Source organism: Chamaea fasciata, unplaced genomic scaffold (genome assembly GCF_029207755.1).
Source record: "Chamaea fasciata isolate MVZ Bird 193981 ecotype frontalis unplaced genomic scaffold, bChaFas1.0.hap1 SCAF_31, whole genome shotgun sequence".
Classification (NCBI taxonomy): domain Eukaryota; kingdom Metazoa; phylum Chordata; class Aves; order Passeriformes; family Sylviidae; genus Chamaea; species Chamaea fasciata.
Window position 1 is genome coordinate 1,343,563 of NW_027094116.1, and position 60,948 is coordinate 1,404,510.

A 60,948-nucleotide genomic window follows, 5' to 3' on the forward strand; every position below is an offset into this window, starting at 1 on the left:
GTCTGATTTGGAGGCTAATGAAACGCCATTAAAAAAAGAAAGAAAGAGGAAAAAAACCCTGCCGCTTTCATCCTGGCTTTGGTCAGGGATGGGGAGGGGGGTTTAAATATGATGACGGAAGATCATCTGCACTCTTGGACTTGGGGTGAAGGTATTCTGGCAGCGGGGAAGGAAATTCCCAGGATGCACTGCCCCTGCAAGCGTGAGCGATGCCGACAGGAGATGGTGCTGTGGGCAGAGCACTGGGCTGGGAGAGGCTACCAAGGCAAAGCCAGCTTTGCTCCTCTCCAGGAGACACAGGAGCACCCAGGCATGAAAACGCCCCAACTGCAGCCACGAACCTGCCCATCCCATGGCACGTCCATCCATGGGAGTCCATCCATCCCCTCATAAACATGCCATGTCCAGGAGAGACACAGGAGCAGGCTCATGGGCTGGGATCAGGCTCTCCCGGGTCACAGGCTTTCACGGTGGAATCAATTAAAAACTGTGAATAAAAGGCTGGGGTGGGGAGAAGGTCAGGGAGCTGCTCAGTGTTTCCATGCTCCTTCACCATACAAACTGTGACTCTGTTGGAGGAGAGGGAAGAGACAACACAAAATAGAAACACACATGGGTGCCCCATCTGCCCCATCCCAACAGCCTCCTTGGGCTGTTCCTGATGCTCCAGTGCATCCCAGCACCTTTCCCAGGCCTCTGAGGAGTGGGGTGGATGGAGCAGGAGCATGGCCACTGGCTCTTGGCCCTCAGTAGCTCTCCTGCCCTTGGCCTTGCCATGGCCACCCAGTCCCTTTCCCGCTGCCCCGCTGCCAGAGGCACATTGTCTCCAGTGTGTGCCTTCGAGAACAGCATGATTGGCCTTGAAAGGGCTGCTTTGCTTTCCCTGGTCCATTGAAATGCCGGAGACCAAAGCCTGTTCCCTCCAGGCGCTCGGAAACCTGGCACCCTTTCCACTTCGCTTCCCTGTGCCCCTCAGCCCAGGGGCTCCTGCTGAGATTTTGCTGTCAACAGAGTTTTGTTCCCTTTCTAGGGCGGCGCAGAAGGGACACAAGGACCTTGAAAATGGCAGCTTTTTTGACACGGCTATTCTCCTTCGACCCCCCTGGCTGAATAAACAACTCACAAAAATGGAGTTTACTGTATTTCCTCCTCAGGGGGAAAACACTGCATCTTGGTCCTAATTAATTTACCTAATTAACATTGGGCCTGTATGCAAAGACCTCTTTCTGTACTGGCCGGGACAGAGGAAATAACAGGAATAAAAATATATTCAGGCAACTCTCAGCCTCGACTGTAAAAGGGACATCGCAGGATGAACTGTGCCACACCAATCATTTAAGCCTCAGAGAAAGCGTCTGCAGGAGAATGACCTCCACCTCTACCTCCCCTCTGTTTGGGGCCAAATCACACCAGCATCTTGACACTGGGCAGGACGTGCAATGCACGCCCTTGGGGAATTCAGTGCTGGGACAGGCTCAGGGGGACGGAGCAGGAGGGACATCAAGGAACAGATCCTGTGAAGGAGGGGAGCAAAGAGCAGAGTACAATTCGAGCTGCTGGGCTGACCCCTCTGCCGCCTTTACCAGCAAGCTCTGTACCCATTTACACCTGCCTGGGGCCAGCTCCATGTTTAGACCCTGAATTTTCCCAGGGCTTGCCCAGCACCCAAGCAAGCACAGCTCGCCTTCCCTGCTCCTGCCTAGGAAAGCCCTGCTCTGCTATTTTGTTCTTTTCCCTGCCAGATGCCAGCTCTCTTCAGCCTCTTTCTTCTCCCCACGCTTTGCTTTGCCGCATAGTTCCGGAAATCAGAAACAAAAGAAGTGGAAAGAAAATAGGCTGGATCTAGGGGGGAGGAGGGGGAGTTTCCCTTCCGTTAAGCTTTTCCAGCTCTCCCTGCCTCCCAATATGAGACACGATATGGCACCTCACATGACGAGCACTCGCGCCCACGTGCGTGGCCACGTGATGAGATGCCCAGTTATGCCAGGCTGCTGAATGGAGGCAAAAGCGAAGAGGCTGGGTTTGAGCCCAACCTCTTTGGCAGGAGAAACAGGAGGATGTAGGAGAAGCTCCTCTCTGCTCTCGCTCTGCAGCCCAAAGCCGCACGGCTGAAACGTGCAGGCTAGAGGGAAAGTGTTCACACTTACAGGCTGAAGGGAAAGTGTTCACACTTACAGGCTGAAGGGAAAGTGTTCACACTTACAGGCTGAAGGGAAAGTCTTCACATTTTTAGGCTTTGTGACTGAGTTTAAGCAGTAAGAGCTGTGCTTTCAGGGCAGAATGTGGGCTCAGTCCCACTGTGGTTTTTGGGGCCCTGCAGATGAGATTCTGGCAGCCAAAACTTCCTAAGCACTGTGAACTGCAGAACCTGAGTCACTCATCTGCCTCCGCATCTTCATGTAATCCTCCCTTCCAATTGGGCTGACAGCATGGGTTTAGGTGTCCACATCATCTTAATAGTTTGATTTACAGATATTTTTGGTTTATAAAGGGAAATCCCCCATCTCAGTCTTCATATTCATTCACTGAAATGGCCAGCAGTTATCCTAGAATTTGCTTTCCACAACAAATAAAACCCCAGCTCAGTGTGTGTTTCCATTTGGAGGTGTCAGCTCCCACTCCAAGCACGCTGCCTTTCCCAACTCCCCTCATTTACGACAGCACTGAATTTCAATGCCACCGTAAGCAGCTCCCACCCTCAGGAGCCCTGTCAGGATTCTCCACAACGGAGGTGGAATGGGCAGGACCCTTTGTGCATCCCGATGGACAAGGAGGAGAGAGGAAAGGTCTTTGCAGCACAGGCTCTTGCTTTGCTTTCGGGGAAGACTGGAGTGTGCCCCAGCACCGGGAATGGTGCCGGAGCTGCTCAAAGCTGCGTGGAGTGGGGGCTGGTTTGCTCTAGCCACCAGTAAGAGCTGCAAAAGGAGATGAGAAAATGGATCATGGAGCCACGCCAGGAAGGGACACGCTGAGGCCGACACAAGGGCCCCAGCAGTACCTTGGCACTGGGACACCTCCCAGGCTGGGATGCACTCCCAGGCTGGAGGGAGAACAGGGCCAGCACCGTGTCCTCATCCGGCTCCCAAAGCAAAGCCCAGCGTGGCCTCAGTGGAGCACAGAGCTGGCAAAATCAGCGCAGAGCACCAGCCCTGCCAAAACAACCATTGCCACCGCCCAACACTCCAGTTGTATCCTGGAACAGAGATCTCAAACAATTTCACTTGCCACTGGAGCAGGAGCAGGGAGATGGTCCCACCATCAGAAACCTGCTATTAGCGGCAGGTGCTCTGTCCACCCCGTTTCCAGCTGCCGCCAGACTTCCAGTAATTCTCAGTGACCTCATTTTCACTTCATTTTGTAAATAATTTTTGGGTTGTTGTTTTTCATTTTACTCAGTTTTTAATTTGTTGTTGTTTCCCTCTGAGCTGGAGTTTGTCATTTAATCAACTTAGACCCAGATATCCTGGAGGGTGTTTGGGGAAGGGGGGTGGGGGGGAAGAATGAAAACGCTAATGTCACATCACCTCCCTAAAATGAGTTTTAATTGTAATCCTTTAATCCCTCTCAGATGGCCCTCTCTTCACTGATGTTTTTCATAATTATTCCTTGCCATTTTCCCATCGGTCTAAGGAGTGTCTTCAAGAGGGAGGGGGTGGAGAAAAGGCCCTTTTATAAAATAATAATAATGGGCCAAATTAAGACACAAAGAGGGAAATAACAAGGGGGCAAGGGCTGCAGAGACAGAATGGGGATTATTAATGCCTCCCCCCTCAGAAATTTCAGTGATGGTGCTCTCAGCCACCCCAATCAGTGGGCAATTGAGGCTTGTTTGCTCGAGTGGCTGCATCCTCCTACAATGACCCACATTTAGCCAAGTGGCTGCATTGACAGAGTACCAGGTGTGCAGGATTGGGAAACTGCCTCAAGGCAGCGTCTCGCCAGCCCGCCCAGCACTGAGGGTCTGCACAGGGCTGCCCACCTCTGGGACAATGCCCACCTGCCCGAGGACATGGTCAGCGGGAATTTCCCCTCCAGAACTGATGATCTCCCAGAGCCCTCTGCCACTCTGGAGGGCATCGAAGGGGATGTTCCCACTGCTGCTTCCAGTTATCAGCCCCATTACCCTCTGAAACCAGTTGTAACTCATCCCTTGGTCTCATCTAGATGGAGCCTGAAGGATGCTGAAGAGGAAAGGCACTGACTTCCCCAGCAGCAGCACAAAAGTTATGCGTGGGTTGGGAAGGAGGTCAGAAAGGGTTTTCAGAACGGTCACAGTCCTGTGAAGAGGCCACTGAGCCCTCAATGCCATCTCAGTCCTCGGTGCTCTTGCCTGCACCTGCCAGCAGCCACTCCTGTCCCCCTGCGGAGCTGAGCCAGCAGGAGGCCAAAGTGACCTGTGTCCCTGGCCAGTGGCTCTAAGCAGCACCCACTTCCACACAGGATTTCAGGGTCTCGGCTGCCCTGGAATGCCAGATCCATCACAGCCATGTCTGGTGCAGTGTCTCCTTCCATAGTGCCAGTGCTGTACAGATGGGAACATCACCCAAAACCTCTTGAAGGGACCATAAGCCAGATGAAAGTCCACTGATTTCTCCTGAGCATTTTGGAAAGCTAATTGGAACCAAGTATCCAGGTTAATCTGGCACTCAAGTCTCTAAGAACACAGGGATGTTGATTCAGGGGAGTTAAAGGATGCGGGCCTCAAGAGCACAAGCAGGAATTGGGATGCCGTGGAAGTCGGGTCCCTCACACAAACTGCAGAGCTTTAACTCCAGAGCTGCTCTGGGGAAGCAGCCAGTGAAAGGGGAGCGTTTACAGACCACTGAACTTGTGTTTAATCTGGGAAACCTCTTGTACAGGTCTGACAGGGGTTAATCCACCCCTAACATCTCTTTCACCCTCTCTCCTCCTCCCCAGCCATAAAGCTCAGCAATCCTTGCTAATCATCCCATTACTTCAATGAGCTTGACCCAAAAGGCTCCAGCAATGCCTCAGCTCCCTGTTCCAGCTTTCTCCCTGCAGCCACCTGCCCCGTCCCACCCTGGTCACGGCGCAGGGATCAGACTGACAGTGCATGTCGGCAGGGTGACCCTGGGGGACAGGAGGTCTTGGCCGCAGTGACCTTGGAGGGCAAGTGATTCTTGCAGGAACAAAGAGCCCCTGTGTGCCAACAGGCTGGAGTTTGTGTGCAATTAACTCTGGACAAACCAAACAGAGCGAGTTCATGAGCGCGGAGGCTGGGAGCGGCTCAGGGTTTATGGACTCCCAGCTCTGAGGGAAGGGGGACAAGCAGCCCCTGAGCAGCGGGAGCTGCACAACCAGAGATGAAGAGAGCCCTGGACACAAAGCAGGGCACGGAGGGGAGCAAAAATAGGATTACATCAGGGGTATGGCTGACAAATAGTGTCAGGCACCAGGAGCATTTGGGGGGAAGTGCTGCAAAGAAAAGGATCCCTTTAATTATCAACAGTTGAGCATCAGAGGAGGAAGCATCTCATGGCTGGAGGGGACGAGATGGTCAGTGGGAACTTCCCCTCCACTCTGGAGAAGGCTGGAGGGTCACTGTGGGTCGTCTGGACACAGGTGTCTCTCCAGCAGCCTGACTCAGGGTCAGGAATGGGGAGGATGGAAAAACTCTGGATCTGCCACAATCTGGGGCCGGTCAGGGTCAGGGGAGCACAGAGGGGCTGTTTCACCTCTCGGTCTGCCTGGCACTGGGGGGATGCAAACCCCATCCAGGCAGGGAAAAAAGAGGAGTTCAACGTCACAAAAGGTCCCCCTCTTCCCCAACAAATCTCCCTCAAATGGTATCTTTTCCTCCTGAAAACAGGGAAGAAAAGAAAATTAAAATTGCTGAGTGGAATTCCTCAAGAGTTCCCATGCAGGAGCAACAAAGTGTTTGGGTTTGAACTGCACTGTGCAGAATTTTCAATTTTTTTGTGCAGTACAGTGCCACTGGAGATGCAACAGACAGCAGAAGTTTACTGAAAGTAAAGTACTAAGGTACTTTAGGGTATGTTATCTTACCAGTCCTCAGTAAATGCATTGTAATATCATATTAGTGGGGTTTTTCTGCTACTGACAGGGAAATATTCCTGGAAACTACATAAATTTTAACAAAACTGCGTTTTCCTGTTGACATATCACCAATGATTTGAACACATCCTCTCCCGTCAGCCCTAAGCTGCTCCTAGGCTCTGGCACAAATGAGCTCCATGAGGCTGCACGGAGAGGCCTCAGACTACAAAAATGACCACAAACCCACTTTCCCCCCTTCTCTCACATTAACTTCATGCTCCGGCTGCAGCACTGTCCATCCCCTGCAGCACCCTTGCTTCAGGTGACACTTTTGGACAAAGCCACAACACCGGCGATTCCAATCCCCAGCCTCAAATATTTTTGTTGAGCTGCCTTCCCCCAGGAGAAACGCTTTTTTTGACTCGTGAAAACAAGATATATCCATGGAAGAAAAACAGAGGAAGAGGGAAGGCTGAAGAAAACAACCCCAGACCTTTGCTTCTTTTTGAAGTGATTTTTAATTTTTTTATATTTTTACACACCCGTTCCCCGGCTATTTGGGAAATTTAGAACCATGGGTTCGGCTGCAACCGCCTCCAAAGCGATGCCACGTCCCCGAGCGCTGCTCCCCCACTTCGCAGCCCCTCTGCAGCCCCCCGAAGTCCCGACCCCTTCTCCCAGCCCCGCTCATTGTCCTTGGCGTGGAGGTTGGCATCGAGGCGTGGGAAGCAAACCAGCAGCTGTGGGTGTCGGGGCGGGAGCGGCCGCCCTGCCAGGCCCCTGCACCCCGAACCCGGTGCCATCCCCACCACACGGCAGGGGCAGCTGGGGATCCTCAGGGAAGAACTGGAGCGAGGGTGGATCAAAAGAGGAGCGGGGGAAAGGGAAAGAAAGGGAAAACAGCCCCCTTTAAAATAAAGAGGAGGAGGAGAGAGCAAGGGGGGGGGGGTGGTGTGTAAAAATCGTTAGCACTAATTATCAGGCACAGGGACAAACGATTAATTTGCAAGTCAATTAGTCTCAGATAGGTTCACGTTTCCTGTTCTCAGCCACTGAGGGGGAAAGAAAGAGGGAGACACAACTGCGGCCTTAATCCTCCTCAGAGGCGGCCATGGTGGGGCCGCCTGCCTGTGCCAAGGCGGAGGGAGGGGGGCTACAGCTGGCACGGCCATGGCGAGGGTCGGCCGTGGCCAGGACCGTTATGTGCCAGTCATTGTGCCCTCGGAGCGGCCCTGGCACCGCGCCGGCCTCTTCCCCGCCAGCCCCGGCGCCGCCATTTGGGAGCCCCTGACGCCATTTTGTCGATGCCCAGGGACGGTGGCCGCTGCGGTGGATTTTCCACACTTGGGGGCCACGGACGGGGATGCTCCTGCCTCCCTCCATCCCTCGCTGCCCCGGCCCGCGCGGCTGCGGGCGCCATCGAGGGCAGAGTGGTTGAGGATGTGGAACGACCTGGCAGGGCCTGCCCCAGCCCGAGGTTATGGCAGCGCTGTGGGGACAGGCAGAGGTCTTGTCTCCACCTTGAAGCCAACAGGGACAGGTGGAAACCGACCCCATGCCGGCAGTGGAGCAGCTGTCACCCCGCTGTGTGGGTCCCCAGCCCTGTGCTGCCAGTGCCCAAAGCGGGGGGGGGATTAGCACAAAGTTGCCCTCTGAGCTGCAGCAAAACCCCTGGCTTGGGGCTCAGGCAGCTGAGGATGAGCAGGAGCCCAGGAGTTGGGGGGAAGAGACGTGGGTGGTCAGCATGCCCCCCAGCCCGAAACCAGAGTTGTGGTTATGTGGCACCGTCACCACTATTTGCACCAGATCTCACAAAAACAGCACATAAAACAGTAAAATAGACATTTTCTAGGGACAGCTTGAGGACCCAGTCAAATATCACTTGTTTTTGAGAAACATGGGTGTAAAACTGAAAAAAGCAGCTCAAAGGATGGATAAAAGCAACAGGGGAGGGAAGCTCATAGTGAGGGAGAGAAGTGCCAGCAGCCTCCAGCTCCACTCTGCAGGACAGACAGCGCCCGAAGACACATGGACGTGCTGGGGAATGGGTACCTGCACCTTTCCCACTCCAGCCACCCTGAACCTCAATTCCAACCCCTCCAGGAGGGCAGCAGCTGTTTATGGTGCAAGTGCCCCCTGTGCGTATGCCCGGGCGCGGGAGGGTGCGGCGCATGATCTGAATGTGCTCAGCGTTCCCCACGCTCTGCGCGGGGATATTTGTGTGCGTGTGGACACAACATGTCTGGGACCTGACAAAAGGCATCTGATTGACACAGAAAAGGGGGCTGACAAAAGGCTGAGCGGGGCTGGAGAGCCCTGCACAATACTGGGCGCCGGTACCACGCGCAAGGGTGGGGGACCCAGGCAGGCAGGGGGGAGCAGGGTGGCTTTTGAGGACACCTCTGCCTTCCACATTGAAAAAATAAACAAATACATTAAGAATCTTTCAGCTTCGCTGATGTGCAGAGCGGGGAAGCTTACACTTAGCCAGGGAGATCTGTAACACCATCCTCAGCGGTGCCAGGGACAGAGGGAGCCCACTGTGCCAGGTGAAACACATACCCAGAGACAATTGCAGGGCACCATCCTTTGCCCAAAGCTCTTTGACAGGGTAAAATCCAACGAATTGTGAAGCATCAGGAGTGGCCTGAAATGTGGTTAAAATGCCTCTGGATCCAAAGGCAGGCAAGCTCCTCTCTGGAGGGGACTGTAGCCTCCAGCCCACTGCCATGCCCTGCCATAGGCACCTGTCCCCTCCAAAGTCATCTTTCCTTTCCAAAGGCCTCCAGGGCACTAGGTGGGTGAAAAACATTGATTTTTCTTGTCCTGGGCGGCTTGCACCTGGAGCAAGGACCCAGCTGAATACCTGGGAATACTTGCATTTTTCTAAGAATATTTTTCAAAACTTTTTAAAGTTTCTTTTTTAAAAAATTTATTTTCCCCCTTGTCCCAATGAGAAACGAAAGTATCTGAGACTTACGGCTCCACTGATAAAGTGGCTTTGCTGCATGAGCTGCTGGATGCTGCTGAGCATGTGAAAGAAATACATCCAGTGAAAGATACTATTTATCTTTAAAAAGTAAAAACTCCCCACACTTTTTATTCTTTTGTTTTAATTACAGTATGAAAATTTCAACCAGCTTCAGAATGGATTAATGGTTTGCAACAGACACTCTCAAGGACTGTTTTGCAATTAAAATTGAATTTGAGCAGGACTGACACGCGTTTACAAACTTTTGTTCAACCACACACCTGAGATCTCCTGTTTCTGTGTATGCATGGAATAAGTTCCAAAACACCAACTCCTTTTTTGATACTTTCTCATCTAGGGGAAACTTTCTCCATTTTTTTTTTTTTACTTTTTTTACCTTTTTTTTTTTTTTCCCAAGAGAAAAAAAGGGAACACTAAGAAAATGTTTAGTTCACAATAAAGAATCAATCCAAATTCCTAAGAATAATAGGAAATACCCTGGGATGATGCTACACAAAGGAGCTAAATTGGTTCCCACCAGCTCAGGACCCTGTAAAAAGCCTTGTTAAGAAATTTTTTTAATGTGGATATTTACAATTGTAATTTCAAATACGGTATTCTATCAAAATAATTTCTAATTAAATGGAAAAAAAATTAGTGCATTCAAACATTTCTTGGATACTGTTCATTCTAGAAATGAACAAACATTAGTGGCAAGAATAATCAAGTGGCTAAAATCCCTAATTTTTTTTTTTTTAACTTCTGAGGGCAAATGATCACTGCCATTTATGCCCCCAGTGAAAAGTTGTGGTTTTTTCGTTTGCTAAATTAAGAGGCAAAGTGGGAGAATTACATTTAGTAACTGGCTTAAAACGGGATCCTGCTTGACCCGACAAATCCTGGGTAACAAGACGGCTTTGTCTGAGCGTGTGGCAGGAGAGATTTCACACTTCCTCCGGCACAAAGCTGGGAGCAGACCCAGAAACACACGATATTCCCCCAAACTTCCCCTCTTGGGTTTTAGGGGAGATAATTCCACTTCAACGATTTTTAGAGGAAAAAAAAATGAAAATATGGATTGGATCCATTTAAAGAGTTTTTTTGCCTATTTGACGGGATGGAAAAAATGAGAGGAGGAAAGGCAGAAAACGAAGCTGAAGTTAGGCTGGGAAGGATTGGGGAGGATCGGGGGGTTTCGGGAACTTTCCCACGCCCCCACCCGCGAGGGGTAGCACTCAATCCTTCCCAGCGCCGGGGGCAGCGAATCCCACCCGGGACGGCGCGGGGAGTTTCCTCCGTGGGAAATAAATTTTTTAAAAAATTAAAAAAGAGAAAAGAAATGCCAATGACTATTTTAAAAGGAGGGACTGCGGGTCGGGCCGGGGCGATCGGGCTCCGCGCTTTGAGCCCGAGGTCCCGCGCTGCCCCTGCCCTCAAATGTCCCTTTTCTGCAGATTTTGGGTTTAACCCGGGATAAAACATCTCAGCTCCTGCGAGTTCAACGCGGATCTTTTCGCTGCCGGCAGAGTCCTGTTTGCAAATGAATTATTTGCCCTGTTGCGAGCCGGCTGCACCCCCGCACCCCCATTCCCGGCTCATTCCCCCCATTCCCGGCTCATCCCCCCCATTCCCGGCTCATCCCCCCCATTCCCGGTTCTGCTCCCCTTCGGGACCACCCCCAACAGCCCCGGAGGTTGCACCGAAAGAGGGAAGAGCAGACAACTTTTGTATCCTTTGTTATTTCTATTTGTTGTGTTTGCCTCGCTCATAGTCTGGGGTTACTCCGATCAACTGCGTATCAACTAATTTAATTAAAAAAAGCTTATTTTATAATCTGATTTGGGAGGGAGAAATCTCCATTTATGATTTTTTCCCCCTGCCTGCTGGACGCGATCATTATTCTTGCATTTTCTAATGAAATGCAAGATTACAAATTAATTGAATTGCTTCCCCCCCCACCCCCACCCGCCCCTCACCCGCCACCCCCTTCAGTCTGTCGTCTCTGGTAAATTTGGGGCTAATTGTAAATAAATTGCAAATATCCACAGCGAGAATGGAGGGTGCTTTTTTTTGTTTGGTTTGCACTGAGCAAACCCGGGGACGTGGCTGGTTTGCAGCAACTCTTCGAGAAATCCCTGCGTGGAGAGTCCCGTCGGGGCCCCCCCCCAACCCATAGGTCTCCCCACGCTGCCTCTCCACAGCTTCTGGGGAGAGAAGTGCTGGGAGAACGGCAAGAAAAAACACCACGGAACAAAAAAGAGGTTTGAAGGGCTGGGAGATGGAAAACGGGTCTCGCTCTCTCTCTCTCTCTCATTTATTTTTTTTTTAATAAACCCCAGAAACACGGGGATTTTAGCCGATTACCCAAAACAAGCCAGAGCAGGGACAACAGTGCGGGAGCAGCAGCAGCTTCGAAAGTGTCCCAAAACCTGCAACACCCCCCCCCGAGCTGACTCCGCTGTCGCCGGAGCCGGCGCGGTGGCCGCGGTCCCGGCAGGTCCCTCCTGCCCCGGCTCCATCCATCACACACGAGGCTGTGCTCCAACTGCAGCCCCCCCCAAAAAAAACTTGCAGTCTAAAAATAAAATAGTAAAAGAAACTGCATTCGTTCTTGTGAACCATCAGTTTGCCAAGATACAAGTGGAAATCCTGGGAAATAGTGCATGATTTGTGGAGTTTAAGTTTTCCACTTGATCCTCTAATATAAATTTAATTGGTTTTAATTTTGGTCTTTTTTTTTTAACATAGCTAAACACAGGTCCTATATTTATAATCGTAGGCATTAAACCTGAGGTGTACTACCATTGTATTATTTATTTATTTATTAATTGTTATTATTACTACAACTACTATTTTTTTTTTAACAGCACAATTCTGCTAGAAAACACTGCACCTAGATTGTTTTAATTTTCACAAAGAACTTCCAATCTGTCCATTTTGCTTGCTGGTGTATTCAGTCACTATTTGATTAGACTTACTGGAAACGTGGTCGTTTTATGTCATATAAATAATTTCTTTTCATCAAATTAAATTTGATGAAAAGTTGTTTCTCTACAAAATAACTCATCACGGAAGCAAATGTGAGGGTTGTGCCTCCCGGACTGGACACTGGTACTCCCTACTCTCGTGGCAGAGGATTTCAGATTTCTCCCTGACTTGTTCCATTGGCCTCGAGTGAACCATTTTTCACCTTTAACCAAAAATCAGCCTGTTCCAGGGTAGAAAATGCCTTCATAAATATATAAAATGCTGAGGTTTTTTACTGTTGCTTCCCCAGGAAGAGCCAGGACCATCCTGTTTTTACTCTTCTCTTGCAAACATCAGAAATAGAAGTTTTGCAGCAGAATCCTTCCCCCAGCAGAGATAGGAGGAGCCCCCACACTGCCCACGATCCCTTCAGCATCCCCCTCCCCAGCCCGGTGACTTTTTCCAGTCCCGTGGCTCTCCAGGAACCCTTGCAAGTCCTGCAAAGGGTCTTTGCCCTCTCTTCCCTCTCCCGGCTTCAGTATAAACCCACCTTCTACTGTCACCAATGCACAGATTTTAGAGAGGGGAAAAAAAAAAATTAAAACTTAGATCTTCTGGGCCCTGCAATGCCAGGGGTTTCCCAGCTCTGGGATGGGGAGAGCACCCTCCCAGCAGGGCTGTTTCACTCCAGAGAAGTCTTCGACCCCATATAAATTACACCGGATATTTGCTTTCGAAGTAAGAAAAACTGACAAATCAGCAAATGTTATTTAGGGAAACACTGGAAAGGCAACATCTCCAAAATTTCTAGGAATTTAAATGTGGATTTTAACGTTTCTTTCAGAAAGTTAAAACTTTTTTTAAGCAGAAAAAACCCCCCAGAAGTGACTTTCAAAGCCAAGCATTGCTCTTAGCAGAACTCAGCTGAGGGGTGACTAGTGCCTCCCAAAGCCAGCCCCACATGTTCCCCTAAAAATAATTTTTAGAAAAGCCCAGACTCAAGCACACATGCTCCCTGCCTCAGCCTGAACCCTCTTTTCCCTCTCTGTAAGTGCTGCATCCCAAGGAAAATGTTTCACCTGGTGCCAAACAGCGATTTGGGAGGAGGCTGCCAGGCTCTGTGCAGCCCCCCAGGACAGCGTATGTCAGCGTCCACTCCTGTGAGAAAAATCTCAGGATAAGTTCTATTCCCTCTGAAACCACAGTAACACCCACCCCCACGTAATTGTTCTCCTTGGACTGTTCCTCATTTTCTGTGCACTAGACCCCTTCTTTCCTAATTCCCCCTTAGAAAGGAAATAAAAAATCCATTCTCATTTGGAAGAGGAAGAAGTCACACACACATGTCCTTTAATAATATAAAAACAATGTGAGATAACAGGGATTTCAATTTCTTTCTAACCCTGTTAATTTTGACTCAACCTTTCCCTATGGTATCACCTTCAGCTGTAGGAGCAGCCCAGGCCTGATCCTTCCCTCTTTGCCCGTGACACAAACAAAACCAGCACTTTTTAGAGCCAGAGACATTAAGCAATGAGGCACTTGTGACAAATGCGCCTGCCCTGGCTCTGACATGGCATCGCAGGGAGGTGTCCATGAAGAGATTCTGATTTCTCTGGCCGCAGCAGCTCTGCAGGACTGATGGGAGGCAGCACCAAAACCTCGTCTGGGGAAAGGATAAAGCCAAAACGATAATTGACACCAAACACAGCTCTGACCAGGGTGGTGCTTAACTGGATATTTCATAGGGATCAGTGTAACATGCTCTAGAGACTTCCCCCCTCCCCGGAGTGCTCCTGTTCCAGCAGCAGTTATTTAGCACATGAGGGTTTCTAAGATCACTGATCCTATTGAACTTCTGCAAACGGGCAGGGTGATGCTGCAGGGCCGAGGAGAGGGGACAGACAGTACAACAGCCATGACCCCAGATCCTCAGGAAAGAGGACACACGTGGGCAGGAAGGATGGAGGAGCCCTCCTCCATGCTCACCTGGCTCAGGGGCCCCCTGCCCATGTGCTGGGACACAGGTGTGAATTCCTGTGAACGTCCCAGTGCTCAGCTCAGCAAAGGGCATGTGTGGGGTCACTGGGTGGGATGGAGAATTGTGTGGTGACTCCCAAATCCCAGGGCCCCTCCACATCCCTCCTCTCTCAGCTCTGCCACCACCAGGAAGGGACAGGGGATCACCTCTCCGAGGACATCCCTGAACCGAGCCAGCTTTGCAGGCAGGCGAGTGCCCATCCCTGGGGTCCAGCAACCGTGAGGAGTGTCCCTGCATCTGCCTTCCCTCAGTGACACACGCCCCTGAAGCAAGATCCTCAGAGATCCCATCCAAACAAGAGGACAGCTTTCACTAACGACCCTTTGGAAAATCCCAAAAGCCCAACGGAGGGGAATCAGATGCAGGTGCCACCCTGAAACCCCAGTGGAACCATTCTCTTCCCACTAAACCCACCAGCATTTCCCAGTGCCAGCAGAAAGGCAGCGCCCTGGCACGCAGCACGGAGAAAAGAGGGCAGCAGCTGCCAGGCAGCGCCGAAGCGATGGCAATTACTTGGGGGGGGTCGATGGGGGCAGCTGGCTGCTGATTTATTTATTTTTTTAAATTCATCTTCCTTTAAATAAGATTGTTCCAATTAACAAAGCGCTCACCCAGAACAGGTTTCAGAGGAGAGGAGCAGGCACAGGATGCGACAGCCCCCCACACAAACAGCCTAAAAAAAGAGGAACCCAAATCTATTTATACGTGTCTGTCTCTCGCCTGAGCTGATCCACGAGCCCGGCATGGAGGCCGTGGGATGGGATTTAGGATCTCACCTCCAGAGGTACCCAGCTCGTTTTCAGGGTGATGCCTGGGATTATTCCAGCCCTGGATCCCTTTCCTATCCCGACTTGCTGTACCTGCCGCCACACAACAGCCTTTTGTCTCCCAGCCCAGTGGCGGGAGCGCCCTGCGTTTTTGTGCCATTAATGTCCAGAAAATAAATGGAAAATAAACACTCTCTTCACAGCTGAATCTCCACATCCCACCCCCACCCCCCCACCCCATTAATACAGCGTTGAGCTGCTGACAGATACTCCCTTTAAAAATGCCAGCACAGTTGGAAAGGGATTTGTTTTCATTTAGGGGAGATGGGTAATTTTTGCCTTAATAAATGTTTTTCCTCATTTACACTGGAATAGGATATTTATGAGGGGTCACTCGATATCAGAGCCGTGGCAGCAGCAGCACTCGCTGCAGATACGGCGGCAGGGCTATCATGACACGGCATCACTGCTCTGTGCCACAGTTTTATGCCTCAACACCAGCTGAACTCTCTGATACTTAACTCAAAGATTTATTAATACTTCATAATATCTAAAATTTTATTATTATTAATATTATCTTACCTAGGGAGCACAGGGAATTGCACAGCAACTGGCTATATTTAGATCCGATCAAAATATTTTCAACTTTTTTTCTTTTGTGGTGTTTTTCTTATATTTGTGCCAAATGCTAACTAGGACTATGTGGATATTACACGACAAAAAAAAAATCTGGTTTACTCAAGGAAGTTTTTTCTAGTTTAAATACAGGAAACTATTGAATTTTTTTCTTGACAAAAGTTTAAGAGAATTCCTGTGTTCCATTAAAAATTTTAACTGACATCCCCCTTTCTTCTCCATGCTGCTTTTTTCCTGAATTTTTTTGCAGGTGAAGGCATAGGTCTACTGCCTCACTTGGAATAAGTTATTTCAGCAATTCCAACAATATTCCCAAACCAGCCCTCCCACAGCTGTAGCTGCTCTCTGTGCAGCAGAGTCTTCCCCCCTCACTAATGTGGCCAGAACAAGGGAAATAAATGTATTTTATCAAATCATTTAGGTTGGAAAAGACCTTTAAAATCAATCCAACCACTAAAAATTCCTAAGTATTTGAGTCTTTATTGACAATGCCTCAGGCAGGTCAGAGCACCGTGACACTGCCCACCCTCTGAAGCTCCAGGGCGGCCCTGCCCAGAGATGAGGGGAAGGAGCAGCTCAGGGGTGTTTGCTGTTCTTCCAAAAGCAGCTGCTGGAGCACAGGGACAGGGAGGTACAGGATCTGCAGCCCCCGCCCCAGCAGTGCCGGCCACAGAGCTGAAACGCCCCACTGTCCACCCAGACACTGCCCCCTGCGAGCAAATCCTACTTTAAACTTCACCAAGATTTTAAGCATAAAATAGTGATAATTTTAACCCTTTAAATTCTCTCACAGCACCCTGCTGCAGTCTAAGAGCTGGTGAGAGCAGAGCAGTCCTAGCAAAGGCAGGATCTGGTCCCCAGCCCATCAGTCTGCTGAGAGCATCTCTGCCCATCCTGCCCCATGGCACTGTGTCTGCTCACCGTTGCCAGTCTGACCCGCTGCCACACCAGCCTGGAGTCTGGGGTTTCTTTTCTCCTGACACTTGGGGATTTCCCTCATTTTCTGTGGCTCCTCTCTGTGAGGATGCGGGGCTGCACTGCAGTTCCAGGACCAGTGCCAGTAGAGGCTCCCAGAGTCACCTTCAGCCCTGCCTGATGCTCTGGGCAGCTGCACCACCTCCCCGGCCCCAAAGTGGGAACCCGACACGGGGGAGCCCAGTACCAGGCAGGGTGGGGGAATTGCGCAGCACAGGACAAGCAGGCACCACTCTCCTCGATGGAACAAAGCCACCACTGCTGCTCTGCTCCCCACTTTTTAAATAAACCTTTTGTTGTCAACCAAAGGGCTCAAATATTGGGGCATAGGAAGGCACGGCCCCGTCTGTTTCCCACCTGATTTTTCAGGGGGAAAAACAGACAATTATGCCTATAAAAAACCAACCCCTTCTCTTGCGCTGAGCCCAGCGTTTGGCAAGAAGAACTGAAAGAGTGCTGAGCCTTCCTCCTGAGAGCTGCTCCTTGCATTCTGGAGATGATTTATTTGCAGCTTTTACCTTCTCCGTGCCCAGTTTTGGTTTGGGGTCTTTCAGAGGGCTGGGAGAGGACACACTTCACCAGGCCATCTCCTGCTGGGGCAGAGAATGAGCCTTCTCTGCATTCTTTAGGTGCTCAGAGGTACCCAGACAGGCAGGGAATGGGTGCAGCCTCGTCCCATCCCTTTCACCCCAAACCCTGGAGCACTGCTAGGCTCTCAGGCCGCAGTGGGGACACCAGGGAGTGGCTCTTTTGGTGTCCCGGGTAACTTCAGTTGCCCATTAAAGAATGAGCACAAAAACCTTCAGGAATCACCTTTCCTGAACCTGGAGCTGCTCAGTTCTACCCCAAACCCTGATTAGAGGCATGGGGGAAGCATCATATCCTGCACCCCTGGGGCAAGCTGAGCATTCCAGGCTGCTCCAGTGGGATGGGGAAGTGGTCAGAGACAGCCTGGAGTTCACAGGTGAAAATATCTGGGTTTGCACACAAACCTGGCCAAACCTCAGCACCCGGAAATGGCCCCAGCATGATCTTGGCTTTTGCTGGTGTCGACTGGGGGATCCAGCTGAGGACTGGTGCAAGGATGGCAGCAATCCTTTAATCCTTCCCAGGGGACTGAAGAGCACCCCTCTCCAGTTGTGCACAAACTGAAGCTGTTGGGGATATCACCAAGGAACAGCTTAGTGGGTGGAGCTGGCTGGACATTTTTCTGATGGAAAATGACAATTCATCAAAAGCAAGATGTCATGCCTAAACACAGTCCGTTCCTACAAAGAGCTTGTTTTGAAAGAGAAATTGTGAGGGGAGAAGCACAGAAACGAGATCAACACATTTTGCTTTGGGCTTTTCAAGAAGGAACACTGAGCTTGTTGAAAAAAATCACTTTTCATTTTAATATTTCACATTATAGAGTCTAAAGTAATTTATTTTGCAATTTCACTCTGAGAAAAACATTGAAGTTTCATCTCTTGTTCTTCCTCAGAAGTGCAAGAAAGGGAGAAGGAGAAGGGAAGAAAAACTTCAAGTATTGCCAATGAATTTAAAACATCCTCTTCCCCTTCCGGCTGTCTTAATGAGATCAGCCCTGAATCTATAGGAACCCCGCTCTGGAAAAATCTCATTCAAAATGTTTTCTCAACAACAACAAAAGATTAGGGATGGAAATACCCACGGGAAAGGATCAAGCTGGAGAACATTTTTTTGGTGAGGGAGAGGGAGTTTTTGGTGAGGATGAGCATGAGAAGGTCCCCTGCGATGGGGGAATGGTCCATCTGGAACAACTTGTATTCGATGCAACATCACAGGGAGCAGCACCAGATGAAGCATGTGGGGGCTGCACCAAACCCCCTCCCTTCAGTGGGAGCAGCCCTGAATCACCCCACCAAAACCAACCCAGGGCTCATCACGGGAGCGGCACTTCTGTCTCTGGCTGCGTCGGGGAGCACAAGCTCCAAACCTTCAGCCCGGGGAGCTGCTGATGAAAAAGGAAGCTTTGGAGAAAAGCAAAGTGCTCCTGGATAAGGTGGAGCAGCAATTCACCCTGCAGCTGCTGGAGAGGCAGCAGCTGAGCAGGGCCTGCTCCAGCTACTCCCTTCAATGATGATGCCACAAGATGTTGGAGATGGGTGGCAAAATTGTGCCAAGGTGGGTGATCAGGAGCCGTGCTCAGGCTGCTGCATCCCTGAGGACAGAGCTGAGGCTCCCCCTCCTTCCACCCAAAGTGCCACTGTCGCCACCTTCTCAGATCCTGCCAGGAGAAAGCAGCGGGGACAAGGAGGTGCTTGGTCCTCTTACTGACCACTCTGCATGCACTCAGTACAAGGCAGACCCAGGAGAAGCCACGCAACTGGAGAAACAATCTGCACACCAATGCTTTCAGTTGGTCCTGTTTTGGGACATCACTTCCAGCCACAGGGAATAAAACAGGACAGAACTGCAGGGATGGCCAAGCCCTGGCAGACACTGCGCCCTACTCCTCTCCGTCCTGCTCTCCAGCACCTGCCTGGGGGTAGTGCTGCCTCCTGCTCCCCCGACAGATTTTTTTGCTGCCACAATGGCACAGGCACCGGTGCCGGGCCGATGCCAGGCACATCCCGGGCTGAAGCTGCCACCCCTTTTGTCTGAGGGCATTAAAACCCCAGAAACGTTGGGGTGGCGGTGGGGGACCGGGGGCTGTCAGCGCGTGATGAGTGGCTGCACAGCGTTACCCGTCTGGCACCGGTGCCCCTCACCACAAATGCCATTGGCACAGCTCTGCACAAACAGCTTTTCAGGGCTCGCCTGGTTCTCCCGGCTGCCATAGAAACCCCTGTTCAGCTGAAAGTATATTAAAAGGGTGGCGCTGGCCCTCGCGCTGAATTCATCACATTGTATTCCACCAGGGGAAAAAAAGAGAAGAAAGCCCACCCCTTTGTGCCTCTGCCTTCATTTTCTCTGTCCGAGGGAGATGGTCCCTCTCCGGCTCGTTTTTGTATTTGCAGTTGCATCCCCCGTCCCCAGGCATGGCACAGCCCTGGGAAGGACCACTTCACCCCACCAGGTCTCACCATCAGGCCTCCTTGTGCTCCACCTCCCCAGACACCACCAAGGAAGCACCAAAAGGCTCCTCAGAATAATTTTTAAAAGCAGAGATAAGAAAACGTGGGAGTAAATCCCTCCCTACTCCTCCAGCCTGCTCTTCTCCATCGCTCCTCTCCAGTGCTGCAGACAGACATGGGATAGAGAGGGAGTTGCAGCCAATGGGTCCCAACAGGGGTTTTTTTAGGAGGCAGAGACATAGATGGGCACACACATCTCTGTCCTTACAGGAAAAGGCTGAACAGGAAGTTTCCAGCTTCAACAGCAGCAAAAATGCCACGGAACACACCTCAAATATAGATGAAATTATGTGAGGCACGATTTGAAGAGGAATAAACTCGATTTTCCCCGACTGCTGAGCAAGCTCACCCCCTCAACACAGGCAAGGCCCTGGCTCCAAAGCCTCTCCGAGCTGTGCAGAGCAGCTTTGCCCACCCTCCCCAGCCCAGGGGAACCTTGGGGCAGCACAGAGGTAATTTAGTCATTTCAGGCACATCGGCCGGCGCGAGCTGGGAGTCACCAATTCAAGCAGATTTCATGCCCTGCCACTGCCCATATCTCTCTATCAGGGAGGCCAGCAGAGATCCTGCAGCAGCATCTGTGGTAGACCTACAGCCTGCCCTGCACAACCAGGCCCTTGTCCCACCACAGCAAAGACCCAGTGAGCCCCAGGACATTCCACATTCACACCAACAAGTCGGAAGTCCAACTGTGTTCGTCCAAACCCAGCACTTCGGGGTTATAAGCTGAGCTTTCACTTCCAGAAAGGGAAAACCTCCCTGTTTCTTGCAGAGTTTGCTCATGTTTTTTAACAAATTCTCCTCCAGTGTTGTCATGTCCCATTCCACCCCCACCCCCCACCCCAAGGATTTAATTTTCTTGGATAATTCCTCCAAAGGCTTTCCATGCCTGCAGAAAGGAATCAGTTTTGCTCAAATTGATTAGCCTTTGTTTTTAGCCAGAGCAGTCCTCAACCCTAAACTGACCTCACTCCTCATTGCTTACGCCAGTGCCCACAGAGATGCCTGAGCGCAGTCGCTGCCTCAAATCTGCCGTGAAAGCATTGCTTGAATTTAAAAAACCCCTTGCACCAATTTAATTTTTAAACCATTTATTTTACCTCCACTGACAATAAAAGCAGAAAGGATCAAAGCCAAGCCCTTTTGTGGCTCGGGGTGCCCCTTCCATCAGTGCGCTTTGTTCGAAACACCCTCAAAGAAACTCTCATTTTGGTCAAGAGCCAATTATAAAAATTGGGTTGGGGGTTTGCTTAGCTTTAGAGGTGCAAAATTGTCATCACATCTGTAAAGCTACCAAATGGCCCTGCACAGCCGGTGCATGAGGCAGAGGAAGGGGAGGGTGTGGATGGAGGGGATGCTCAAAGGCCGGTGCAGGAAGGCAGTTTCTCATCTTAGGAATGAGCCCTCTGTCCTCATCCCTCCTGCACAGCAGCATCTCCCCTTCCCCTGCCAAATGCAGCAGCTAAGGAGTCCTCAGGAGCACAGCACAGGGTTTCTTTCCTCCTACAGCTCAGCTCATCCCCACAGACACCCTGGGGGTCTCAAGGTGAAAAGAGGTTCCACGTCACCCCACACAGCCCTGCAGATCGCAGCAGCAGCACCAGGACTGCAGGGATCACCCGGACCGAGCTGAGACGGGTGCAGCAGCGCTGGGAAGAGAGACTCAAAGACTTCAGACCTACACGTGGGCAGGGGGTGCTGGGCGGCTGCCCAAGGGCCCATCCCATGGCCAGACTCACTGCCAGGACACTTGTGCCCCAGATGGTTTGTTAACCTCGCGCCCCTCGTGCCGCAGCAGCACACACACCCGCAGCACCCATGCCATGAGTGGGCGCAGGGCAGAGCCCAGAGTCCCCCCAGCGCTCCAGCTGCCCCAGGGGGCACAGGAGCCCCACTCGGGCCCATGCCGGCACATCGGCCCCGCTCGACGTCACCGTGGGGGGACCCTGCCACGCTCGTCTGGCCGCTCTCTGCCGATCTGCATCACAAAAGCCCCATTCTTGTGAACTTGGGCGACCTCCCGACCTCGCCAGCTCGGGGAGTGAATGGCTTTAGTCTGCCACGACCATCATGTCACTTTGATTAGTGCGTGAATAAACTCTCAATCCCGGGCTGGGGGAGGCAGGGCTGGCGGCAGCCGCTCTGCTCGCGGCCGCGGGATCGGCACCCGCAGTCCCGCACCCCGGGGTGGCCCCAGGGATCCCACACCCTCAGCACCTTCTTCCCTCTGCCAGCTAATCCACTGCACGGAACCCCCACCCTGCCCTGCCTACACCTATCCCCACCTCACCCCAACTCTCCCACCACTGTCACCGGCCCACAGGACCTTCACACTGAGCAGAGTGGGCAAAATTAGACGTTTAAGCATGCACAGGGAAATACTGTCAGTCTTCCTCATTACCTCAGTGCTCAAAACTCGGGCAGCAACTCCAAAAGCATGGAGGGAACCTTCCTGTGCAAGCATTGCTGCGGCGGACTGGGGTGGATCCACCCAAATGTCCCATCAGCACCTGGAGAGGTTTGCAAAGGAGCCTGAAACATTGAATTCTTCCCGAATTGCACAGGGAAAGGGGAGCAATGGCATCTACCCCTGCCGGGGTAGGATCTTCTGAGCACACAGATGCTCTGGGTCTGGCTGTGGCTCAGCCACGATTCTGTGACGACTCACCCAGAGGAGGGATGGGTGCTGTGGGGACAGCTGGGTGCCCCAAGGATGCTTTCAGCTCATCCAGATCTAGCAGCCATGACCAGCTCCACAGGAATGGCCACACAATCCCCCCTCCACCAGCTTCACCTAAAAAAAAACAAACTAGCATCATATGGGGGATCAAAAATTCCACAAAAGCTGATAGCAAGCTTTTGGGCAGGCAGACATCTGTGCTTTTGGGGGAAAACCTGCAGAATCTCATCTTCCAGGAGGCTCTGAAGTGCACCTCAAGTCATAAGCCAACCTGCAGTGTGTAACGAGCCTCAAATATCTGCTTTTGAGGAAAAGCTGAACTCCTGCATGTCCCTCCCACTCACTGCACGCACTACAATATCTAATAAACCCCAAGTTGCTCAACACCCATCAAACCTGCCAAAATATCCCCATTTTAAGTCTAAAAATGCAAGATCTGTAGTAAAGGGTGAGGAAGACAGTAAATTAGGCCCTGCACGAAGGGTTCTACATGGGAAGCTAATGACCTTTTGTCTCTCCTGTCTGCAGACAGGCCTCATTTGCATGTATGCAGTTGGAATAATCTCGTCCATATTTCAAGCGTGTGGCTGCATCCCCGCGTCCTCCTCCAGAGAGGTTCCCTCCCGCTGTGCATGCCATTATCTGAGTGCAGCCACTTCAGGCTGCCTTTAAAGCCACCTAGGCACCAGGCAGCCTTCTCCAGCCCCACAGGAGCCTCTCCCTGAGGAAGAGAAAGAGAGGTTTGAGGCCTCATATGCAGCAAAACAGAGGAGCCCTGATGTGGCATGGCTGGGGGACACCCCAAGCTGCGAGACCCTGACAGCAGTGCCCACACCTCCCGTCTGGGAGCATCCCTGGGCTTTGTGGGAGCTGCTCCAACTAACAGCCACCCCTCTTTTCCTCTGGGGACCAAGGCTTAAGGCTGATCTCAGGTTTCTGGACTTCAAACATTTTACCAGATCCCTCTGGTGCAAGCTGAAGTCCTGGCATGCCCTTTATTTGGTGCTTTGAGGATAATTTTGATGCAATTCCCAAAGGCCAGGTTAAAAATGTTGGAAGTGAAAAATCTGGGTGTCATTTGAGGTCTCTCCTCACCTCTCCCTCCTCGCATTGCTCCTCCTCAAAGCCTGGAGGCCTCTCAGAGCTGGTTTAATAGCCCAAGGGGAAGCTGTGACCCTGGCTGGGGCAGCTGGTGTTTACTGGGGCCAAAGCAGCTCCTTGCAATGTCCACAAATCCAACGCCCACTCAAGGTGAATGGCAGCCAGGTGACTTGGTTGGCAGGGGACACCTTGCCCAGCAGAATCAGTGGCAGTTCTTGGTCTCTCCCAGCCTCACCCACCTGCCCCAGAGAAGGATCAGCCCCCAGCTCAGTGCAACTTGGGCTGCAAGAGCCAGATAAATACAACCCCTGGAGCACCCTCCGTGCCAGGACCTGGAACACCGAGCACCGGTGTCTCCCCACTCCTTTCCCAGTCCTTTCCAAGGCTTCCAGCAATAAAGATAAAATCTCTCCCATATTCGTACCAGCCCCGGGCCGTGCGGGCACAGAGCACTAACAATGACTCCTCCCGTCCTGGCGCTGGGAAGGCAGCGCCGCGGCAAACACAAGCCCTCAGACAGGCAGAGCTGTCAATCCGGGCCCGATCTCTCAAAAGATTGATTAAGGACAAAAAAAAACAAACAAAAGAGAAAAGAGAACTTATGGACATGAGCTGAGAGGCGGGGAAAGAGGGGAGGGGAAATGAGCCGGGCCAAGTTAAAATTCCGACAGAGAAGTTGCAGCTGAACTATAGAGTCTAGACAAGCATTCACAGCCCCGGCCCCGATTGTTACAGAGCCTCTATTGTCTTAATTAACCATTTTAGCTGCAATGGAAGCAGACAAACCTTTTCTTCTCCATCCCACCCCTCCTCTGCTGCACACTCATGCAGACAAACACCACCAAGTCAAGTGCTTTGATTTAAAAAACCCTCGGCATATCCACACACACCTTCTTTCGGGGCAGAGCTTTGCAAGGTTCGTTGAGAAAATCACTCGCCAAACAAGCAAGGGGAGAGGGGCGAGCTGGAGGTGGGGAAAAAAGAAATGCAAATCCTGACGCAACATGAATGGGAACAAATGGGTTGATTCTTTTAATCTCCTAATGTGCTTAATAAAGCATTATTGCAATGCAAATTTTATTTTAATGCTGTACATATTTTATTTGACATGCTGGTAATTTTAGTTGGCTGAACAATCCATTGCTTTGTTTTACTGAGTTATTTCTGTTTGGGGGGATATTTTTGAGGGTATCATGGGACCTCTGCCAACAAATACCCCCTGGGAATCTCTGCAGCACTCTCTTCAGAGGCTTAAGCTAAAAAAAAAAATAAATAAATAAGAGGGCCAAATTCTCCTCTCGTGACCCTGATCGAAATGCAGGAGCAATGCAGGAGCACATCTTGCCCCCCTCTCTGAACCCTCACAAGCTCCACAGCCACTTTTCACGCATCCCACCTTGCCTTCCTGCCATTCCATCCCATCCCATTTGCACAGGTTTAGTGGGAAAAGCCTGGCCAGCAAATGTTTCCCCTTGCCAAGGACACCAGCGTGAGGGTCTGCCCCAGGTGCCCAGGGAAGGGACATCTACACAGAGCCCTGCTGGTCCTGGGATGCTCCAGCCCAAACCCAGGGCAGGGAGGAGCCTTCCATTCCTGAATCCAGCCTTCTCTAGGGTGGGTTTGGGATTTGTCTGCTTGCGAGGGTGACTGCCCCTTCAGAAGGGGTTTGCACGAGGCATTCCCAGTCCCTGCCCATAGTATTATTAATATTGTCCCTCTCCCACCATAAACTAAAACTTGGCATCTCTGCAGAGACACTGAAAAGCAACAGCAGCTTCCCTGAAAGAAATCAGGGGGCTACAAACATTTCGAGAGCCAGCCTCGCCTCGAATGGGGGGAATCTGCCTCATTTTATGCCACAGTGTCAAGGTACAAACCTGATTGCTAAAGAAATAAATTAGTGACAATTATAATCATCGTGCTGGGCTGCAGCTCTCTAATAGAAAACTGTTACTTTGGGGGATAAATACAGCTCAGGAGCTCTGTGTGTGTGTGTGTGTGTGTGTGTGTGTGTGTGTGTGTGTGTGTATGTGTGTGCAAGCCTGGGAGCACTGGGAGCACTCCTGAGTCCACTCGGAACCGGGCTTTTTTCAGGACAGCTGAGCATGAAACAGCTTCCCACATGTCAAAAGAACTTTGTATTTTATAAAAAGATGGAGGTTTTTGCAATGAGGGTGGTGAGGCCCTGGCACAGGTTGGCCAGAGAAGCCTGTCCCATCCCTGCAAGTGTCCAAGACCAGGTTGGACAGGGCTTGGATCAACTTGGGGTGGTGGAAGAATGAAATGGGTTTTAAGGCGCCTTCCAACCCACACCATTGCATGATTCTATGTAGTGAGCCCAGGAATTGCTTTTCTACCCCAGAAATGTCAGAGAAAAATCACATGAAGCACTTTAGGGGACACAAAGTACAGGTGGAGAAGCACAGAAAAGGCATGCAAAAGCACTTGTGGGGTCTTGGAGCTGGAGATCCCCATGGCAGAGTCTGCAACCCTTCCCCATGTCACTGAACTCCTCCTGCCACAGCATCTCAACAGGGCAGGTAGAAACACAGCCCTGATGGTGGGGGCAGGGGAGAGAAGGGAGCAAAATCTTTTGCGAAGAGTTTGAGTGCAGAAGGAGAATTCCTTGCTGCAAGCCTAAAAATCCAGACCAAATTTGTGTGGCAGATTTGGGAGCAGTCAGGAAGCTCTTCCCGTCCTCCACTCAGGCCTACAAGTGCCCAAGCCTTTGCAGCAGGAAGCGTGGAAACCAGAGGCACAAAGGGGGTCAGTTCTCGTCCCCTCACTCTGAGGAGCTGGGATCCCTCTTGAGCCAACTGCAGCAGTTCAGAGATGTGTCAGGAAGCCTTTCAGTGCCTGAGCATCAGCAGGGAATGGCTGCAGGAAGGATTAAGGGGATTAACGTGGTCCAGGAGCTACTTCCAAGAGATTTGCCACATTGGAGAAATCTGAGCTGCAGTGCAGGAGGGCCAAGCAGGGACCCTTGCCCTCACTGAAGGACCAGGGAGTTTGAGAGTCAAAAGAGATCCAAAAAAACATCCTGCCCTGTAATAGCCCTTTCAAGACCTGCCACAGCTGTTCAAACCCACTGAGCTGCCACTAGTGAGCCCAGGATGCAGAGCTGCATTTCTGGGAGGGAAAAGCCGATTCTGTCTACCCACATTCACAGCCGGGTCTGCAAACTCCTGAATTCCCACACACTTCATTCCTACAGGAGCAAGGACCACAGACACTCCTCACTTCGAGCCGGGCTGGGGAGCCTGGGGGGCACGAGCCCAATGGTGTGAGCTTGGCCTCCAGCCACCCCACAAAGGGTTGCTGCCGGCAGTCAACAAGCCCAACTGGCACATCCCTTCCCACCCACGCCACCTTCTCTACGCCACTCCAACCACAGCAAAAGAAATTTCCTAATGGTCTTCCAGAACTGGAAACCCTACAGAAATTATTTGGGTCACCAGCAGTCCCAGAAAAACCTTTAACACCATCGTCAACACCAGCCAGAGCCTCTCGACCACACAAATAGCAGGGGCAGAGCTGCGAGCTGCAGTGCAGGACAGGCCATGGCCTGGACACCCCACCACAGCATGGACACCCACCACAGCATGGACACCCACCACAGCCCAGACACCCCACCACAGCATGGACACCCACCACAGCCTGGACACCCACCACAGCCTGGACACCCACCACAGCATGGACACCCACCACAGCCTGGACACCCACGACAGCCTGGACACCCACCACAGCATGGACACCCCACCACAGTCTGGACACCCACCACAGCCTGGACACCCACCACAGCCTGGACACCCACCACAGCCTGGACACCCCACCACAGCCTGGACACCCCACCACAGCCTGGACACCCACCACAGCCTGGACACCCCACCACAGCATGGACACCCCACCACAGCCTGGATATCCACCACAGCCTGGACACCCCACCACAGCCTGGACACCCACCACAGCCTGGACACCCCACCACAGCATGGACACCCACTACAGCCTGGACACCCCACCACAGCCTGGACACCCCACCACAGCATGGACACCCCACCACAGCCTGGACATCCACCACAGCCTGGACACCCACCACAGCCTGGACACCCACCACAGCATGGATATCCACCACAACATGGACAGCCACTGCAGCCTGGACACCCACCACAGCCTGGACACCCACCACAGCATGGATATCCACCACAACACGGACATCCACTGCAGCCTGGACACCCCACCACAGCCTGGACACCCACCACAGCCTGGACATCCACCACAGCCTGGACACCCACCACAGCATGGACATCCACCACAGCATGGATATCCACCACAACACGGACATTCACCAGAGCATGGACACCCACCACAGCCTGGACACCCACCACAGCATGGACACTCACCACAGCCTGGACACCCACCACAGCCTGGACACCCACCACAGCATGGACACTCACCACAGCCTGGACACCCACCACAGCCTGGACACCCACGACAGCCTGGACACTCACCATAGCATGGACACCCCACCACAGCCTGGACACCCACCACAGCATGGACACCCCACCACAGCCTGGACACCCACCACAGCATGGACACCCACCACAGCCTGGACACTCACCATAGCATGGACACTCACCACAGCCTGGACACCCACCACAGCATGGACACCCACCACAGCCTGGACACTCACCACAGCATGGACACCCCACCACAGCCTGGACACCCACCACAGCATGGACACCCACCATGGCCTGGACACTTCTCCCATGTGTACTCCAACCATCACATGTGTGCTCCATCCAACACGTGCATGCTTGGTCGCGTTCATGCTCCATCCATTACATTTTCTCCACTCATCACGAGCCTCCTCCAGCCATTACACACGTGTTCCAGCCCTCACATGCACGCTCCGTTCGCCACCTGCACTCCCCATCAGTCACAACCATACTCCAGCCATCACATGCATCCTCCAACCATCTAGGCCTGGCTTAGGGAGAGCACAGACAAGTCGTGTGCCCTGGAAAGGGGCTGGAGGGGCCCAGAGGATGGCAAGGCTGTTGTTGGCCCTGCACAGTGCATGAGACGCTTCATCTTTGTTAAAGCCTCCAGGCATGCTCTTAATGTTACCCCTCTAATAATAATATTTCATCTGCCTTATCTGATTAGGTTAGGCTCATTTGATTTTTGCAAAACACCTTTAATCACCTTGCAAATTCCCCATCATTACAAACAGAGCCACCACAAACATTATCAGCAATCTGAGTTTTATTTTCAGTAATCTTTTTTTTTTTCATATGCAAGAAAGACAGTTGTAAAAAAAAATTATTTTAAAAATATGAACAAGACAGAGGCTGAGAAAACATTAACAAGGCCCTATGCTTTCTGCTAAAGTGCCTTCATTTCATTATCATTAAATTTGCCTAGTAATTAGATTTCGGTGCATGAATATTTTAATAAAATGTAACAGACAGGCTGTCAAAAAAAAGCACGACAACATCAATTCGATAATTTTTTAGACAGAGACATTCATAGGCAATTAACACAGATTTCCTAGGGTTGGAGACTCTTTTTCTTCCTTTTTGTAATTTTTCCTATTCTTCCAGCCTTATGTTCCTCACCTGAAATTAAAAGAAAAACAAAATCATTGTAAACATCAGCACTTTCTGCCATTTTTCCCTGTTTGCCAACGTGATTTCAGTGCCATTTCCCCCTCGCTTAGCATGCTCCAGCACTCCTCCCCCCACCTCCCACCCCAGTCTTGCTAAACACGGGCAGGCACAAGGTTGGGTCATCCATCAGACCTCCCCACTCCTGCAGGACCGGATTAAATTAAGGTTGCATGAAGCTTCTGTCTTGATCTTCAGGCATTTCTGCTGAAAACAGTGATTTTGATCACTATTTGCATAATGTACAGTTACGTATTCACCGGGTCCCTAATTATACGATCTGTGTTCGACACCGCTCCAGACGCGGGGAGGCTTGTGCAGGGCATACCAACCACTGCTCACAGCATTCCTGCTCCTGCTCTGGCTCCAGGTGAGCCCAGGATGACCCATCCCCTCCCCACGGCTCCTCCCTGCAGGCTGGAGCCACCGGACAGGGGTGGCCACAGCCCCTTTTGCCCTTCCCACCTTGTTTGTGGGTGACACATCGAAAAGGATGCCAGTCCCTGCCTTACAGCTGCCAAAACAGAGCCATCGTCCTCCCATTTTCACCCTCTGGGATGCACATGAGGCCCACAAGCCTCTTTCTTGCTCATCCTGCACGTTTCCAACAGGATCAAAAGGTGGATGGAAAGCAGCATAGTCCCAGTTCCCCTCCTTTTTTATCTCCTCAGCAGTCCCAGAAGAACCTCACGTGCCAGAAGGAAATCCATCTAGGGTCTGTTTGCTGGGAGGATTCAAGATCTGAGCTTGGAGGTGGGAGTAGCACATGGTCCATGCCTGGAACCAGCACAGACCGCAGATCACATTTTCCACATGATTGATGCAGTGCCACTGACCCCATGGAGATGCCCAGAAAGGAGCTGGTTGCTCACCACCAGCTTCTTGTACTTGCAGGGGGCAAGTTCCCACTCCCTCCTGAACCCCTTATTTGGAAAACAGCAATATTTGCAGGGATTTTCATAGAATCGTGGAATGGTTTTGATTGGAAGGGACCTTAAAGCTCATTTCATTCCACCCCCTGCCATGAGCCAGGCTGCTCCAAGCCCTGTCCAACCTGGCCTTGGACACTTCCAGGGATGGGGCAGCCACAATCTGTTTAATTACAGACAGAGCTTCCCAAATTCCTGTGTTTACTACTAAATCAGGTCCAACACCTGAAATACTCCAAAGACACTCTGCAGAGATCCAGTCCTTACTTCAGTGGAGCCCTTGGAATGCCAACAGACTGGCCAGACCCTGGTGTCAGGTGTGTGCTCTTACATGAGCAACATTCTGCAGTGAGCCCCACCTGGGTCAGCTCACCTGCAGACAGGAAGCCAAAGTTACCTTTTCAGGTATTAAAGAGCATGAGCCAGAGCTAAGAGGGTGTGCTGACGAGACAATAAACAACCCCCCAAATCCCGATTATTTGACCTAAACATAGGCAGATGTTTAAAACCGATGTCTGTGTTATTTTGTATTATTGTTATCATCATGATCATCATCTGGAAAATTAGGAATACACAAAACAGCCACACAGAAAGAAAATCCTGGACCTCAACTCAGGTCATGCCTTCCCAAAATCTCCTTTGCAAGGTTTTATCGGCAAGAGCAGGGAGTAGAAGCAGTTGGTACAAGCAGCTGAAAGACCAAATCAAAAGCATGTGAGCAGATTAAAGAACCAATCTCTCCGTTTGATGCAGAGGAAATCCCACTAATTATAAAGAAGGGGCTTATTTCCTGGAGTCACTCTGTTTGAAGTCATCAAAACTAGTAATACTTAATTACTCTACTTTATGGAATATATAACATCGAGGCCCTTCGCCACTCGCCAGCCCACTGCTGCCATGGCAGGCGCTGGGTTTCCAGGGGGCTGTGGTGATGTTCCTCCTCTACCTATGCCCTTATTTATTCAAATGAAGCCCTTAACAGCCCTTGCATGAGCCTGCGGGGAAGCATTTAAACGTGCTTTAAAAGGAGGTTATAATGAAAAAAAAACCCAGAGTGATTTAGCCCTGTGAGTTACCTGGCTATTACTGAAATGTGTGTGCGCTATGTGTGTGCCAGCGGACTCCTGCAGAATCAGGTACTGAGGATTAAACCAGACTGAAGGTATTTGCCTCATCCTAATCCTTGAAAAGGGAAGGGAACTGAGAGTGGTGTGACTGAAACATGGCCCTTTGGACCTCGCTGAGCTATCTTTGAAGGTCCAAGGGTGAGCTGCCAGCTTCTGGTTCATGGGCACATACAGATGACATCCATGGATAGGTGAAAAAGCACAGTCAGGTGCCATGAGGAAATGATAGGAGGCACAGGATCTTCTCAGAACTGGTATGAAGACATCTAAAATGGAGGACTCCCCAATTGTCCTCATCTCTCCTGGTGGCTGAAGGGCAAATCAGTCAGGATGTTCTCTGCTCAAGGGCCAACAACCCCCAGTCTCCTCAAACACCATGGTAAAGCTTGAGCTTCTGGTACTGGATGATTCATATGTAGGGGAATCACAGATTCCATTAAAAAGTAGCAAAAAATCCTATTTTTACAAGTTGAGAGAAACCTTGGAAAATGTGACCCAAGAAGTTCACGCAGGGAAAGGCAAGTCAGTTCCTTTTTGCCATTCCTGGTGTGGTCTCAGGAGGATCTGAGAATTCCCAATTGCATCCCTGGCCCTGATGCTGCTCCCAGAACCTGAGTTTTCAAGCAAAGGCTTTCCTGGTAGGGGAGCAAAACCCATAGGATCAAAGCCCTCTCCCAGGATACCATGAGGTTCCCTAAGCCCAAAACTCTTTTAAAGGCAAACTCCAGGGAGCAGTTATGGTGAAGACCTGCCCATTTCCATGGCTGGGGAGCACCAGGACAACGCCGGTGTGGGTTTGACTTGCTCAGGTCTGGCTGGTTATGAGACTTTTTTCAAATTGCTCTTTTTCCAGCTAAGTTGGTAAATGTTGCAGGGGAAAGACAGGAGCACAGCTCTTCCTTCATCACCACCTGCATGCACCCACCTGGGTCTGTGGGAGCTGTGCAGACACCACCATTACCAATGGCAATAGTGAATCTCCTGCTCCATCCTGGAGCTTTTCCCAAATAATAGAGTCCAGCTGGTAGAGCACCTGGAGATGTGGAGACATGTGCGTCTATTTGAAATTCTGCACATACCACGGCATCAGGAATGTCCCAGGAATGCTGCTTTGGAGTCATGAGGGCTCACAGCCAGGAATTGTGGGTGAAAAGGGTTTGTTTCCTCTAAGACAGAAGGGGAAAAAAAATCTGCTAAGCCTAGGTTTGACCTGACTGGGAAATGCAATTGGGCTCCAGACTAGCTCGGCTGGCCTGAAAAATCCCTTTTAAGATGTCTGAGCCTTGTAGAAGCCCCAAGCAGAGCATGTCTCTAAAAATCCCACTGCCTGCATTAGGCCCCTTGCAATTCTGCTGCTGGTGGGAGAACAGGTGGGTGCCGTGCTGAACAGCATCCACAGGGCAGGGAACATCGGCTTCTGCTGCTCCCCCTGCTCTTGGCTGTGCCCTTCCTTGGTGGAGGTCAGGCTCCAGAAAGGCCCCAGCACTGCTAGGCTCTGTGGGAGGATGGGAGTGCATTGAGGCATCCACACAGATCTGGGGGATGAGGGCTCAGTGTCCAGTCTGGTCACAGCCTGGTCTGCTCAGGGTGCCAAGGCCTGCACAGCCCTACCAGGACCTTCCCTGCTCGGTGTTGTCATTTGGAGAGCAAGAATCCGCCTGGACGGGCACAGCTCAGAGCTGTCTTTGCTCCATCTTTTACATGCTTGGGGGGCATGAATCAAAATATTTCCCTGAGCAACACAGAGAATTCCAGCATTTCACCCATTGCGGGTGATGGGAATAGTTCAAGCAGGACCTGAAATAAAACTCTCACATTTCAGTCCCTCTGGAACTGAGAAACACCCACGACAAGCCTATAGCTGATTTTTTTGCCTCATTTCTTCAGCTCTAAGATATCAAAGGAGAAAAAAGGATCTGCTGCAAGGCAAATGTCCCTATCTTTGCTGGCTGGCAAGAGACCAGCCAGGAAAGAACTGTATTATCCAAAGAGGCTTTCTAGGGCTGGACATATCCTCCCCTGTGATCTATCATGGCACAGGCAGCAGCGAGGAACAGACCCAGATTGCTCAGACCTGGGTCTCAGCCTTGCATCTCCATCTCAGCCATGAGAGTGTTGACCTGCTGCAGGTGGGGAGAAGCCTGGGCTGCACCCCTCAAGGCTCTGGGCAGAAGGATGGATTTAACCCCCCTGGTCCTAACCCTGTCCTAGGTCAGAGCTCTGAGCTGTTCTAACAGCAGAGCACAAACTAAACTTTGGGGGCTGCTGCTTTGCACGCTGCCCTGAGGCCACAGGCAATGGACCTTTTTCCCCTACAACCTCAAAATGTAGGCTCAGGCAGAGGTGGGTTCTGCGCCTGAAAAATAAACACATCCACGAGACCTAAAACTTCCTGTAAGAGATGGACAAGGGCTTAAATGCTCTGCTCAAAGGGGTGTGGAAGGGGGTCCTGCTCCCCTGCTGGCTCTCCCTGGAGGACGGGGCGAGTTGGTCCCCACTGCCATCACAGAGCGAAGACCTCGCCGCAGCCTGGCTGAGGTCTGTTTGTCACTTTTCCTTCATTATTTGCAGTTTGTACACAGGCGTCATTAGGGATTCATTCGGTTTCCCTAGCAGCAGGCATTAGTCTGGCTTCCCTTTCCCCCTTCTCTCGCCAGCGCCCTTTATTTTTAGTGTCTTATTTACAGTTTGACAGAGTAACTGTAACCCTTGCAAGCTACTCCAGCGGCTTTAATCGGGGGAATAATGAGTCCTGTCTGGCGATGAATAGAATTTAGGGGACAGATTGTTCCACACTCGCCCGGTGGGGTAATTTATTTATGTGCGCACTTGTCAGGAGGAGAAAGGGACGGGGGATCTGTATGCACCGAGGACATTGCCGGCGCTGAAAGGGAAGGGAGAATGGAGCCAAACGCCCCAGATCCCGCTGCCCCCCACCCCGCCCCTCCGGCAGCTGAATGCCTCCGGTGGCCGTGAACTTGGATGGGCCGAAAGCCCCATTCCCAGGCCCTCGGCACGTCAGCGGGGCCGCCGGGCGGCTGGGCTGAGGCAGCGGGCTCGGGGCTCCAGATGGGTCCGGCCGCGGCGGGCAGCCCTCCCCGGCACTGCCCCGCATAGCCGCGGCACGGGGAGCAGCCCCATAGCAACCGTACAGTAGCAGGAGCACAGCGGGGGTCTGGGAAGAGAGGCAAAGCCCTCGGAAAAATACAGGATGGGTCCAGACAATGGCTCTCTCTCATATCATAAATTACACGGCAGCAACAAAAAAGCAACGGATCCTGCCCTCTCCGCCGCTCCCACAGCCCGGGCGCTCGCCGGACGCCGCTGGGCATCCCCAGGCAAAGGGACAGCGGCGGCACGAGGGGTTTCTGAAGGAGGGAGGTGGAGGCATTGCACCTCCCAGCCCACATAATCCCTTTCACCCTTTCCCTGTCCCCTCAAAGCACATTTCCTTTGCTCCACAGCTTTTCTGCTTTCTTCCTCCCCGGAGCACCATCACCTCAGCACCAGAGTTGCCTGTTGCACCACAACTGTGGTCCTTCAGCCAGTGCTGCCTGTGCCCAGAATCAGGGAGAAGCAGCTCCTGGTCCAGATGCAGAACAGTTTCTCCTTCTTCTGCTCTTGAGGGGAAAGGCCCTTTCACTCCCTTTTTCTTCTCCCTGGCTCAAGGCTGGGAGCGTTTTGCATCTAGAGCCGACAGCAGCAAGGTCTCAGCTCAGTGACTTCCAGGAGAGGGTTGGAGCTACACCACAGCCACCCGTGGACTCCCATGCAAAGCAGAACAGTGGGATCCACCATGCTTCAAGGTGACCTCAGCCAGGAGATGGTCCCCGTTAGCAGAAAGGATCCACCTTGCAGAGACGCTACAGAGGCAGGACAGGTGTGCAGGGGGTGACTTTACACCCCCAACTGCCAGGCAGCATCAGGCTAAAAGAGGGGGGGCTCAGGCTGCTCACCCCCACTCAGACATGGAGGTGCTCAAGGTCCACCTGAGTTTGTTGCTGATGTCCCTTAAACCTCTCCCAGCTTGGCCTAGCTCCCACCTCCACTCGGCAACCTTCCTTTACATAAATAGCCTCAAAGTTAGCGTAGAATTACATTTTCTACCTAAGTGAGGACACACTTTAAGTTGCCAGCGTGGCATCAGGACACCCCTGCTCTGGCCACACCGTTTTCACACCAGCGTAGCCGTTCTGGCTGCAGGGGATTTGCCTTCCCTGCTCTGTCAGTAGAGTCAGGAATAAAACGGCCGCAGCCACAGACTGATTCCTGTTCCCACGATGGTGCAGAGCATCTTCCTGTTCCTGGAGTTTAACCAGTTTACCAGCATACTGGGAGAGAACTGGGTGAGCCACATGACTCTGAGTCCAAACAATCACCCAGACACACCTCACCCAGTCTGTGTTCCTCTCACAGGTAAGCGGGCCACAAGGACCACAGGTTCTGGCTACCTGAGACTTCAAACCATGGAAGCAGCAAGTTAGTGGGCAGCATAGAGGACTAAACCAGGCAGAGAGCACTGACATCACATCTCCAGGCCACGGAACAGAGAACAACTAGTCTTCTCTGGGCATCCACTGGCTGGAGTAGAATTTGTGCGATGATCCTGGCACTTTGTTTCCATGGCCTGGGGCCAAAGGTGATGCGCTGGCTGCTTTGGAGCAAAGGTCTGAGGAAAGGTCCTACAGCTGGAGAGAGCCCTCAGCCAGCACAAGCACCTGAGATGCACGTGGGGGTCTTGCAGGATGGGGACAGTGTCTGCTCAGACCCCCAGACAGGATCTCACCCCAGGGACCCTGCACCAGCCCCCGACCAAGGGATGCTCCAACCCCCAAGAGCTGATTTCAGGGCAGACTTTCCCCTTGGCAGAGAGGTTGGAACCTCTCCTTGCTAGCTGAACTCAAGGCGAGACAAGAGTCCTTGCACACACTTAAAAAATGCGACAAAATATCTTTGCACCGGGAACCTGCCTCTGCCCTGCTGAGTGCTTTGGTGGGTGCACAGCCCAGCCCCGGGGTCAGGGGCAGCCCCTGCCCCGCTCGGTTCTGCCGAGGGAGCAGAGCGGTGCCGATCCCAGCGAAACCTGCGGCAGCACCGCGTCGGGCCTGGGGAGGGGGAACCTCCTCCGTGTACAATGACTGTCTATTCTGCTGATCACAAGCCTAATCCTCTTTGGTTTTTAATTGGCATTTGGGCTAAGCTGATTTAAACCTCTTCACCTTGTTGGGTCCCCCCTCCCCACTTCTTTCTTTTCTTCTTCTTCTTTTTTTTTTTTTTTTTCTTTTTTTTTTTTTTTTTTACCAAATAACAACGCTGCCATCACCAAGTCCCCGGCACAATGACAGCTTTGTGCAAGGGCGAGAGGAGAGGAAAGGGAAAGGGAGGGGGAGAAGGGAAATGTGCTGAACACACTTGGAAACAATGCAGAGTTTGTGATTCAGACTTGACCACTGGCAAAGGACCCGCTTCAGCTGCGCCTCGATAATAAACGCACTGTCCCTTCCCAACACCTCTCCCCCTGCCCATCACCTCCACCTCAGGCCAGCTGCCCACCGGTGTGGGCTCTACCTACCATCCCCATCCCCATCCCTCAAGGGATGCAGCTTCCCCACACCCCAGTGTGACCCACCACAGTGGTAGCATATCCCCAGGCTCACCAGTGAGTGGCCCCCAGGGCGATGTGCGGTGGCAGGATGGGGATGTCCTGGTGTCCTCTGCACCCTGTCCGTGCCTGGGTTGGTGCTGTGTCCCCACGCCGAGGCCTGGTGCTGGTCAGCAGCCCTGGTCAGCAGCCTCGGTCAGCCTGGACAGATGCTGGTGTAAATCAGGATCCACATCATGCTCCAGGCCAGGGTCTGCCATCAGGAGCAGGGAGAGGAGGAGGCTGAAGTGGGATCAGCCATGGTGAGGGGCTTCTGCTGAGGGTCCCTCAAGACAAGGTTCTGCCGGCAGCTCCTCATGGCTCACGGCTTTTGGAGGGTGGGGTTTGCTATATAACCCCCACTCCTGATTCACGTAATAGTGAGCCAATCTGAGCTAAAACCAAACACAACAGAAACATATTTATAATCTGCTTTCCATTTAACAGGCAACCCCCCCCTCCCCAAGGAACCCCAAAGGAGCCCTTTGTTCCTGTGGATGAGACAGACCTCTCCCAGGGCTTGGGCATTATGAGTTAACAAACCCACAAAAAAAAAAAAGATGTTAAACACAGAAAAAAAATCCAGATGTTTGAGACCTCGGGCCAAGTGGTCAGCAAGGAAGGTGCTGGTGACCACGGAGATTTTGGCTCCTCTTTTTCCCCACCACATGGTCACCATGAGCTCTCACCAGTCCCCAAGCACTTGCCATGGAGACACTCGGCCCATCCCGGCAGCCTGATGGTGCCAGACCCAGCGTAAGAGTTTAGGGAAAGTCTTTTAAAATTTTTTCAAAAAATTTAAAAATCCACTTACCAGGATATTCCCAGTGAAGTCTCACCAGGGCCAAAGACCTACAATTTGTCAGCCAGAAAATGAGCATCACGTAGGGTGAACCCATGTCCAGCCTGGAAAGAGAGAGAAAAGAGGATCGGAATTGTTAAATGTCAGACCTGTGCTCCCTGGCTGGATTACACCAGGATAGGGAGATTACAGCCATGCTTCTGACACCATATGGGAATGAGGAAGAGAGAATTCATCTAGAAAACTCTCAGCATCTTTGAAACTGGGCTAGTTTCCTAACTTGAGATGCCTCTGTGGGGCCTCAACCTTGTAGGGAGCAAGAGGAGCCTGGGTCTGCCTGGGAGCAATTTGAAATGGGGAAAAGCTGTCACTGCACCATTGCCTGTCCCTGCCAGCTGTGGTACCAGCCAGCATCTCACTGCTGTCATATAGAAAAACCAACCCAAAGTACTCAAAAGCTACAAGCAGGACCAAAAACTCTAAATCTAAGTCAAAAATACACCTTCTTTATTCTTTGTCTTCTGGGGAGCTGTGTTCTCCAGGTCTCCAGCCCTGCCCAGGCCAATGGCTGCTCCACCAAGGCCCCAGAGCACCCTGAGACCTGGGGGGATTTATCCCAGCGGCCTTCTTGAGCTCATAGCTGTGGCCAAGCACAGGGAGACCCATCACCAGGAAGAACCTCACAGAATGAAGAGTCTTGGGTCAAAGGAGGAGCCTGACGGGATGCATTCTGTGACTGCCACCCTCAGTGCAGCAGGAACCAAGTGGCAAAGCTCCAGCACTGTTAATCCCTACTTGAAAATACCAAAACTGAGCAGCCCTGACCCTTAGGATGCTTTGGAGTATCCTTACAGAATTGTTTTATATTTTAATAATATATTAATATTCACTTTATGTACTTTCCACCTGTATAAACTCTGCCTCCAGCTATGGCTGCTCACATGGATTTAGACACCTAGTGCAGAACCTGACGTGGCTTAACTGAGGAAGAGGCAGAGAAAGAGCTCGTTCTCCTGTCCTTTAGTCCTATAAATCATCTCTATCACTACAGAAATCAGCGACAATCTGGTCCTGTGACAATTCAGTGGTGCAAAGCCAATGAGTGGCACTGGTGGGAGCAGAGCAGCAGTGCCCAGACCCATCCTCTCCCTCGAGCTCTACTGCCAATACATTCCTGTGCCCCATCCCAGGGAAAGAACCAAAAAAAAAGACGGAAACAAAAAAATCCCTCAGCACAGACTGAAGTTTATAAATAAAAGCAGTGAGAAATGGACTAAGTAGCTGCAGCTTAGCCCAAGAGCTAAGAGCCTTAGCGCATTTTTGCAAGTTTTAGGGAAGCATTTCCCATTCCTGACTAAGCACGTTTGGCAGTCAGAGTGGAGCGCGTGGCTGCACACCCTTCACAGCTCCAGCTAAAGGGCTAAAACGGTGACAGTCATCCCTTCCCAGTCCTTTCCCACCTCACAGACCCCACCAGGGACCAGGCAAGAGCCAAGCCCAGCCACGTTCCCCAGGGGCTGCCCCCAGCCAGGCACGTCTGGGGCTCCGGCACCAGCCCGCAAGCAAAAAGTGTGATTTATTTTTCTTCTAGGGATAAATTTGGAGTTGGTTTTAATCTGCTTTCAAAATTCCCGTCACACCAGGGTTAAACTCACTTAGCATATTTAGGCTTTTAAGTTTCCAGATCTCACGGCAACAGAGAGATGGGGAGAAATTAAAAAGAACAACAAACGCGGCCTCATGGAACATCAAGATTTTCACCTAAACCACAAACCTCTTGCAATTGGCCTTCAGATAAAACACCCCAATGTATTTCAACTGCTGTAGTAAAATTAATCACTTCCCACCCCACCAGTTGTGTGAAGAGACTTTTCCCCTCTCTCAGATTAACCTGAGCACAATAAGTTTGTGCCCACAGATCACCTGGACCAGGTGAAGCCTCTCGTGCCTCAGCCCATCATGCACAGGAGGGGATGAAGTCACTCTTGTTTCACACTGATTCTTTTCCCCTTTCTTAAACAGCCATGAAATGGTTTCAGCAACAGAAAAAATGAGGCTATTGAATTTTTCTAGTCCAAAAGGGGGAGGAGGGGTAAAAAAAAAAAAATTAAACAGCTGTTTCGCTAATGTTATCACAGTACACAAAGAATGAAACGTCATCTAGTGCATCTAGGAAAAATTTCTGCAGCCAAGCTTCAAGCCCCACAGTGTCCCCAGGAGGCACGGAGGGTATTTTGAACAATAATTTTAAAAAAAAAAAAAAAGGTAAAAAAAAACGATGACAGAGCTGCCTTTGGTGCCATTTCCATGTGCAAAACCTGGAGACCGGATGAAAAGAGGCTGATTTTGGGGCGTGGGCCGGCTGGGGGGTTTCGTGGCTGCGACGCCCCAGCAACGGCGGGAAAAAGGGAAATCCCAAATGACCGCGGTGTGGCTGGGATGAGCCCCTTGAGGCCGAAGGCCCCTTGGTGAGGCACGTGGGGCGCCGTGAGCGGCTCTGTCCTGTCCGATCGAAGCCGCCGGAACGCTCCCACCCGCGTGGCTGGGCCAGGGGAAGGGGAATCGGCCATTTTACATATCAGCTGCCTAAAATGGTGGCTCCCACCTTGCCTTCCCCCTCAGCACGCATGCACCCACGGGGAGGGGAGGGACAGGGCCGCAGCCCCCCGCACGAGAGGGCGCCGGGAACGGGAGCCAAGATGGAATTAGAGGCAGAAATTAAAGGAGGGGAAGGGGGGGAAGCGGGAGAGGATGCGCCTCGCCTCGCCACGGCCTAGCCACCGATGGTTGGCTTTGTGTGTCCTGCGGAAGGGACAGGCAGGAAGGCCTCGAGGGGGGAAAAATGGGGGGAAAGAAGGGGAAGAAAAAGAGCGTTTGGGTGAGGATGGCAAGGCGCAGGGATGCGCGGGGGTGCGGGGAAAAAAAAATCTTCCCTTCTTTCTTCATCGACCCCCCTTTACCCTCCCCGCAATCCCGCTTTGACTTTTCCCACAGAAGTAGCCAACCTCCAAGAATGCAAATGACATTCATTATGCAAATGCATGCAAATCAGGTTTAACTATCGGAAGAAGGGCTAGGAATTTCTAATGGGTTAACTCTTTCCTGCATGGCCTGAATAACAAGAGCCCTCGTGTCTTCCTTGGGGCTTTGTGCTTCCCCATCCATCGTGGGCACCCCGACCCGCACCCCTCGATGGGCACCGAGGTGAGGAGGGTGAAACAAAGCATCAGGAAAATACCAACAACAACAATAAAAACCCAACTGGCGTGGGAGCGGCTGCCCCTTCGTTAAACGTTCCGGCAGGAGACAAGAGTAAGCAGGCTTAAGCACGAAATTGGGGGGAAAAAATGGAAATTAAAATGGGAAAAGAAAACAAAGAAAAAAAAAATTAGAAAACAACAACACCAACGAAAGGAAAAATAAAATGAAAGGAAAATGAAACATTAAAAAGGAAAATAAAAAGGAAAATAAAGAAAAAGGAAAATTTTAAAAAATTGAAAAATAAAGCTGAATAAATATTAGGTAAGAAAATAAAGGAAAGGATAAAAAAGAAAAGGAAGGGAAGGGAAAGAATAGAAGCAGGCCACTCTTGGCAGAAGGTGAAACCCTCCGGTAGTGCAGCAGTGAAGGGTCCTGGCAGCCGCAAGGGTTTGGCTGCTCACATCAAACCCGCTCACTGGGCTGGCCTTGGAGCCCCTGGCTCTTCTTCTGCTGGGAGCAAAGTCACACAACACGCCAAGTTTCCATTCTTCTTTTCTTTTTTTTTTTTTCCCCCCAGTGTTTTCATTGAGGAAAAAAAAACATTAAATTACAATTTCTCCCCTGTACTGAGTGAGCCCGTGGTCCTCCGAGGAGAGAGGAAGGGAGGAGCAGTGGTGGCACGGGGGACCCAATCCACATCCCTGTGACCTGTCCAGCTTGCTGTGATGCTCAGAGTGTGTTTGAAACATGCGTGGCTTCAGTGTGGGACCACTGCCCCATTCCACGAAACCTTTGTAAAAATCCTGATTCCTGATCCCAGCCCCAAAGATGAGAAAGCCCCAGTGCTGGGAACTGAAACAAGGAAATTCTGGGTAGTGACCTCGTGCTCACCAAATGTTGGGATTGTAGGAATTATGAATATTACAGTGGGCTGTAAAGTAGAGAAATAGATGCATGGCAAAATTCTAAATATTTTATAGCAACATTGTATTGATTCATAACAATAAAGCACTTCAGGATTATTGCTGAGTTTTGCCCGAGAATAATTCCTTATCTGTTCCAAAACCTTCTGATTTTTCTGTTTTTTTCTAGACCTCCTCTTACATTTGATCTTTTTTCCCAATCTACTTAAAATCTCTTGTTATTTGAGCTGTAAGGTGTTACGTGCAGCAGCAATAAACTGTTGAAGGACAAGAAATTCCCAAATTGTAGGGGTTTGGTTTGAGACATCATAAAAATCACTTGTTTAGAGTCAGTTTGCTGTGCTCTGCAATGCATGAGCCCAGAACTACTGGTCAGGTATGAAAAAATAAACCCTTTTATTTCATCAAGCTGGTTCCAGCATAATAAGGCCTCTTCAAAAGGTAAAATATATTTGAGGTGTGCACTTTGGCAAACCCCTTTCCTTCATTAAAAAAAAAAAAAAGAAAAAAATGAATAATGAATAATATAAAAATTAAAATTAAAATTAAAAAAAACCCCAACCAAACTGCACCAGTAATTTAGGTTTCTTTATGTCTTCTGGCCTCCAGCCCGTAAGAGCAGGAGCCTTGCTCTGCTCCCCTCATCTTGTTTTGACTCCAAGCCCCAATTTCCGAGTTCACACATCATTCCAAAACTGGAATTGGGTGATTTTTTTCTTCTTTAATTAGTTATTGGAAAGCATATTAAAAAAAAAAAAAAAAAACAAAAAAAAAAACAAACAAAAAAACCCCAACCAAACCAACCAACCAAACACACAAACACACACTCAGAGGGGAAAAAAAAAAAAAAAAAAAAGGAAGAAAAAGCCAAGCCCTGTGCAGGAGGAGGGCTGGAGGATGCTGGTGGGTGCAGCCATGCCCGGGCATGGCCAGGAGCTGCTCATCACTAATGACCAATAAAAAATTGCATTATCCTGGCATGGGACTGACAGGACAAACCCCTCAGATGCAGCCTCACGAGCACCCAAACACACAGAAATTGTCATTTCCCAGGACAGTAATGAGTCAGGATGCATTAACAAATACCTGGTGTCACGGGCATCCCCAGAACTGCGGCAGAGCGGGCCTCGGGCTGCAGGACACAAAACCAAGGTTGGGTTTAGCACAATGTCAGCAAAGAGCAGTGCAGAAATTGCTGGATTTAAAAACTCCAAGTGGAGTCACATGAAAAGGTGTTTAGCTCCATCTCCAAAAGTGATTTTTAAATTTTTGATTTTTTTTTTAAGAAGGCCTCCTGTTCATTCACCTCTCCTCTTTTTCACCTTCCCTTTCTATCAATTTTCACTGCTCATGTCTACATCTGTTTCATACCCCTTTGTTCTGGTTTCCCCCCATTGTTGCTGCACCTCTTTGGCCCTGGAAAGCTCCTGAAGACACCCTACAGCAGCCTTTGGGTACAGAGTGGGGAAAGAGTGGGCATTTGCAGCCTCATCACCCCATTAAAATCATAACTTTCAACACGTTTTAATCCCTTATCGTTAGAAATCCCGTGAGGGTTTATCCACACAGGGGATGGAACGGACCCTGGCAGCTTCCACAGTAATTTATTGTGTGGAGGGACCCGCAAGATCTCTGGAATGAAGGGGGGGGGGGGGTGGGGGCAGAGAGAGGTTTGAGAAATTACAGTGGAAATATATTTATTGAAAATATATTATGGACAATAATTTCAAACAGCTTCTCAATGAGGTGCAGGCACTGCACATCCCGTGGGAAGTAAGAAACAGGAACAAAGTGACGCCATACAGTCACTTTCTTCCCCATTTCTCCTGTCAGCCACTTAAAAACCTACTGTCCAGTCTTTGCCATGTGCCAAGAAGTTTTCTGCCTCAAAAGCCCTTCCTGTTTTCCTCCCAAACCCCGTGTTCCCTCCTTGTGAGAAGGGTGTTTTCCTAGGTGAGACACTCATCAGTAGGCTTTGCATGGCCACACCATGCGGAAAAGACAGGCTGGAGAAGGTCTTTGAGTGAATCCAGCATCAGATCATGAAAAATTAGCAAAAGCAGCAAGAAAATAGCCTGGACACATGGAAACACCACATTCTTGTGATGGGAACAAAAGTGCAGCAGACGATACCAACAGGGATGACAGTCCAGGTGCCCCAAACCAAATTTCCCAGTGGAAAAGAGCCTTTGAAGTCCCAAACTGCTATGGTAAAACCTATCAGTTTTCCTACCAAGTAGGATGTTGGATGTTTTAAGGAAGATGTGGGGTTGAGGCTGTTCTAGGTAGAAGAAGGATTGCTTCCTCCCTGCCCACACTGCCACTGGCACTGTCAGGAGTCACTTGGGGATCACCTGACACCAAGCAACAATTAAACCCCATTTAGGGAGAATCCCAGTTTTTCATCACTCCTGTTAAGGCCAAGAGGAAAAGAAGAATTTTGCAGCAGCCACTTAAAATGTCTTGTGATAGCTAGTGCTCATCGCCTCTCAGGATGCAATGGGATGTGAAAGCATCCTTGGACCACAAAACAATTTCCCATGGAATCATAGAGAAGATATGGGTTTTGATTATCAGACCTTAAAAAATGCAGGAGGCACAGGCTCTCGATACTGTTATTTTTGGAGACAAGGGCTCTCCACACTGTTATTTTTGGAGGGCTTCCGATACTGTTATTTTTAGCCAGTTTTAACTCATCTCACCAAGCCCTTTTTTTTTTTACAGCCAGCTCACCAACATTCCAGGGCCAGAATTTTTTTTTTTTTTTTTTTTTTTTCCCCCAAGACTCAATTCTCCAGTGCCTGGGGCTGCCAATAGTGCTCAAAAAAAAAAAAAAAAATCACCCCCAAAAAACCCCCCACACAACACAAAAAAATCAATCCCTCCACCCTTTTTTCTAATTTTCCCAAAGAACTGGGAGGCGTGAGCACTCGAGAGTCAAATTTGCCCAGGACCCGCGTTCCCTAAGAAAGCAGGGCTCATTCGCCTTCCACAAACTCTGCAGTGGCAACAAAAGTCCCTTTCAAGCCCTTCCAGACGCAAGTCCTTCAGCTCAATTAGTCAGGCACACAGAGACACAAAAAAGCCTCCCATTCAGGCTAGTGGCTGGCTGTGGAGGACAAGGGCTAAGAAAGGATCTTTCTCCCACGCTTTCACTGGGTGTCATAACAAGCAGAAAGCCCTCTTACGGGGGGATTATTGGAGATAAGAGTCCAATGGAGGGGCTGGGGCAGGAGCTAGGGCTGAAGGAGGAGGGGAGGCGGGGATGGGGCTGGGGTTGGAGGTTGCAGCTCCCAAGGTCGGGTGAGCATGGCTGCTGACGGCATCACACTCCATCAAAAATGTTTTTTTTTCTTAAAAATTACGATATTCCCCCCAGCCTGTACACACACGCGCAGAATAATCCCGGTTCTCCATGGCAACCTGCTCCGTGGCCATCCCTCGCACCAGAGGAGGGAGGCAGCTTGCTTTCACGCCGGCATCTCTGCCAGCTTGTCCCGATGCTGTCAGAGCCTCAGCCGAGCTGGGCAGAGGGGCCAGGCAGATTTCCTCCTGCTCCCTCATCTCCAGAAATCCGTGATTTTCTAGAGCAAAGAGCTTAAGGGGATGCACAGCTCCGTGGGAAAGCTCTACCGGCAGAAACCAAGCCAGCCCTGCTGATGCTCCTGCACATGGGTGGGTTTAAGGTTGAAGACACCTTTTTTCATGAAAAAAGAATAATAAGAAAAACGTGTGTGTGTTTGTTAGGGGGGTTTGTTCGAAGGCAAAACAAAGTGGAAGAAGAGAGAAAAATCTCCAGGAGTGGAGTCTGTCTGCAAAATTATGGGGTGGAGCAGTCGGCCAGGGCCACCCGTCCTCTGTGGTCCCTCTCCAGTCCAGCATAGCATCTCAAGCCCTCAAACCTCCCCCGAGCCAGAGGGGTCAACTGCTGCACCTTCTGGCCAGGCCCCAGCAGGAAGAAAAGTCCTCTGGATACTGACAGTGCCCAGCAGGATTAATCAAAGTTCCTGAGTGAATTATGTTCCTAATTCCCTTGAACAATCCAAGTTACACTGGTAATTCCCCATCGCTTTCCCATTGACTCTATATGTGGCTGTGGAAGACAGTGCCCGTCCAGATCTTTTCAAATATATGATTCCTCTGCCACAAGCAGGGTCACAGAGGCAAATTCAAAGCAAATGCCAGAAAAATTGGCTTTTTCCCCTCCTGCCCTGACCCAAGCCCAATTGCTGCTGCAGGATTGTCCCCACCCCCGGCACCATCAAGAAGAAGGTGACAAGAACATCCAAGTTCAGCAACATTTTGCAAGGATCAGGGAGGTAATATAAACTCTCCAGCTCAGGAATGGAAAGCCAAGAAACTCTCTTGGAATACATTATCCCATAATTGTAGGGTTTCAAGCACTTTCGTCCTAAGCAGCTGGTGTCGACTGATGCCAGAGGAAGGTTATTTGGCTCAGACACGTTCCTGCCCGGTTCAGCCCGGGAATCCCTGAAACAATCCACTCTTATGAAATACTATAAAAGCTGAATATTTCACTCAACCAAAATAGCAGAAATTTACTAAAAGACAGAGGGAGCGAGATAGATGAAACAAAGCAGATTCCTTAGAGACAACCCTTCCTCCTTCCCAAAGAGCATTCTGTGCCTCCAGCTGGGTGAAAAGGGACTCCCTTTCCCTTTCCCAAAGCTCACACACTGATCCAGAAAATCTTTTGCGGTTTTGGTTTGGTTTTTTTTTTTTTTGGTTGGTTGGGGGTTTTTTGGTCCGGTTTTTTGTTTTTGGGGGGTTTTTTATTGTTTGTTTGTTTGCTTGTTTGGGTTTTTTGGTTGTTTTTTTGTTTGGTTGGTTTTTTGGGTGGGGTTTTTTGGGGTTTTTTGGTTTTGGATGGGGGTTTTTTGGGGGTTTTGTTTTTAATAAAAAATGAGCTTCCAGCAGGCAGGAAGTTGCTGAAGGTCAAATTAAACCTGATTTACCTGCCTTGACTTAAACAATGCAAGGCCACAAGATGACCTAACAGCCCCCTGGAGCCACACAGAGCTCGAAACCAGACCAGTCCACCACCAATGAGTATCCAGTCTTTTTCATTCTCAACACTTATTAATCAGCACTTTTTCCCCCCTTATGAGAACTTGCATTTTCTCCCTATACCAGGGCAAGCTCCACCTCATGTCCTTCACTCGCCTGTAAAAATGCATCGCACAAGACCCAGCAGTTAAAGCCAGCAGATGCACCCAACATGGATGCTCCCTCCTCCTGCACCAGCATCCTGGCACTACTCCTTTTGTCCCTGCTCCAGTAATATTAAAACCCCTGAAAGTGGAATTACAATTATTTTTACACCTAGCCTGGTCTGTCAAAGTCGAAGCTCAAGCCATGGCCGTTGATGCTGGGTGAGGATTACACAGCTTTAGCTGTACAGTTACAGATGCCAGGTCCGAGGCTGCTGTCAGCTGCAGCAGGATAAATCCTGGAGTTATACAGTGAGCAAGAGACCGTGATCCACTGATAACCAGAGACGGATTCAGCCAGGAGCGTCGGTCCAAGATCTCCCCATCAGCCTTGCAGACTTCAGTACATACGGACACCCTCCAGCCAGAATCCCAAGATTCGGGACTTCTCTCTCTGCAGCTGGCACGGGACCCCTAAAACAAAATTTCCCATCTCTTTTCCTGCAAAACTACCCAGGGCCATCACAGCCTTGCCGGCAGCAGATCCTGCCCGCGTTCGGCGGCCGCCACCCCTTCCCCAGCTCGTACAGCGAGAGGTGGCGAGCGGAGAGGCGTCGGGACTCACACGCACACGTCCCTTTCTATATCTGTCCCTGAAAATCCCGCCGGGAAAGCCGGAATGCGGCCCCAGAACTATGTTTAGTCCCCCCCCCGTCCTCCCCCCCGCGTCATGCTGGCAGCACCGTGACACAAGCCTGGGCCAGCAGAACCTCCCGCCGCCGCGGCGGGCAGCGGGGAGAGCGAAGCTGCCAGCGCGGGCGGCGAGAACCGCGGCTCCGCTTTCACATCCAATCACCCCGGCTGCATCTGAGCGACCTGCCCGCTGGCGCCCGTCTCCTCCCAGCAGCCCGAAGACCACAGAGCTCATCATTTTCCTTCCAGCTGTATCGCCCTCGGGACACTGTCACCCTCTTCCCCGGGGCAAAGTGCGGGAGAGCCACCCGGCCCCGTTCGCTGGGCACCACGCACCACGTTTGCACCCTGGGATGGGCGGGGTAATTAAAGAAATCTCCTCTCCTGCCACACAGAGATCGGCACTGGCCACCCCGAAATCATCCCAGGGTACCGCAGAGCGCCTTGCGAAGTGCCGTGCACCAGTGGCCAGACCCCATCCGCAAAGCCACGGTGAGGACAAGGACAGGATGGTCCTGCCCGCACCCCTCCTCCAATCTGTGCTCCAAGACACGGCCAGCGGGGCCCAGAGCCCAGACGGTTAATTCTGAGCATCACCCCAGCCTCCGTTCCCCCACACCCGCCACTTGCTGAAATTAAAGCAGGGCCTGATCTGATTCCTATGGCGGCTTAGCGCGCCCACTCAGCCGGTTTATCATAATCCCGACATAAAAATCGCTCCCTTGAAAACGCTCAGAGGTTTGAAGCCCTGATTGTTTGAAGAGGAAAGACTCTGTTCTCAGCACAAAGATGTGCTTCCCTCTCAGCCCCGGTCCGGCAGCTGGAGGCTTCAATCAGCATTTCTGACTCCGTAGGTACCCACGGCAAGAACCCTCATGCTTTCCTTGGCACAGAGATCCCCCAAACCCAGCTTGACCAGCTGGGCCACGCAGCACCCCAAAAAGAGCAGAGCTTTGAGGACTGGTGCTGGGAACAAGTCACCGCTGGCTGCCAGCCCTGCTGCAAGAACATCTCTAAAAACCATTCCCTCTCCCTCCAAATCCAGCTGCGACTGCCTGTGGGAAGGAATTTTACCTATGTATTTCAAAACTAAACAGATACATGCAAATTTCTATCATATTGGTGTGATTTCTTTGTGGTGGCACTGCAGTGCTATTCAACACTTGCCCAACCCAGGGTGCATGGGACTGTGCCGAGAGGACAAGGGATATTTCATGTGCTAGGGAGATCTCAAAGGGCTTGAGCCATCAGGGCCTCCTTTTGTTTTCAGTTTAAAACTGTAAAAGGCTAGCAAAAAATTCCCTCAATGGGGAAGTGTCTGTTTTCCTCAAACACCACAAAATCATGATTTTTTTAAAATACATTTTTTAGCTACTTTTCATCATTCGGGGCTGAGACTTTTCAAATATGAAATGCAAAAAATACACATATTTTATCCATCACAAAGGAAAAGTTAATATCCAGTGGCAGTACCAACCAGCACAAGTATTTCTGCCCTTTTGCCAGTCCCCCAACCCGCAGCGCGTCACTCGTACAATGAGAGTGGTGCAAAAGGGCTTTGGCCTCAGCAACAAACTGCTCTGCTGCATTTCTGCACTGCCAACATAAGCTTTAAAGACAGAAGCTAAAGGGAATCTACTGAACGAAATTAATAATTTTCAACAATTATATTTGCATAGGCTAGTTCTCCTCAATGGGTCACTGAATCATGGAAAAATTAGTATTGCATTTGCTCTCTTTTTTTTTTTTCCCCCTACTCCAAACTGCTGTTAAGCAAGAGAACGATGTGGAGAGCTGATACCTCGCTCCCGAACATGCGAGTGTGTCTCCTATTAATGTCTCCAGCAGTTATGTGGACAGAAGGGAGAGCAGAGTAGACAGTGCTGAGTGTTAACCAGTCAAATCATAGTGTCCAAGCAAGCTTAAATGGCCACATGTAAACTGCAATTTGGATCAATGTCACGCAAACACACAGGGCTTACTGCTAGTGCACTACAGGAGTAAATCAGGGAGAAAAGGAGGAAAAAATTAAAAATCAGCTGTTTGCAAGACTATTCCAAAGCCCTTGGACAGAACCCAGCTCGCGATCACATGGACACTCCTGCCACTGGGAATGGTTACCACTCAGAACAAAAGCTCAAATTAAAAAGAAATTCCACCCAGCCAAATAGTGACATGCTCTGACAGCACCCACAGACCCCAGGGACTGCAGCAAAGCTTGTGGCACCAGGAACCCCAAGGGACCCATCCAATGGCTGAGGGGCAATGAGTGGGCTGGAACTGGTTCCCATTTCCCTCCCAGGCTGGGAGCACAAAGGGATGGATAAGGATCATGGAGGTGTTTCAGCCCCACAGTGTCACCAAGTCCCTGAATGGTGGTGGGGGTCACAAGCATTTTAAAGGGAGCTTTTTGCAGCTGAGAATGAGGTGCAAAAGCTCCAGAGAGCCAGCTTGGGCCTGGGTAGGCTTTAAACCCACCTTCTTCATCACCAAGCAGCACAGGCACCTCCTGCCCCTGGCTCGGGGCCCTCCACGCATGGTTTGCTGAATTCTTGGACGAGTTTCGTCCTTGTCCCAGTTTACATCCCCGCACTCCTGCTCATGCCTTTGTTATAGCCAAGAAGTGACACCATCAAAATCAGCCTATGGCAGTGCCGCACAGCCCAGGATTGGTCACCCAGGAGCACCAAAAGATGCTCACATAGCACCACTCCCAGCCCCTGATTGGAGAAAAGGCGCTTTTCCCCCTCCTTGAGGGAAGCCATCGGCCAATGGTGATGGCACATGGCAGCTTCCCACTGCTCACCCAGAATAAGAGTCCCTCGCCCCCCTGGGGAGCCACCGCACCCCTTCACACCCAGACTTTGGGCCACCACTTGATGCCGATGACTGCCCACAGACACATCCTGGTCCACCAGCCTGGCTGGAGGGGCAACCACCCAGCTGGACCAGCAAGAGTTCTCCTGGCTCGGTCTGCCTGGGAAGGATGAATGAGGAGAGCTTTGTCACCGCTTTGTCACCAAAACCAAGGGTGTCCAACTTCATCCTGTGAGATGCTCAGGGTGTGAGCATCCATGGAGGATGTCTCCGCTTCCTTGGAAGGTGCTGTCCCTGCCCGTGGAGCAAAACTTCTAGAGCTGGTTCCCGGTTGCCCTGTCCTCTGCAATGTCCCTCTCTGACTGGGGACAAACCTCCTGGCCAGGAGAGCAGCACTTCACTCCTCCCAGGGAGGAGTAGCAGGACGGCATCAGAGAACAGGGATTCCAATGACAGTTTGTAAAAACTTCCCTACATCCCTGTCACTGTCAACACAGGCTGCGGAACAGCACCAGGAACAATAGCAGCACCCAGGTGAACCTCAACGGAAAGATGGAAGAAGGTTTTCCCGAAGCTTTCCCCAAGCAGATCATTACAGAACTGCCAGTTAACACACGTACTAAATTATCCTGAATTACAGGGCCGTGGGTGAGAGGGAATAATATCTTGTTTATTAATTTCAAGCAACCATATGAGCAGGATAAATCTTTCACGTCACATCCAGCACTACAGCCCTTCCCTGAATGAAATGCAAGGGACAGTTCCTTTTGCCCTTTTTTTTTTTTAAAGATCCCGATGAGCACATGAGCGAAACGAGCGGGTCCAGCACAGGTCAAAAGTCAGCTCATTTCTACATCTCTCACAAGAAGGTTTTCATAAAGTCACAAAGCTATAATTGCTCCTTTCCAAAATTAGTTCAGGTGCCATCACCCACATTAGCTCTTTATTATTATAATGTCTTTTTTGGTTTTTTTTTCCTCCTTGGAATCACCGTTCTGATATTATTTTATCTTAATACACCATGAGATCTTTGTGTTCTTCTAAGCAAGATCATGACACCTTTTCAAATAGGTTGCTGTGTTTTGTGGGTGGCATCTCAGGCACCCAGTCTGATTATTAAAAGCAAGTGGGAAGCACCCAGTTCACCTCTTTCTCTTTGACTCAAAATTCCCTTCTACGGTAGAGCAGATTTTAAAAAAATCCCAGTTTCCATAAGGAAGACGTGGACGCGTAATCCGTTAAAGACGGATAAGAACCAGCACCAATTTGCAGAGAAGATAAATTAGGCAAAATCAAGTTCCCCAATTAGTCTCATGCATTTCCATACACAAGTTTGTATATATATATATATATATAGATATAGATATAGATATAGATATAGATATAGATATATATAGATATATATGTGTAATTTTAAAATCCCCAAATTAGAATCTGGAGTCCATTCAAAGAAACATTCATAGACAAAGGGTTAAAAGAAGAAAGAAAGCATTTGGATAGAGACACAAGGGAAGAAAAACAAAGAAAACTGCAAGAAACCATTTTCCAAATCACCATATCCTTCTTTCTAATACTGATATCAAGTTATAGCTGTCAGGGAGGAAAATATAGGTATCTGTATAACAGATAGGGAAGAGGGGGGAGGGAAGGTAGAAAAAAGGAAAAAGAATCCAGTACTCGTATTTGCAAAACAACCATTAATAAACATTGCTCTGTTGCTGCTTTATTAAACAGATAATCCAACACAGTAATCTGTATTGATTTATGGATTCTCTGATGCTCTACGTCTGGTTATGCAATGAAAGTTCATCCTTGATCTGTAGTCTGGGTCCTGGACTTAACTAATTCATAATCTGATTGGAAGTTTTACTTTGTTAATTCAATTACAGTTAACGGCCGAGGAGAGAGCGGCAACATCTTTGTCTTTCTCAACACAGACGGTTTCTTCCCTTGCCCAGAATCAGTAAATTCTTAAAATCACAGGAGGCAAATAGATTCTTTAAAAAAAAAAAAAAAAAGAGGGAAAAAAAAACAAACGGGAAAAAAAAACCAAAAAAAAAAAAAATCCTACCTCGGGTTTTAATTCCAGTCTCTGAAAGTTGTCTTTTCCCCCATTTTTTCCGCCTCTCATTTCCTTTCTCTTCTTTTTTTTTTTTTTCTTTTAATTTTTTCTTTTCCTCCTCTTCTTTTTGATGAATTTCCTTTCTTCTCCACATCCTCCTCAGGCGTGTAATGGGGTTATTTTTACTTTCGGTTATCTAGCTTTATGAAGAATCGACACCACTCATACAGCTAGATAACCAAAGATAACAACCAACCCCTGGAGTCTACAGCATCAGCAGGAAAAAGCCAACCTCTTCTTCTCCAGGGGCTCGGGGGCACGTGGCTTTTTAAGGAAGGAACGAGGGAGGAAAACGAATAAAAAAAGATGCAAATATTAGCAGCCAGATCCATAATATCTTCACACAGCTACAGCCCTGGCCCTGTTCCTGCAGCCCAACCAGCCCAGGGCACAGAGTCCTGAGCATCACTGGGACAGGCAGGATCAGGCCCCTCGGAAACACAATTTGGAGCAGAATTACAGGATAACCACGCAAGGGCTGCCTATTTTCTGCCGAGTTTCAATTTGTTTCATTTGCAAACCAAATGATATTCTGCAGGTGCCGAGAATTAAGCCCACATTATTTTTAATAACTATCAAATTAATGCATTCAAACTGGTAATAATCAAAGCAAATATAATTTGCACCCACAACTTAAAATATGCATAAAAGACCAAAAGGACATTTCCCCACCCACAAATGCGTTTAACGCTCTCTAAACAAAATGACTGCGAGAGAAACCTGCCGGTTAATATAAATAGTAACTTGTGAGGCTTTGGATTCAGCCGAGATCTGCGGGAATAGCGATGAATAAACACAGAAAACACAGAGGAAATGATGAAAGGGATGGAAGGGAGGAAAGAAGGAAGGGAGCGACTCCTGCTTGCGGCTCAGGACCCCGGCCCTGAGCAAGGACCGCGCATCTCGGGCAGGGACCGGGACCCGTATCCCTCCGTTCGTTCAGGGGGAGAGCGCAGCCTTTCCCCAGCTGGGAACCCTCGCTCGCATCCCTCGCTTTCCTCTCCCCATATCCCTCCCTCCTTTCTTCTTTGGCGGGGAACACGCATCCCTCCGTCCTTGCTTTGGGGGCTCTGCTTCCCGCCATCCTTCCTTTCTCCGGGGGTGGGAAGGAACCCTCATTCTCCTTCTCCAGAGTGACCTGCGTCCCTCCACCCTTCCTTCCTCTGGGGAGGAACGTGCATTCCCCCCCCACCGTTCCTCTGCTCCAGGGCAGCCTGCATCCCTCCATTCCTCAAGGAAGGAACCCGCATCCCTCTCCTTCCCCGTGGCGCCCCGTATCCCTCCCGCCTGCCTCCACCCGCGTCCCTCCCCTCGCCGAGTGACCTGCTCCGCTCCATCCCTCTTTCACCTGCATCCCTCTTTCACCCTTCGCGCTGCGGGGAGGCGCGGAGCCCTCGCTCCGCCGAGACACCGCGGCTCCGCCGCCCCCGCCCGCGCCTCTCCCGCGGAGCGGAGCGCCGGCAGCGCGGGGGGCCGGGACCGAGGCCCTGGCGGCAGCTCGGGGGCCCTCCCGGCGGTTCGGTTCGGCTCGGCTCGGCCCGTACCTGCTGCCCGCAGCCGCTGCCCGCAGCCTCTGCGCCGGGGGGAGCGGCGCGCGGCACTTTTCATTCATGCTTTCACACTCCCGGCCCTCGCCGCCGCCGCTCATTGGCCCGGGCCCGCCTGACGTCACCCGCCCCGGCTCCCACCCCTCTGCAGCGCTCCTCGCTTCATCAATGGGCTGGGGAGGGGCCGCGCGCACACGCGCGTCGCCGCCGCCCGTCACCCCCTCCTGTCACCCCCATCCCCGCCATCGCCCTCCCCGCCATCGCCCCCCAGCACCGCCGCCGTCCGTCACCCCCGCCTGCCCCATGGCCGCCACCGTCTCCGCTGTTCTGGTCTCTCCCGCCCAGTGCCAGCGCCATCAGCAGCTCCACCATCACCCTCAATCGCCACCGTCACCAACATCATCCTCATCATCATCATCTTCATCACCACCCTCAGCACCGTGGACTTCACCACCCTCAGCACAACGCCCCTCATTACCATCGCCATCGCCACTACCCTCAGCACTACCGGCCACCACTCATCGCCACCAGCCATCGCCAACACCAAGTGTCTCCTCCACCAGCCGTGACCATCCTCCCACCACCACCTGTCTCTCCAGCTCTCCACCTTTCTGCCACCCAGGCTGTGTCTCCCTGGCTTCCCTTTCTCGGAGAAGGGGAACGCCACCCAATGCCAGGGCTTGACCACGGTGTGCAGATCCTGAATGGAATCAAATGCTGTTTTCCTTCTGTAGTTTAAACCCCACCATTAATTACCCTTTGATGTTCCTGCTATAATACAGATCCCATTAAAAAAAAAATCCACCATGATTTTCCCTTGAACAAGAACACAGTTTTGGGGCTGGGTTTTTAAATTTTCTCTTAAAGTTTTCTTTGTCTTGGAATTATTTTTTTTCCTAGTAGAGAGCCAGCTGGGTTTAGGTCTGTGAGTTTGGGCTGAGAAGTTACTCATGGCTTTTGTCTCTTTCTGGAGCTGGATTCTCCCACTGCCACCACCAGTGCAGCAAGTCCACCATGTCAAGGATTAGGGCCCTCTCTTCCAGTTGCCCCCACTAAGAAAATGGGAACCCACTGGTCTGACCCCCATCAGGCCCAGCACTTCAGCCCTACCTGGGAATAGGGAAAGGGGGATGGGGGATGTGGAAGTAGCCCCAAAATATGCTGGCCCCGCTTCGTGGGGCAGGGGCTCTGCTCCCCAGGACTGTCGCTGTTCTGCCGACAGTCCCTCCCCGTGGCTTTCTGCCTGGTTCTCTTTGAGCCACCCCCTGAACAAACGGGTTTGGGGAGTGCTGTGTTGCACCCTTCCCCTTTCCCTTCATCCACTTTCAGACTTAGGGGGGGGGAGCGGAGGTTTCAGGAAGGCTCTGTAGGTGTTTACGGGGGAAGTGGGGGGCTGCAGCATCCATTGGAGGCACCCAGGGGTACCCCCACCTGCACCCACTTCCGAATCACAGCCTCCAACTCTTTTTAGGACTAGGGCCCGCCCAGACCCCGCCGGGAGCCGCTCGCACCCCGGCGTGGGCGCTCCCCGTGATTTCTCCTTCCGTGGTTCCCATCACCCACCTGGGCCACGCTCCCCGCGCCAGCGGCTTCTCCTCTGTGGGTAGAGCGGGGCCGGGCTGAAGCAGCGGCCGGACCCGGAGCTGGGGCTCTCCTGAAAGAGAAGGCAGAGAGGTTAAAGAGGCAGCAGCGCCCGTGGTGCCCACGCAGCCCCCACGCCGGGGTGTCCGTGGAACAGCTCTGTGGGATCCCGGAGGGGCCGGCTTTAACCATTCCCTACCCTCACTGTGATGCGATTTTAGGGATACAACCGCACGCCTGCCCCTCTTTTTATTTTCCTCTTTATTAAATTCACGTAATTTTTTCCCCTAAATTTCTATTTCAGTCCCCTCCAGAAATTATAATTTTTTTTTAACCTGACCAAAAAAAAGAAAAAGAAAAAGAAACATGACGTATTTTGCGGTTTATCCTGGAAAAGGCTGCAAAGACAGGGATTTTGCTTTCAAATTTGGATTCACCCTGGGATTACCCCGATGACAGCGCATTTTTATTTCTAATTTTATTTAGCATCGCGTTAGAACCAGCCCGATCTTGGAGAATTTAGGGAAGGGCACGAGCGATTTGCGGAAAATACTCCAGTGTGTTTTGAGTGTCTTAACAAATAAAAACCTGCTCCGTGCTTTGCTGTCTTTCTGGGGAAAAAAAAAATCGAAACCGCAAGGAAGCAGAAGGAGCCGCCGCCGCGATCGCGGGATCTCCCTTATAACGGCAGATTTGAGGATTTCCAGCCTTAAAACTTCCATGCACACCAGTGCATATATAAAAACTTAATGTCCGGGAGCTAGAAATGGAGCCGAGCTGGGCAGGACCTGACCCGGGGGGTACCATGTGCTTTTCTGTAGAGGCCAGAGTCCACGTAGGACCCGAAAAATAGCCCCAAAAAAGCCCGAGCTGATTTTTCCCTGTTCACTCTGAGCGCAGCTTCTTTTTCCCTGCTCTGAGGAAAGAATCAAGAATAGGCTGCAGGGACGAGGCTTTTTAAGACCGAAACAAAACAACAAAAAATAACAATAAGAAATGAAATATAAGTTAAAATAAAAAAATAAAATTAAAATAAAGATTAAAGGTTCCTTGGCAGGAAAAGGAAAAAAAAAAAAGGAAAAGGAAAAAAAAGAAAAGAAAAAAGCCATGCGAGATTTTCCATCGGCAACAGGACCGGAACACCCGGGCCCGCTGTCCCCGAGAGGCGGATTTCGGCCGGGGCATCACGTCTGGCTTCAATAACTTCTAACAAAACCCCTAAACTCATTTAATTTGGGTGCCCTGCACGGCCTGATGAAGGGGAGCCTTAGCGGGGCCGCTCCGCGGCAGGAATTCATCGGGTTAGGGGTATTAATGGAGCGGCTCCCACATTGTTGTGGTGGGGAGAGAAATTTAAGAAATGCCACACGAGAAGTTCGCGAGGTGGGGAGGGATCGTGGTCCCTTGGCTCCGTACCCGGTCGCGTTCTGCCGCGGACGGTGGAGGAGGATGTGCGGAACCTTTGCGCTGGGTCTATTTCCCCGCACCTCTCATTCGCTGGCATTTGCTTATTCCATAATGGGGATCCAGCTCTGCGCGTCCCACCCCTCCCAAAATCCTGTCCAGGGGTGGGGGTCCCCGGGCCCTTTGCTTCCCGGGTCACCCCGTGTGCGAATCCCTGCCGCCCACGCCCCGCGGCCCGGCACGACCCCCGCCGCAGCCCCGGCCACTCCCGCGGGGAAGGCGCTTGCAGGAGCGAGGATTTGGGGGCGCGTCTGCCTCCCCCCCACGGGAAGCTCCGCACGGCGAGCATCCCCTCGAGCAAAGCACAAAGCCCTGTGGACTGGCGTGGAGGGCGACGGCGAATCCACGGGCGAGCGTGGAGCAGAGACGAGAACCTGGAATGGCCGTGTCCTGCCAGGCCTCTCCCATCCCCTGTCCGAGGAATAGTGGGGGACTGCAGGGAGGGGCTCCGCACCCCAAATCTGGATTCTCGAGTCGGGAGAAGGTGAAAGAAGTGAACCCCTCACCCAAAGTGGGTCTGGGTCACTCGCGGCCCGAGAGAAAAGCACGGGGTCGCGGGGGGAGGGGGCGGAGGTGCGGAGCGGGACGCGCTTCGCCGCGTCCAAACTTTCTTCGCACGGATGCCGGGATGCCGCGGGACGGGAGAAAGGGGAAGGAAGCTCCCCCTGACCCCGGGGCTTCGGGAGAAATTCCGACCCCGCAGCCGGCCCTGGTTGGACCCGCATCCCCAGCCCCAGGCAGGAGCTGGACCCGCTCCCGGGGCATCCTCCACCCGGCCCCGCAGCGCTGCGGCCCCCATCCCATAATAAAGACGCTTTGAGAGTCCTCTCTCTCCTCCACCCCCCGTCCCCCCGTCCCCCCCCCCCCCCCCCATTTTTTTTTATTATGGTTTTCTCACCGAGTCCAATAAATCGCGCGGCTCGTCTGGCCTCAGACGTGTTCAGCAACCCAAGCCCCGCCGCTTTTGTTCCGCCAAGTCTCACATTGTTTGTCCGGCTGTGCGGGGCCGGCCCCGCGCGGCGCGGGAGGCTGCGGGGGGCTCCGCGGGGGCTTCGCGCCCCGGCCCGGCCACGAGCACGGGGCGGGGGTGGGTGGGCGGGCGATGGTCGGCCAGGGGAGCACGGCTCGGCCTCCCTTCCTTCTCCCAGGTTACCGCGACTTCTTCACCCACCTCGGGGCGGCTGCCGGCCGGGGATGCCCCCGGTGGCCAGTGGGTCCTGCCTTCTCTGCCCTCCCTGTCCTGCTCGCCAGCCTGGACCGCTGGCCCCCCTGCACTGCCCTGCCTGCCTACCTGTCTGCACGGCTCTGTCTGCCTGCCTGCCCTCCCTGCCTGCCTAACCTGCCCTCGGTCACCTGCACGCTCTCCCTGCCCGCTCCGCCCTGTGCTCACCTGCCCGCCCCCGGCCCCGGCCCCTCCGCCCGCGGGTGTTGGCGGTGGCCCCGAGCCCGGAGCCGCCGCCAGAGGAGCGGGGGCCGTGCCCGGCGTAAGGATATATAGGAGCGGCCGAGGAGCCTCCACGTAGCCGATACGTAAAGTGTACGTGTGAGAGTTAAAAAAAGTTGGGATGCAAATGCGGGGCCAGCTCCATCGCGCGGTGGGGGGGGGGGGGGCTTCGGGGGTAGGGGGGAGCTGAGAGCCGCGCTATTTCCAAGCTTCCTTAACCTCTGGATTGCTCGAAATCGATCAGCAAAGCGCAGCAAGCCTGGCAATTAGGAGCTCATTACCATATATGCAAATATGGCAACCTCTCTCCCCGCAGCCACGGAGGCGCGGGGAGAGAGAACCGCAGCCGCGTTTAGGGGTGGGAACGGGGATGAGGTGTGCGGGGAAACGGGGACAAGGGGGAAAAAAAGGTTATTTGAGGGAATTTAGATGGTTTTAAAGGAAAGCGGTCGAGCCGCGGGGTCACAAAGTGCTCGAGGGGCGCGGACACGTGCGGCTGGGGCCCGTGCGGCTGCTCCGAATTTGCTCCTTAATTCAAATAAATTTTTTCTCCCTTTGACATAAACGCCCGGCGAGCAGCATGGCCCCGCCTGAGTGGAGGGGTTCCTCCGCCCGCCCAGGACCCCCTCCCAAAACGGCGCGGTGCCCTCAGCACACACCGGGAATAACCCGGTAATTCGGGGACACGCGGAGGGCCGGTGCCGGGGTCGGACCGCTCCAGCCCCGGCCCGAGGGAGTGTTTTAAAGGTAACTACCGACTTCTTGCATTTTATTAATAACAAAACCCCCACCATAAAGGGGAGATCCCCGGCACACGCGCTCGATCGCGAGTTCCCTTGTTACCTGCGATTTTATAAGCATCGCAGGGATTTTTCTCTTAATAAGCAGAGATTAGGGGCAAAATCTCCCTGGCATTTCCTGAATGCTGATTAAAGCTGGGGGGGTCACGGCAGGAGTAGCGCAAGGAGCGGGTTTTTCCGCTCTGTCGCTCGGGGCGGGCAGAGGAGCGTTTTCGCCGGTGGCATTTACGAAGTTTTCCCCGGCGCTGGGCTTCCCCCCTCGATTTGGGAATTTACTTTGTTTCCCTCCTTCCACAAACTGTAATCACGGCATATTGAAATATAACGCCTGTTTCAAGTTAGGCTCCGATTTTCTTCTCTACTCAGAATTATTTTATTTTTCCCCCTAATAAATAACATTTTCTCTCTTTTGCCCGTCGTTCAAACCCCCAAATAACGACGAGAATGAACCCAAAAATCAGGAATCAATTCCCTACGCTGAGAGTATTTCGTGGTTTAGTTTAACGGATAAAAATATGGATAAAAATACCCAAAGAGAACAAAACCTCCTCAAGGGCTCCGCGGGGAACGGGGGCGGTGGGGGTGGCAGCAGCCCAGCCCCGGGGCACGGCAGCATCCCCGCGAGCCCGGCCGGCTCCGTCCGCCGGAGCCCGGGTTATTCCTGCCCGCAAGCGCAACAGACGTGCAAACAGAGAGAATTGCGGTTCTCTCATCTTTCTTTCCAGTTTTTTTTTTGACTAATTCTAAATTTTTTCTTCTTGTTTTAGTGTTTGGGAAAAGCTTTTTTCTGCAGTTTCATTCCCACCTCGGCTGCTGAGCCGCTTTTCCCAGCCTCGTCCGGGTCGCTGGTCTCAGCATTCCTCTATTCCATACCTCTTAAATTCCCGAGTCACCAGGATTTATTATTATTTTAATAATTATTACTATTATTATTATATTTTTAAAATTCATTTATTTACTGCGAATGGCCAGAACCGACGAACGTCCTGCGTGGCCGAGGGCGGAGGAGGGCGGAGGAACCGTGCCCATTTCTGTCCGTCCTGGTTGTTTATTATTATTATTATTATTATTATTATTATTATTATTATTATTATTATTGGGGTTGGTTTGTTTGTTTGTTTGTTTTCGGGATTTCAGCCGACATTCCTGCAAACCTCCCGTGAGTTTGAAAATGCAGGAAACACTGTACGGAAAAGAAATTTTAAAAATTAAAATTCCCTTTCTGTTCCCCCTCTCTTGGCAAATCCGCAGCTACCAACGACCGACGAGATGAACCGTTTTCCCTGCAGAAAACCTCACTACAGACCCGAGAGACTCTGGCATCACTTCCCCATCCGGCAGCGAGGACGGCAGTTTCGCCCAACAGATTATGCTTTAAAAAAAAAAAAAAAAAAAAAAAAAAAAAAAAGTGTGGATTATTATTTTCCCCTCCTAATTCCAAAGTAACAATTAAAGAAAGTGGGAACCTTTGCCTTCCGCTGGGACAGACGTTCATTTTTTGGGTCCCAAAGCGTCTCTTTATTTTCTCTGATACTGAACTTTAAAGAGGAGGGGTTGGAGCAAAACGGCAGAGAAATTTATCCTATTTTTTTGGAATTCTCTCGGCAATGCTGGCTCCTCCAGTGGAAGGCACGCAGCCTTTGCCTCCAGCTCAGGAGCTTTGTGCCCGTCTCATCTCACATTTCTTTTTCCAGTGCCAGGCGCTGCCACAGGGCATGAAAAGGGGCGTTAGTGCAGCAAAACGGGCGTTTTAAACTTATTTTTGA

General features: G+C 51.2%; 1 long non-coding RNA gene across 1 annotated transcript; it reads right to left on the reverse strand.

Annotated features, from left to right (window-relative positions):
* Positions 1-28,501: 28,501 nt before the first annotated feature.
* Positions 28,502-52,454, reverse strand: LOC136303180 (uncharacterized). The gene is made up of 5 exons (XR_010724164.1): positions 52,296-52,454; positions 42,630-42,675; positions 37,432-37,523; positions 36,634-37,012; positions 28,502-28,872 (listed from the first exon to the last, which is right to left on the reverse strand). It is a non-coding gene; the product is annotated as an uncharacterized lncRNA (long non-coding RNA).
* Positions 52,455-60,948: the final 8,494 nt, after the last annotated feature.